The sequence below is a fragment of the Vigna angularis genome, chromosome 5 (genome assembly GCF_016808095.1).
Source record: "Vigna angularis cultivar LongXiaoDou No.4 chromosome 5, ASM1680809v1, whole genome shotgun sequence".
NCBI lineage: Eukaryota > Viridiplantae > Streptophyta > Magnoliopsida > Fabales > Fabaceae > Vigna > Vigna angularis.
In genome coordinates this window covers 39,967,568-40,027,192 of record NC_068974.1, presented here as the reverse complement: position 1 = coordinate 40,027,192, position 59,625 = coordinate 39,967,568, and the positions used below count along the sequence as shown (strand labels likewise).

The following is a 59,625-nucleotide window of genomic DNA, read 5'->3' as shown; positions in this document are numbered from 1 at the left end:
TATATTTTAAATTAATTTTATTTTTAGTTACGTGAGGTTTTTATAGATATGTTTGTTTCCTTCTCTTTATTCATTTTCATGTGTATTAATAAGTTATGATGGTATATCACGTTGTCTGTTTGGCAATGCAGTAGTGTTTCTTTTTTCTAAGTTATTTAAGCTATTTTTGAGCTTGCAATTACCGAAACAGTTTGCTTGAACGTAAGTGAGGTTAACATAAATAATTGAATAAATGGAAGAGAAGAAAGCAACAACGTTTGATGATTGATTTGAAACCTTAAAAAAGAAGCGTAAAAACCTATAATTCATAGTGCCGGAAGCAAAGCTGTGTGAACATAAATACGTGTAATATACAGTTGGAGTCGTGTTGTCAGAATTGAAAAGTCAAACTAAACTTTTTAGCAAGAAAGAAGAAATAACTTCATGTCTTAATATCTATTTTGCCAACTGTTCAAAAATGTTAAATTAGTTGATCTTTTAAATAATTAACGTTATTTGTACGAATTTAATGGAAGAAATTTTATTGATACAGATTTTGTTAAGTGAGGATGTAATTGAAACATTTTTTAAAAGATGAACTAATTTGACATTTTCGAACAAAACTGGGAACAAAACAAGATATTAAGCCTAACTTCTTTTTGTGCTGAAAAAGAAAAAAAAACTAATGCCACGCATTAATGAATAATGGGAATTGATCACATTTTTGTTTTGTCATAAATAAAGTATTTGGTATAGCTAATATGATTTTAGCCTTGTATTAGTGAAGTATTTAATTAATTCATCTCTAAAATGAGTTTTATTTTATTTTTATTCAGAAAATCAAAATTATATTAACAAATTTATAATAGTTTATACATCTCCTCAATCTTATATTAAGTTCCTTTGTTAAAATTTCATGGAATACACGTTTTTCTTTGTTTTGATTGCGATGAAATTGTTTTTTATGGAATACACGTTTTTCTTTGTTTTGATGATTAATCTTTATTTCGAGATTTTTAATGGAAAGAAATTAGAAAATAAAAAAGTCATTAAAAAAAGAATGAAAAAGAAAAGAAGTATATCATATGTAAGTTTATGTAAAGAAACTAGTTTGGAAAAAAAAAATTATTAGATATATCATATATTGAAGTTTTATATGTTGTTTAGTTAGGTATTTATTGAAGTATTTTTGTGTTGTTTACCTTATAGTATATCAATTAATTATTATTAGTGAATGTTTTATTATATTTGTAAGTTTTTATTTTAGTATGGAATTTTTTTACATAATTTTTTTTTATATTGTTTGCTAGTTTCTGTCTTTTTTTTAGAAGAATAATGAAAGTAAAGAGCCTTTAGAACAGCTAAAGCTTTTGAACTACTTATAAGAGTTTTATTTTTAAGTTAAACTTCCCTCCCGTTGACGCATATTTATATTGTTTTTGTTTTATTCTTATATTTTAATTATATTATGATGGATGTATACAATTATTATTATATATTTTTTATCTTATTCAACATAAACTCAATATTACTTTATTTATTATTTTTCTTTTCCTAAGGACTTTTTGTATTAAAGTTTTTATCTTTCAAAATATAATTAAACAATAGTTTCAATATCTTTATCTTTTATAATCAGTATTAAATGTATATAATCAATATTTTCTTTATAATTTGAAAATCGTCTGAATACAATTAAATAATTATTTTAATATTTTTATCGTTTATAATTAATATTAAATGTATTTAATCAATATTTTATTTATAATTTGAAAATCGTCTAAAATATTTTACTATTAAATCAATATTTATATTTTTAAAAGTTAAAAGTTTTGCAAAAGTGATTTTAATATTTTTTTAATTTCTATTACCATTAAAACAATTTTTAAAACTAAATTTTTACTAATGTTTAGGTTTTTATACATGTACCTTATTTGCTGGACAAGATACATAGTTAAACATTTTAAATTATCAAATAATGCTTAGTTTAAAATCGGTTTCCAAGCTATAAATAAATAATATGATATGAAACATTTTAAACTTTTTAATTCTATATTTTTTTAATTTAATTTAAAATTAACTTTTAAATAAAAAAAAAGTTGGACGAAATTAATATATTCTAATAATCTAAACAAAACCACTAGATAAGATATGATGGATCAAGAAATTTCAAATTGTTAATATAAAAAAAAGTCCATTTAAATTGAATAAGAATTATGAAGGCTATAAAACACTTATTTATTTTGTAAAGATTATTATATTTTCAATATATTTCTTCAAATAAAATCTTGGTATCTATTTACACTTTCTTATAATGCCTTGAACATGAACGATGAGTTCCTTGTAGAAGCATATGGTAAGAGTACTCAAACAATGTTAAATACTCATTATAAGCCACAACGAAATAATCAAAGTTCTTTTGCTTGCCTTGTTTATTATAATTATATGATATTATGTAATTCTTATAATGATAATTAGAACTTACTATTACACTTCATCTTGTGCAAAATTAGGATCATATACACTATAAGGAGTGAAAAGTTGTTTCTATGTTTAGATCTAGTCACCTTTCAACAACACCTGCTTGTGTTTTTTGTATGCTCTTTGTCTATAATATACCCTCTACTCTTGAGAGATGTGTCACTTTGTAATTCGGAAACTATCCTTAACTTGTGTTGTATTTGAGACAACAAACTACAATAAAGTAAATAATAGTCAATATAATTTGAATTTACTATGCTTCTTCCAAATATTCAAAATTAAAAACATCATCCGAGACACAAAATCAGAAATGAAAATAATATGCCTAAATATAAGGGTATTTTGTTCTCGTACATGCTTGGAAAGTGTAAAAATTTAGAAGTTGACAAATGAAGGAAACATAATAGGGATTGAATTAATATGAAGTTTTATAATTTACATAAAAATAAAATGAGGTGTTGAATTTATGGAGGAAGAGGTTCACTAGAGATATACAATACCAATGAAACATGAATCTAACCATATAAAGGATTGACACCACTCTTTATCCAAAACTTTAAGGTAATGAATTACTTTTATATGTTACTCTATTTTTTTATTTTTATTTATTTTGAAACTTAGACTCACGTTTGAAATTCTAATTACAAGAATTGAGACAAGTTAAATGAGAAATTTTCCACATATTTAAAGAGTGAGTTCTATTATGAAATAGAAATCTAACTATAAATGTAAGTATTACCATAAATAAAGACGACAAAGTTGAGTAATTTTTAAGAAAAAAGATTCATAAATTTATTATTTTAAGATTTTTAATTAAAGATGATATTAGTCTTTTTTTTTTTTTTAGTGGATTCATATGTTAAATTATATCATTTCCAGTTAACCCTCTCTTAAAATACCATCCAATTGTTTTATGAGGGACTTATAATTTTCTATGTAAAATACTAACCTCCACGTTTAAATCATTCCTTGTAGCATATACTCTTAAATAACCAAATTCTGAAATCCTTTTCAGGCTCCAACTCTTATCCTGTAGATGCAAGAAAACATAAATTTTGATTGCTTTGTTAAAACTAAGAAGCACAATCCTGAAAATATATATGTATATAGAGGATTGAGAAGGAAAGAATATGTTGAAGAAATAATCACATTAGTTGAAAATTTGTCTAAAGTAAAGCCAGCCATGCCAATAACAACTTGCACAGGGGCACTGTAATTTCTTCCATCATATTTGTCTACTCCATTTTTATCTTTTGTAGGCAAAGCTTTACATTCATTTTGGAATACAGAACAAGTTCTCTCGTAATTATGTGTGTGGCCGAAGAGAGCCAAGTCAACCTGTTTCATTTGCAGAATATGGTGAATTGTTACAACAATGTCTTGGCAATGTCAATGTGAAAGTCAATGAAGTGTATACAAAATCTAAGGAGCTTGATTTGCTGACCTTATTTTGAAACAGCAATGGCTCCACAGTGTCAATAAACTTGCTACCAGAATTCAAAAATGAGTGGCTAGAGGTGTACATCGGTCTATGTCTGCAGATGAATGCATATATGCTTAAAAGATGGATCCAATAATATCATGAAGTTGGAACAACCAATTCTGTAAAAATGTGCACAAATTACTTACCCTGTGAAGATTAGCCAAGGAGTTTTCTGTCTATTAACTGATGCCATGTCCTTTCGCATCCACTCATACTGCAATAGGTGAAGTTACACATATTATTATTATGTAACTGAACAAATTATCACGTAACTGTTTGAAGTATAACTAAGTGAACTTTAAACTTAATTCAACCTCACAAAATTAATTTGGAATATGAGGTTTGCATCCATTTATATACTCTAAATTGGTTTTATCTCTAGTCAACATGAGACTTTTAACACACCCTCCTCACGTCAAGGTATATACATCTCAACGTGAGACTAGACATTAATGGACGGTTCGGTAGCAGGTAGAACAATATGCTCAACAAACAACAAATATCACTAGGATATGCTCTAACCTAACTCTGATAACATGTTAAGGGGTAGACTTTAAGCCTAACTCAACTCATAAAACCGGCTTATAAAACGAGGTTTGCACCTACTTATATATTCTAAATTGGTTTTATCTCTAGTCGACATAAGACTTCCAACAATAGGAAACAAAACAGTGACTTCACTCACTCTACCTGCTCAGAATTCTTTGACCAGTCATGCTCAGTTGATATTACTGTGAAATGAACACTTCCATGCTCAATAGAGTACCAAGGCTTATCCTTTGCTGAAGTTGGCATTGGAAAGTATGTTTCATAAGGTACACCACATTCCCCACCAGAGTCAGGAGTGATATACATTGAACCTGAACTTATATAATCCCTGAGTACAAAAAGGGAGTTCAGAAAATGATACATAACATTTTTTTTCCTCTTTTCCATAAATCTACAATGCTTGTTATTCAATTAGGTGTATATAAACAAATCAATAACGTGCATTAAACTTGAAGTGCTAAGAAATCCATAATTTTACAGGAAATTAAGTAATGATTTTAAGGGAACTTTTATCATTCATGTGGAGGGCATACCTCTCATGGTTCCCTATTGCTGTCATATAAGAAATTCTGGAAGCTACTGGGTTGATAAGGTGAAAGAAGAATTCCCATTCTGCAAGAAAACCTGTTGCATAGCTTATATCTCCAATGTGAAAGATTGAATCTATATTCTTGGAATCTACATCCTTGGCTATGGCATTAATCACAGAAAGTGCTCCTGGCTGTTTGAAAAACAAAACAACAGCTGCTCAATACAAAATACCTTAACCTTTCACCACAAGCCAAATCATAGTAACTTATCTCAATATGAATCTAAAATATAAATGTTAATATATTTGAAGCAGCAATTTACCTGAATGTAGTGTTCTTCTGAGGCATCAAGAGGAGTCTTTCCCATATCACCAAATGCAATGAATCTGAGCTCATTTGATCCTCCAACTGGTGGAGTTTTAAACATGATTTGCTTACTCCAACCAACAGAGTTACTGGACCATAGGCAGAAGAAAAAACAACCTATCTAATAAGCTAAATCTCATTTCTTGAAATAATTACAAATTCTAGATGTTCGTGTATAAATTCTAGGTGTACCTAACTAGTCAATGTCTTTTTATACTATTTCACAGAGATTCAGTTTAAAAACACTTTCTAATGATTCAGACTATTAAATTATGTAAAATGCAGAATATATATAGACTTTCTCAAATCACAACCTCAATTTATCCCATAAAGTTCATACCTTCCATATCTGTATGGGAATTTCCTTGAAGGGGCAAGGCCAGTCATTACTGCTGAATGAATGTACCCTGGATCATGCCATCCGAAATCCTTAGCAGGACTAGGCACTACTGAACCTATTAATTTCAAATGGAAACGAAAAATAATGGTAAAACTGTTAGAAAAGTTGACTTCTCTCAATTTATGGTGGTGATGCTTCAAATTAAACTTTATGGAGAAGCATATATAAAATAAGACTAAAGTAAATCTATCACTCACTGCACATATCAGCTTTCGAAAATGTAGTAACTGTTGAAGTAACTGTTTTTCCATTTGCATATTGGATTTGTTGAGGCTTCATGTCTCCACTAACCCATGTTAGTCTCATCTGCAACACCAAATCACATCCGGGAATAAATGAAGCGAGATTATCTCATGTAGTTTAACTCGAAATCAATCTTACAAAACTGATTTAAAAGATAAAATTTGTTATTAAGTATAATCGTCCGGTCAATCACAGACAGAACACTTAATATATCTCTTGATCTAATGCAAAACTATTGACGGATCAGTTGGACCATAAACAAGATTAGTAATAAGAATAATTATGTTAACTCTAATTCAGGTCATTACTATTTGGACCGTAATTAGACCTACATTAATCAGAAGTTTATCCCAAAATTTATAAATACAGTTCTAAAATCTAGGTAATTGATTACTTTTTACTTAATATTTATTATCAAAGTATTCGGACAAACGAATTTTAGTATCAAAAGTGTTTTCTAGCAGGTTACATCCAACTTAACCAAACAATTTAGTGAGGATTGAAGATTAAACTTTGACGTAAGCTTTAAACTTGGAAATTATCCATGCAAAAAAATCTAACTTCCACCTCGTAAACAAAATGATTTATATAGTGTAAATTGACTTTAGTCTATATATATTCTAAGTTAATTTCATCTTTAGTCTGTAGAATTTTCAACTAACAGAAAAAAGTAATGTGATACTTACCGATGTTCCAGATGAATCTATGCTTGAGAGATGTCCATAGAGAGGACTCTTGGGATTAGAAAAACTGAGAGGCTTGGACCTTCCCACAAGGCAGGGTTTCAGGAATCCATTAGAGAAGAACACAAACTCAATGTCACTTCTGATATTCACAACATGAAACTGTATTGAACCACTGCACGTTGAGGCAACGCATGTCCCATTTTGATATTTCTTGCATTCTTTGTTTTTGCAACTGAGGTAATTTGGATCTTTGCTCATGTACTGTGCCTGCGTTTTCGTTCAATCATTTATTATTAGAACAATGTATATCATATTTTCACGAACTCAGTGCTCGAGAAGAAAGAGCGTCTCAATGCTTGATTTGTGGCACGCGGCAACAAATCAAGTTACTGCCATTAATGGAACATTGAAGTTGACTTTTTTTCATAAATGTTTAATTTATGAAAAACCATTGTCAACTCTTTTTCCTTGGTCCGTTTAATCTTTAATTAGTCATCCTCGGGAAGTGCTAATATTTATCTTTTATTTAATTGAGTTTTACTTTAAAATAATAATAGTGTGACATTTTTATTAAATTCACATTAACGACACGTGTCAACATTTTATTATCTTGTACTTTTAAAACCTAAATTAAAATTGTCACATTTTAGATGGAGAAGATAACTCAATTTTTAAAACATCTTGCAAGTTAATGCCTGTTAATGGAAGGGCCACAACAATTAAATCAATTAAATGAGAATAATAAATACATGCATTAAATATTGATTAAGCATAATATTTTAAGGTGGTTTAAAAAAAGTTAATACTATTAAATGAAAGTATTAATTATAAAAACCATATTATTAATCAAATGATTTAAATATATATATATATATATATATATATTTTAAGGTGGTTTAATATTGTAAAAATTTTTAACAATGACTTTTTCAGTCCAATTATTTTAATAATTTTTAAAATAGTATCTTTTCAATGAACTTTCAAAATACATTAATGACTTAATATCTTATTTTGTCTTCAGTTTTGTTCGAAAATATCAAATTAGTCCATCCTTTAAAAAATGCGTTAATTACGTCCTCACTTAATAAAATTTGCATAAATGAAATCATTTCCGTTAAATCTGTACAAATCGCGTTAATTATTTTTCTCTCTCTTCTACTTGAATAATTAACTCCGTTTGTACGGATTTAACGAAAGGATTTAATTATGAAAATTTTATTAAATAAGGACGTAATTGACGCATTTTTTAAAGATGGACTAATTTGACATTTTCGAGCTAGGAACAAAATAGGGTATTAAGCTTACATTAATTTATCTTTTAATAATTTATTAAATATTATGTTTTCAGTGAACTTTCAAAATACATTAATTAATTTTGACGTTTTAAAACATATTGAGGACTTTTTTAATTATATTTTAAAAGCTTAACAAAAGATAATATTAAAAAATGGAGCAGAAAATCGAAATTAGCATTTTTCTCTGGTAGGAATAATGTGGAGTGTTAAAACAATCGAAAGCAAAAGAAAACTACTATATACCTTGATAGGATAGTGGCAAAGCAAAGGAAGTTTGGCTGTATCACCAGTTTGCAGATAGAAAAACTCTGTTAGAACACAAGATGAAACACTGTGCAAACGTAATTAATGAAACAGAAAAACTTGTTAGTGCTGGAAATAGTTTAAGAATGAATGTGAAAAGTTCAGAATTGCATGTGACTGAAATTTCTTACTCAGAATTGGAAGGTGAGATCATGGCAACCCAATCATCGTCTGAAGGTTTGGAAACTCCGGTGACTGTAACTGTCACGAACCCATCATCTGATAGGCTGGAATTTGAGGTCACATTCACACGGATAAAGGGATTTGAAGCAGAACAATCACCCAGAATTTTTCTGTTTATCGTTCTGAATTCTGATATAGCAGTGAAATTGCTGTGTAGGACTTTGGTGTCAGTAATCACACGGTGCAAAAGTGAGGGACTGAGAGTTTCAGAGGTTGAAAAATGAAGGCTAAGGAAAAGAATCAGCAAAAGTGATACATATTTGAGAACTTTACAAGATTCCATGGAAGAAAGAGAACGAGAAGACATTCAACAAAACGTTTTCTCTGAATATTAATTGTTTTCAGTTTTCGGTCTTTGGATTTGCTAGCTAAGTCAGAAATGGTTGCTTTTTATAATGAAAATCTTAGTTGTTTGCTGTTAATGGGATGCGGTGACGGTAACTTGTGTTGTGTTGTGATGTGTTTGAATTTGAAGAGTGGAAAAGGAAAGGAAAGGAAAGGAAATAAAGTTGTAATGATTGTAACTTGGGTTGTGATGTGATGGAATTAGAAGGAGTAGAAAATAAATGAAAGGAAAGAAAAATAAAGTAAAAGAAATTAAGTTGTTTAGATTAATACAATGAAAAGTATTATAAAAATTTATAGTAAAATAATGTTTCCAATAAGGAATGAGACTAATAATCTAAGTATTGTTATGTGGTCTTTCAATGATGTCTATAAAATTCTAAGTGTTGTATTAAATTATTCATCCAAATTCTTTGAAGTTTTTTTTTATTAAAATATCATATTCATTGACAATTAATAATTAATGTAATATTAAATAAAAGAAACCTATCTCTTTATTTTAAGGGATACACCTTTGATCTAATTTCGAAAGTAATCATATTTTACTTTTAATTAATTTGTAAAATAAATTTAAAAGTAATTTATAAAATTTTATGTTTTAAATATCATATATTAAAAATAAACACATTTTAAACCGATTAATTTATAGTAAAATAATGTTTCAGACAAGGAATCGAGATTAATAATGTAAGTATTGTTATGTAGATTTTGAATGATTTTTATAAATCCTTATTAAATTATTCATCAAACTCTTTCAAGTTTTTTATTAAAATGTCAATCTAATGTTGAAAATTAACATTGACAATTAATAAAAGAAATCTCTTTATTTCAAGAGATAGACCTTTGATCCAATTTCGATCCAAATCCGAGTAATCATATTTTATTTTTAATTAATTTGTAAAATAAATTTAAAAATAATTTATAAAAGTTTATGTTTTAAATATCATATATTAAAATTAAACACACTTTAATCTGATTAATTTATTATTTAATTAGTCTTTATATTTACATGTTTTAATTATTTATTATGTCAGAATAAAAGAAGAAATATTTATTATATTTTATTTTTTAATTATTTATTATGTCAAAATAAAAGAATAAATGTTTATTATATTTTATTTAATGTTAATGGATTTTTCTTATTTGATTGTTTTAAATATAAATTATTATAAAATTTACAAAAGTAAACTACTTTTTTCTATCGTTTTTTTGAAAAGTCTTCAGCCCTTTAGCCTAGGAACAAAAAAAACTTTTGTTTTTGTTTTCATGCCTACTGTATTAGGAAGATTTTATTTATTTATAAAAAATAAAATTTCAAAAGAGGTTGATATAAATGTAGATGTAATAACATTTTAATTGTTTAGAAAATAAAAATTATGTATTTATTTTATTAAAAAAATAGTCTAGCCCTCAATTTTAGAACAAAGTAATATTTTGTCAACTATTACACAGGTTGTCTATTTTTCATATCATAAGTAATAACTTTAATGTTGAAAAGTCAACATTAAAAAAAAAACTAAATCGAAGTGAAATAAAAGTTTAACAATTAATGCTATTTGAATTCACACAATCATTTATTCTAATTATATATTTTTTAAATAAAATATTAAAAAGATTAAATAAAAATATTTTATTTTCACTATTTTGTACATTAAGAATAATTAAATTCAAAATGAAATAATATATTCATAACTAAAAGTGTTAGAACTTAAACACTTATTTCTTGTATTTTTAATTTTTTTTTTAGAAAAAATATTTTGTTTTCAATATTTATATTTTAAATTTTGAGAATAGTAAATTCAAAAGAAAATAATATTTTTTACAATTAAACGTGTTTGAATTCATACATATTCATTTGTTCGTACTTATGAACGATTTCTAAAGTGAAAATAATAAACGCAAAATGTAAAATAAAAAATATTGCTTTTAATTATTTTACTTTTTATTTTAAAAATAATTAAAGACAACCAAAGATAGCATTTTAAAATAAACATTTAAAGTTTTTCTATAATTGAGGAGCTCTTCAAAATATTTTCTCCTTTTTGTTTCTCTTTTGTTCAATAAATTAATTTTAAAAATTACAACTTTCATAATATTATAACACATAAGGTAAAAAATCAATTATAACATTACTGGTATAAATTTAAGAGACAAAAATATATTTAAGTAGTAAAAGATAAGTATTAGGTATTAAAATTAGAGAAATCAAAATTTGAAGTAGATTAAAATATGAAAATCAGATATTAGTATATATTTCCATTTATTCTTTGATTAAATATTGTTTGCATTAATGATTCTCGAATTACATGGCATTAATGTCCAACACTACTTTTTTTCTTTTTGCTATTTCCTATAAAACTACTTGATTTATACGTTTATCTAAAAGATAAATGTGCATAGTCTCTATTCAAATGTTGGTCTTTTTTGTTTGGTAATGTTTCGAAAAGGAATTAGGTTTGTTCTTCATGTTTTTTGTTTTCTACAAATAATAAATTTATACTTTTGAGGCAAGTTTTGACGTCTAAACAGAAAAAACAACAATCTCCAAACCCTTGGAATCTCCCACACTTTAGCATTGCTTTGCTCCAACACATAGGTATTGCAGTTAAGGTTAAGAGAAAAAAAAAACTTATCTTTAAGAAAAATTACACTAATTAATTGAGTTTCATTTTGTCATGGTTATGGAAATAAAGAAAAAGTGGAATGTTCAAGATGAAGCTTCCCCAAAGAAAAATTGAAACACAGGAAGATGTATGAAATTAAAAAAAAAAGCCATGAATTGATCTTGATCTCCGAAAGAAACAAATTTACATAAGAAATTTTATACATATAATTTTTTTTAGAAAACTCATATGATGTATATAGTTAGACATCATTTTATATTTTTTAGTTGGCACTAATAAGATTTCATGTAATATTTAAAAATAATAATTAAAGTTATTTATTTCATAATAATTATCAATGATTTTAAGTTGTTAAAAAAGTAGAAAGAAAGGATGTGTATAAACAATAATGATTGATTTTCAAATATTTTTAGTTATTTATTTGTGGGAGTTGTCTGCAAATTTTGCTCGATTGGTTTTCATAAATATAATATGATATCTTATTTACTTATATGATATAAGAAATCACACACAATTTTAACAAGTTTAACCAAACATAGTGGAAGCTCCTAGGCCTGTAAGGAATATTATACATCCCACGAAAATTTGACAATAGATTATGAAACCTATGTTTCCTAAACAAGATATCCTTTCTCGCAATTATGCAAGGGTTAAATATATTTATACTCGCTTTTAATTTTTAATGTATAATTAAAATTTGTTTATGTTCTAAATGTTTATATAATTTGGTTTTCAACTTTTAAAAATGAATCATATACTTATCATAATTTTTTTATTGTGTTAAATAATGATCAAATTTACATTTAAAACAACTCAAATGTGAGTTAAGGTTAAAGTTTAGGGTTTTGTAGAAGGATGAAAATAAATAAGCTAACTATTATATAAGTGAATGAATGCAAAGGACACAAATGTTTAGGATTTAACGTGAGTTTAAATTCCCACATATAATGTGGGGAGATTGGTCGAGGTTCAAAGTTACACAGAAAATAATAATAAGATCACTTATATATAAGTAAAAAAATATCCGTAAACATATTAATGGAAAAATTGTTACTATTTAGTATGAGTTGGTATGAAGTCTTACATCAGTTATGCTTAATGCTTGTTATGGTTTTATCACCTATGGTTTGATTTATAGTTCTTGATGTTTTGGAAAATATGATTTGAACTAATACTTAATGGAGCTTGTATCTAAGGATAAAACATGATTCATTAGTAATTTTAAGATTCCTGAACTTAATGTATGATTGTTTATTGAAGATTCAAGAAATTGGAACTTGATGAGTTATCATAGGCTTAAAATCACTAAGGATAGAATTTGAATATATTGGTGAGTTGATTATGACTTGAATATGAATTGAGGTGTTTGTTAATGTATCAAAATGAAGTGGATGAATTCTAGTCTTAACAAATTATAAATACTCTATGTTACATTTCCTTGCACACAAATTATTTATTAAAAAAACTAAAAAGTTTATTTTGTGTGTTTTGTGAACTTTGTGGTCTAATTGAATTATTAAGTGCAAGATTTGTTGAACGCTGCATAAATCTTTTGGGAGAGAACGATATAAATACTTATTTCTTGCTACGCTGGGACAAGTGAATTTGCTATTGGTTTTGTCGCCAATAAAAAATATGGTTTAAGATTTAGGATTAGGGTTTGGGTTTGGAATTTGTAGTAAGTGTTCAAGGTTAGGGTTTATGGTTAAGAGTAGGGTTTGGTTTATAGTTTATGGTTAAGGTTAGAGTTTATGGTTTAGAGATATGGTTAGTGTAAGAGTTTCGGGTTTATGGTAAGGGTTTAGGGTAGAGTCAGGATAAAGAATAGGTTTAGGATTAAGGTTTAGGGTAATAGTTTATTATTTAGAGTTTATAGTTTAAGATTTAAGGTAGAGTTAAGCTTAAGGTCTAAGGTTTTTGGTAAGGGTGTAGGGATAAAGTTGTGTAGGGTTAGAATTGTGGTGTATAATAAATGTTAGAGTTTAGAGTTTAGCATATAAAGGAAGGATTTATAGTTAAAGAGACGAGTGAGACAAAAACGTTGTTTGCAAACAAATCTTTGTTCCGTTCGCTCTGTGTCTGAGAGCGCAGTACGACATTGACGTTTTTGGAAACATTTAAGGATGTTTATGGCGATTGGTGTCCCCTCATCGCGATGAACTATGTACTAAGCATATTACATGTTTCGTTTGTTTTATGCACACGTTGATGAATTGTTTTTTGAACATGGAATCAAAATACTCTCAGTTTGGCCTGCAATGAGTTATAATAATAGCAGTTCAAACTTTTTGGAAAGAGTAAAATAATATATTGTGGTTAGAAAACTCAGAATCTATGGTGGCAGACAAAAGGTGTGTACAAATTTCAATGACAAAATCAATCTTTTTCGTTTGTCTCCATCTTAATGCAGAAAACAGGTTATGTCAAAGATTCAGCGCTATAAAGCTTAACATTATAATCCTTATGCAGACCTCTTAGCATCATTAGTCCAAACCAAAAGTCTAAGAATTGCTCATCTACGTTCTCAGATGGATTGAAGAAAGCACTGAAAAAACTTGGATGAGCAACGTTACTGGGGTTATTGCATGCAATCCAAGCTATGCAAACGGGTAGCACACGATCACTCTATTTAAGTATTTATTCGTTTTTTTTACAGTCAAATTTGTTCTTAAATTACAAAAATGGATAAAAGTCAAAAAAATAACGGTGTTAACATTTTTTTGATAATAAATTATGTTTCACTATTTTATTGGTCTGAATATTTGAAACGGATCAATCACAAGCTACTACATAGGCTGTTGTAAAAAAGTTATAAAAAAAATTGTTAAAAGAACATTTTCCAAAAATAACTGAGTAATGATTTTTTGATACGCCTAAATTTTTTATACTACTCTTTCTTACTTTTCATTCTCTTCTTTCTTGAAAAAATAAAAAAATTTACACTTTTATGACTATTTTATCCTTATGCTATGTGTCAAATGAATGTAAAAATGTGTCATGATACCATTACTTAATAACTATTCTCCATATTCATGGTTTTTGTCATAAACTTAAAGTAAACGCACCTAAATTTTTTACATCACATTATCATTCTCTACTTTTTACTCTTTTATTCCTTAAAAAAATACAAAAGTTTATATATTTTTATGTGTCAGAAAGTGTGTAATGATTACATACTTAAAGTCTAAGAAAATCCTCTTAAGAAATTTGATTATTGTTCGTGGTGTATATGTTAGGTTCACAGTACCACTTGCAGGGATCGAAAGACTGGGATGAAGATGGCATAAAAATAATCCAACTTCTCAACGAGTGTGCCAGTTTTACTGAATCAGGAAACTTCATTGATGCAGATACTGCACTCTACAATCTTTCTCACCTTGCTTCCCCAGATGGCGATTCAATGCAACGAGTTGCCACTTATTTCACTGAGGCACTAGCACATTGCCAATTGGCCAAAAATCTGCGTGGTGTACCTAAAGTTCTCCGCTTGGTGAGAGCATTATCAACTCCTGAACAGCAACTTCTGAATCAGCTCTTCTTTGATTTCTACCCCTTCTTAAAGATCGCTCACACGATCACAAATCACACCATTATAGAAGCCATGCGAGGGGAAACAGCGATCAACGTGCTTGATCTCAGTCCATCCAACGCAGATCAGTGGAGTAATCTCATGCAGGGTTTGAGAGAGCATTTAACAAACACACCGTATCTGAAGATTACTGTCACAGCCATACACGAGAAGAAGGAAGTGTTAGAACAAATGGAGTTGCGTCTGAAAGTTGAAGCTGAAAGGTTGAACTTCCATTTCAAATTCAACGCTGTTGTGAGCAGTTTGGAGAGCCTTGACCCTGAGACATTGCCCATCAAGAAAGGTGAGCCTCTTGCGATTTGCTGCGTGCTTCGGCTTCATTCTCTTCTGGCTGCAAATCATGATGAGATGGTGAAAACGAAGGTTCAGAGGGCTTTTTCTGAGATGCTTATAAATCAAAGTCCTGACTCTGCACTCTCACCTTTTTCTCCATGTCCATCACAGAAGATGGAGAGTTTTCTGAATGGTCTGTGGCGGCTCCGACCCAAAGTGATGGTGATCACTGAGCAGGAATCAAACGTTAATGGAGCTAGTTTGAGAGAAAGGGTGTTCAAAGCTTTGAGCTTTTACTGCACACTGTTTGATTGCTTGGAAGCCTCAGCTTCAAGAACATTGATAGGGAGAAGCCTATTGGAGAAGATGCTTCTTGGTGAAGAGATCAAGAACATTGTTGCATGTGAAGGAGTTGAGAGAAAGGAGAGGCATGAGAAACTAGAAACATGGATTCCAAGGCTTGAATTGGCTGGATTTGGAATGGCTTCTGTTAGTTCCAATGGAATTTGGCTTGCAGAAAAGTTGTTGCAAAGCTATGTGCCTGGTTACCACATGCATCAGAAGAACCAGTTCTTGTTTATTTGTTGGGAGAAAATTCCTCTGTTTTCAATTTCTGCATGGAAGTTTTAGAAGGTATATACCTTACTAAGTAGCCTTAGTTTAGTTTATTCAGGAAGTGTTTTTCCAATTCATTCTATCAAACACACTATTTAACGGAGAATATGTGTTAAATAGTGTGTTAAAAGAATTGTATTTTTAATTTTATTTGTTAAAATATTTGAATATATACAGTTCTATGGAAATAATTTTTTTATTGGATAAAAATATTGTGTAAGTCTGATTTAATATCTCAAAGCTTACTGACATCAAATGTATCCCTTAATGAAAAATGTGTTCAAGAAAAGTAAATGAGGTGTTCTTATCAGTTTTCAACGTTGCCAAGCAATGCGAAAAGGAGATTAACCAAAAGTATCACATAATGCCTAATGTGTATGCTTTCTTCCTGCACCCCTATAGAAGTGAAAAAAGACCATTTTACCCTTAATGAATTTTTCTTAAAAAAAACTTAAATTAATTTTAGATTTAGAGATACATTTCAAATTAGAAAATTCGAAATACATTCCAATCAGAATGTATTTTAAAAATAACACATTCTAAATTCTACACTCCATGATGTATTTTCAGAAATCATATTTTAAATTATCCAATCCAAAATATATTTAAAAATTAACATATTTCACCGAAAATACATTCCAAATATAACTAGTCCAACTCAATCCACAGCAAATTCATTTTGAGAGCTACTCCCTCCACCACCCCTAACAGCTTCCTACACCTCCCCAACAAAATTTTAATTACAAAACTATTCTTTTTACTTTTTTTACTTTTTTTATGAAAACTTTAAATCTCATTTTCACACACAGTAGAGCAGCCCCACCCCCACCCCCAACTCTGACTTTCTCTCAAAATTCGTTTCTTTTCAATTCATTCTCCATATCCGTTTCCACTTCATTCTTTCTTTTATCTCTATTTTGGTCCCTTGCTTATGTGTTCATGGTGCGGTGGTGGTGCAGTGTTGGTGCGGTGGTGGTGCGGTGGTTTTGGGCATTGTTACGCCTATCGGAGTTTCTCGGTCGTCTCTTTTTGTTGAATAGTTTTTTTATTTTTGTGGTTTCTGATTATGGGTTGTGAATTTCTTTCTCGAGAATCTGGGATGGGTAGGGTAGGTTGTGATTTGTGTTGAGAATGAGGGTTTGTGCTCTGGATTTGCGGTTCTGTCATCCATTTCTGGACCTGAAGTTTGTTCTGTGTCCCAATACTGCTTCTGGATTCATGCATGTCGATTTTATGCTTCACTTTTGTCTCGAAATTCTGGGTTCTGCTTCTCTTTCAAGTGATTTGGTGCTTTAATTGAAGAGAATATTTAGTATTTAATGAAAATGAAAATATTTATTAGATTGAAAGCATATAAGGTGTGCGTGTATTAAATTTTACTGTTATGAAAATTTGTATTCTTAGTGTTTTAGCTTTTTGAGTTGGATAACTTTTGGTTTCCCTCACCGTTCTCTTTCAAAAACATAGTTGTTTTCTTGCCAGGCATAAACTACTAAAGGATTGCATGTGCATTTTGATTTAACCCAACCTTTACATTGCACTTGGCCGTGTGTTTCTCTAATGCTTAGTCATTCATTCTATATCACTTCTATGTTGAGCGGATGTGAATATACGTTAGCGTTTTAAAACGGTCCAAAGTTAGCGTCTTAAACGGATGTCAATATCCGTGACATCCGTTTGTTAACAAAGTGGTTGATTGTTGGATAAAAAGATAAAAACAAAAATTAAATATAAGGGCATAATAGGAATGGAAAGGTGGAGGAAGTGGTGTGTGGTGGTGGAGGAAGCAACACCCATTCATTTTCCTTTAGAAAATTCTAACTACTAAAACTTTTGGGCCGAACAGAAATTTTTCAGGTTGAATAAAGGCTAAAGCTTTCTGCACCCCATCAAATTTCACCTTCCACTCCATCAAATTTCTGGAAAATATTTTCCGTAAAAGGAGGAGGTGATTGATTTCTGAAAGAAAATTTCAGAATTGTTTATTTTATTTTGAAAAATAAATTTCGGAAATGATAAGAGAAGTGATAAGGTATATGAAGAAAATGATAGAATGGAAGAAGTAATTACCTCGAATAAATGACTTAGCTGCTAAAACCAACAAAGGCAAACACGTTCAATAAGTTCAACTTCATAAATTTAATTGAATATAACTCTTCCAATATATTACGAAAATTAAGTTTATAATTTTTGGAAATTTTACAATTCTAATAGGAGAAAGTTAGTTCCATCCTATTGGCTGCTATTGCATGATTCTGTGTAAGAGAAGAATCTGATGTCACGCCACTAATCAGTTTAGTAGGTTATTATTAAAACATGAAGTATGTATGTTTTCTCATCCAAGTCAATTATCCAAAGCCAAACAATACTTTTTGTCAACATTTTCTTTGGTTTTCCCGCAACAGATTGTGCCATATACCTTACTCATATACCCACCAACGAACATACACGACTTTTATTACAAACTTTATCATATGTTTTTTTCTAAATTCCCACCCTGTTCATGTTTTCCCTGTTTCAATTGCAAAGTATAAATCTTTGAGGGTGAACCTCTGCACTATTTTATTTATTGTGTTATGTTATGGGGTATACCAAATTTGGAACCAAACCAACCTAACTAATGAACTAACAAGAAGGGCAGGTGCAAGATATAATAAACATAAGCTCACAAGTTATTACGTGATTCACATTACCACTAGTGGTTATGGATTGTTCAAATTATGGGCTTAATGTGTGGTAGCTTCTTCTTACACTTCTTGTAATCTAGTGTGGAAAATGATTCACGTTAATGGAAATAACAAAGTTAAATATTATATAAAAATTTTGTATCAACACAATAGATTTTGAGATAAAAATAATATTGATATATGGACCTAGGATCCTCAACCCTTCCAGATAAGGATTGTAACCCTAAGTCATGTTGACATATCAGATACTGGAGACTATGTACTCCTATTCGGGCACGATGTCCACTAACTTAAAAAAATGATGTACTAAAACACGTAATTGAGCCCGAAATAAGTAATTAAGCCTGAAACAGATAATTGTGCTTGAAACAAGTAATTGGACCAGTGAGTTTCTCGGTTGATGGACCCATAGAAGTGTGGTCCATCCAATTGAAGCTCTGGTCAACAAGGTCAAAACATTATAAATATAACATGATAATATACTTTCACTTTTTTTGCATTAATTTATATTTGACTTTGGAGTTATGATCAATTTACTAACTTGAGAAACGTCGAAGACCGAACACGAACACAGACACAAGAAAACCAATATCTGAAAGTATAAAAGATGGTATACGAAAAAGAGATCTTTACAAGATATATTTTGTCGTGAAAAAACAATATATTTAGGTTAAATCCATATCACATGTATAAATATTTATATATAATATTTCGGTAATGAACTCCCTAAAAAAACCATCATCTAGTGCTCCATACCTTTGTTTTCCATAACACATTATGGCAAATTTTCACTAAAATAAAATCACATGCAACCCATCCTCACATTGCCACAATGACACCTACTCTTCCCTTTTCAGAAACTCATCTGCTTCAAATTATTTAGCATTGCTTAATATTGGGTCAAGAATATTACTTTTTAATGATTATTAGAGAGATTATTACAACTATAAAAAGTCAAAGACCCCATAAAAATTGGATTAAAGGTCTTTGTTCCTTATAAGTAGAAGCATTCAACTTACTCTGAGTTGACAGTTACCAGTTCCATATCTTCTCTAAACTGCATAAGAGACTGCATGTGCTGCATCATGGCAAAATTACATCAATTAACTAACTGATTCTCATTACAATTTTCTCTGCAAATTTTCCACTTCACACATGCATATAAGAAATATAAATCAAAATATTCAACATCAATATTAAGGAGCAAAAATGCTTATCAAGGATACAAAATATACCTATTGCTGCTATCATTTTAAAGATAATTTATGTAGTTGTTGAAGTTTCAAACTGCAATACTTTGAATAAAATGTACCAAGTAATTAAAAGAACTTATCCATTGATCTAGAATAAACCAAAAACATTCTATAATTTATTTAACAGTGCAATTTTCTTCCAACTAAAGATTGAAAATCCCACTCTAGAAAAGTAGGTCTAATTTTGTCTATAAGTATACGCCATTAGCTCGTCATTTGGCACTTCACTACAAAATCTCTATCAGTTTCCAAACTTTTTTCCCTTCTTTCAGTTTGTTCCTTTCTCACAACACAAACTGAAACATCAAAATGTTTCCACAAACACCAACTATTTCACTTTTCATTGTCCTCTCTTCATTAATCTTATGTAATGGCTATTACATAGAGGAGCTACTTTACAAAACAAACTACAAACACTACCCTATGCATCATGGCAGATTCATCAAGAGAAAACATGAACATTTTGGTCTTATAACAAGGGCTAATAGAGTTGCCCCTCGTGGAACAGTTAATGTTGATGATTTCGGAGCCAAGGCAGATGGAAGAGATAATTCCGAGGTAACATATCATGTTATCAGTAAAAAGAGAAAAACACTTTCATGCGTAAATTTAGTTCATTCTCAATCTCTTTCATCTTTCTGTCAACTTTTCTTCTTCTTCAGGCATTTGGAAAGGCATGGAGTGAAGCATGTTCAAGAGGGTCTATCCTTGTGGTACCTGGAAATAGGATCTATCGTCTTAAGCCAATCACATTTTCTGGTCCATGTCGACCCAACACTGCCTTTATGGTGAGATACATTTTCTTTCTTTAAGTACTAATGTTAAAAAATGAACATGTAATATAACATTTACATTCATTTATATGTTGTAAATTAACTTTATTTCTAGTCTATCTGAATCGAACTTTTCTATTGTCTGAATTCAACATGTAAGCTCTATGGCACAATCGAGGCATGGACTCAGATGTCGGCATACAAAGATAGACAACATTGGATTATGTTTGACAGTGTTTCAAATTTCAGAGTTGGTGGTGGTGGCACATTCGATGGCAAAGGAAAAAAATGGTGGCAAAACTCCTGCAAAGCAACCACTAACCTTGTATGTCACTGAACTTGTTTCTCTAATAATTTTCATTATACTGTTTTTGTTGTAATAATGAACACTGACATTGATTTCTTTCCTCTCCTTGTTTTGATTCACAGCCATGCAACGACCAACCAAGACCAAAGGTAAAATAGTATTCTTAATACTATGAAGTTTTATGAAGTTATATAAGGAAACGCAATTCCTAACTCTTACTTTTTCATGGAAATTTTTGTTACATAGGCTGTGACTTTCTTTCAATGCAAAAATTTGGAAGTGAGAAACCTGATGTTCAAAGATGCACAGCAAATGCACTTAGTCTTTGATGGATGCTTCAATGTTATTGCTTCGAATCTGGTGATCAGAGCACCAGGGGACAGCCCCAACACTGATGGAATTCATGTAGCAGAGACACAAAATATAGTGATAAGCAATAGTCATATTGGGACAGGTAGGAACCACAATATGTGTGTGAAAAATTACAAAAAGTAAAATGGCTATCGTTAAAAGTTTTAAATTTTGCAACTTTTCTTGTTGAAGGTGATGATTGTATTTCGATAATAAGTGGGTCAGAAAACGTTCGAGCAACAGATATCACCTGCGGCCCTGGACATGGAATAAGGTTAATTTTAAGATACATGAATATGTTATACCAGAAACAAGTTGTTTGCACTGATTTTACTAAATTTTGTATGAAATTGAATGTTTGTTCTGTAGCATTGGTAGCTTGGGAGCTGATAAATCAGAAGCTGAAGTGTCCAATGTGGTTGTGAACAGAGCAACTTTAACCGGAACCACTAATGGAGTGAGAATAAAGACTTGGCAGGTGAAAGTTGGTTTTTTGATTTGAAAGTTAGTTTATTACTTATCAGACACTTCACAACTTTTGTTAGAGATATCTAATTAACTAGAAATAAAATAAATTTACACTATAAAAGTGATACAATCCTCGTATGAGTTGGTTTTACGAGATGGTTTTATAAAGTTGAATTAAGCTTAAACTATACTTATTTAAGATGAAATCAGAGTCCTTCAAAGTTTATTTTAATAAGATTTGTTATTCGTTGGGTATATCGTATTATGGACTATTATTAATGTTTAGATGTATATGTCTTGGTTTGTTAAAGAATAGATTAAATGAGGTTAAAAATTAGAGTAAAACTTTTGAAAGGAGGAATCTAAACTTTTGGAATAAAGGTGGCTAAAACACGAGGAAGTTGACGAATGATACGAGAATATTGACAAATAGTGCATCCAAGGTTGACAAAATTTCCACTTTTTTGCTTCTAGTCTTCTTGACCACCCTTTGATTTGAACTAACAAGCCATTGAACATGTTTTTCGAAGTAGTTTTTCTTCTAATTGGCTCAAAGATTATCTTAGTCATGCTTTATTATGAATTTTTGACATTTTTTGTTTCACACGCAATTTTCAATTGCTTTTGATGGAACTGCATGATGCACAAAAATGCTTTGAACACAACATAGGTCATAATTGTTATTTTTAATAACGTCAAAGTCTTTAATAATTTTTCATATTTCACGTGAGATTCTTCATTCTAGTTTACATTGAGCGCAATATTGAAGTGAAACACTAAAAGCTTAAAATGATATTCATTTGAAGCACACGGATAAGTCAAGTACAGAAAATCTACACAGTTCAGAACGGTTCGAGATATTGTCAGCAACTTTTGCAACAAAGTTTTTGTTCATTGGATGTTAATTTTTACAACTACTTCATATCCTTTTATTCTATCTCAACACAGGGAGGCTCTGGTTATGCAAGAAACATCAAATTTTTGAACATAATGATGCAAAATGTGACAAATCCCATCATCATAGATCAATACTACTGTGACCAAACCAAGCCATGTCAAGAGCAGGTAACAATTTTTCAATCTGAATCAAAATTCATGGAGAGCAACTCTCTTTCTTTCTTATGGTGATCGTAACATGTTTGTTGAAATTTCACGCAGAACTCAGCTGTGCAATTAAGCAATGTTTTATACCAAAACATAAGAGGAACAAGTGCCTCAGAAGTGGCTATCAAATTTGACTGCAGCAGAGCAGTCCCATGCAGGCAAATCTACCTGCAGGATGTGATTTTAGAGCCACAAGGCAGAGGTGGCACCATTGCAACATGTGAAAATGTTAGATATGTGAACAGAGGAAAGTTTTTTCCTCAATGCACTCCATGAAAACAAATTCAACAACTGAAAAAGCTAGTGGTTCAAAAATTTCAAGTGTGGTTATATAGGTTGGTGTAATTGACGACTAGCTCAGCTGACTTTTTTGGCAGCCACTACTTTTAACGATAGTTTGGCAATAGAGGGGAAAATGGGGCAAAAGGGATAAAGAATGTAACTATATACAATAAAGAAGGAATATCATTCTTCAATGCTATAATCATATCAACTACTACCTATTCCCATTACATGAGATTTGAGAATTCATTTTTGTTTTCAACTACCTTAACTAACTTCAACCAGTTTCCAATGTCAGACTACTATTTGAATTTTGAAACAGTTCTCAACTTTTTGGATAACAATTGAAACAATTTCTTCTTCCTTGGACATAGGTTGGGTAAGTCTGAAGTAGTTCCATACAATAATAATATCATGCTAGTCTACAAAGTCATTAAAAACTGTTTCAATTCATCTAAACAATGCCTACAATTCTCTTAGGCTCACATGTAGAGGACAACCCTGTAAACAAGTGGCTGTATCTGGTTACAATGACACGATACAAGAACTTTTATGATGATAGGAAAAATAAGAATAATAATACTTTGATACGATTATTCACTCCGACACTTAAATGACACCTGATCCCAATAATGGGTTTATTCAACCAATCACAATACATCATTTTACAAATTAATGACATGACACCGTGTGGAATGAATGTATTTGACACGCCAACTGGGTCCCATAAATACCTTTATTCAGCCAATCACATTACATCATTTTACAAATTAATGACATAGCACCGTATTGAATGAATGTATTTGACACGTTGGCTTGTCAACACACTAATACTCAAAAAATAATTAACAAAAAATTATATATATATATATATATATATATATATATATATATATATATATATATATATTGGTGTTAAAGTAAAAAAAAAACACAATACATAAATATAGGTGAAAATTATGTATCCATTACTAATACAAACATGGCAATGACAGATTTTCCACAAACACTTATAACATAACATGGGATAAGTTACGTATGATAGTAAGAACTACAAAAAGTTGAACACTACATCTTATATTGCATAAAACTACAGTTCAGACCCCAATTCCTTCTGAAAGCCCTGCTGCTGGAGGCAGAGAACGGAACAGCACATTATCATAAAGAAGCCCAGCTATGGTGGCACCGATCAAGGGTCCAACCCAATACACTGCTTGGTTCCTGAAAGAGCCTGCAATGGTTGCAGAGCCAAAAGCACATGCAGGGTTCATTGACCCACCAGAGAATGGACCTGCGGCTAAGACACCTGCACCAGCCACAAACCCAACTACAAGTATGCCATTGGAACCCAGTGAAACACGCCTAGGATCCCTGGCTGCATACACTGTGTACACCAAAACAAATGTCAGAAGACCCTCTAGCACTGATGCTCCAAACCCTGTCATCTCTTCTGCAATGGTGTAGGTTGGAACATGCTGAAAATACATAAATAGAAGAGAAATGAGCAAACAAGACTTACATTTACATGTTCAAGGCTTAATTCACAAAGAAAATAGGTTATTCAATGTTAGTGTAAAACAGTTTTACAAACTTATTCAATCCCAAGTCATCTATAAAGGTGATAGTAATTTTGGTAACTCAATTCTTAGTAGAATTTCACTTTCTTGTTCTGATAAATTAACAGAAACATGTAAGTTTTAACCTCTATATTATTTGATAAGTTGGAAATCATTACGTTAACTTCATGCTTATGAAAACTTATGAGGACATTGATATGGACATGACACAGACACGAACATAGGGATATGGCTAAATTGCAAATGTACTAATTATACTATATAATCTAAAAAAATCAAGTGAAACATTGAAAACAAAGGAATATGAAAATTGAAATGTGAAGGGTGAGAAATATATATATACCATGCCAACAACAATGCCTCTTAGAACAAGGCAAGCCATAACAGAGGCTATAAGTTGAGCGACCCAGTAAAAGAGTGCAGTTGGTACACTAACGTGACCTCCCACTGCCATTGCAAAGGTCACTGCTGGGTTGACGTGTCCACCTGAGATCTCCCATGCATTATACAGAACACAAGACAAAGCAAAAGCACTTGCAATGGAAACCACAACCAGACTTGTTGGGTTCAGTGAAGCATCAGGCATCAACTTCCCTGTCATTTCTCCAACACCATTAAATCAAATCACAAAAAATTAAAAAAGGAAAAATCTCAGGTTAAGATGATGTAAGCCTGTTAGTTTTTGGCATGCTCCATTTTCTAAAAAGATGAAGAGGGACATTAGTAAAAGGATTCATTGGGTGTAAGTTGTAAAGATGTTTTATCGCATGAACACTTATTGTTGCATTTCAAATGACTTACAGACAAACTGCAGAAATTCAAGTACAGTAACCAATGTCAGAGACATATATGCTACGCGGGAAACTGTTTATTCTATAAGAAGATAACTATATCAGAAAAAACTAATTCTTCCGGAAAACAAGAAAAACACGAGAACAAGGACATGTTAACTTAAGAAAAATTTGATTTGCACTAAAAAGAGAATTACTCTCTTGCACTGTTGAATGTTTACTACCCTGCAAGAATTGAATGCTCAGTGCAGAAACGCGTATTGCTGTCTAACATGAAACTTGCAACCTGAATCCTTTTCATGAGTAACATATGCCATGAAAAAAGCCCACCATAATGGCTTTAGAAATTGACCCAGTTCCCTTTTTATCTTCTTTTTTTGAAAATCCTATGAACAGAAAGAACACATATACTTAGAAATGTATTTATGGGAAGGAAAGGCAAAAGGGTACTGACGTGAGGACATTCCAGAGCCAACGACGAGAAAGACGTAGAAGAAGGTGGAGATGAACTCAGAGAGATAGGAGCGAAGTGCATGGCGAGTGATGGATTCATGAAAACGGGAAGTGACAATGGCAGAAGATGGAGCCATTTGTGATTGAAGGTGGCAGAGACACTGAGAAAACGGTATCAAGAGAGAAAAAGACACGCCGTTTTCCAAACGATGTATGCATTTGAAAATAAAAACTAACCGTCTATAACTGCCGACCGATGTGGCGCCTTATCTGAGATCAACCTTTTGTTCGTGCTATTAACTGTAATATGTTATTTGTGCAATTGTTTTTTTTTAAAGATTTTTTAATCATTCTAAAAGGATAGAATCTTTATTTGAATTTAAAAGTAAACATTTTAGAATATTCAGAAGTCTTTTTTACATTTTAAGTTATTGAAGTTTAAAACTATTTTATATTTAAAAAAACTAAACTTGTGCCTTAAAAATTTAGTTAGAATGTTTCATGTGTTTTAGACTATCATTCAATAAAAATAATAACTACTCGGAAAGATGTTCCTAAAATAATTTAACATTGGTTGACGGTAAAATTACTTTATAATTAATTAATATCTTATAATTGTATTGTAATTAATTTCAGCTTCTTAAACTATCGTGTAAAGTATTTAAAACTTGAGTTTAATCATTACACATTTTTTGTGTAAAAGTTAGAGATCTCGTTATAGTCTCTGTTTTTTATTTGAATTAAATCAATCATTCTTGTAAATGGAAAGATTATTATTATTTTATTAGATACATAAATTTCATCTATTTTAGCATTAGAGAAATATAAATATAATTTCCTAAATTTTTATACGTAAAACAATATTTAACATATATTTTATACGTAAAACTATAATAAATATAAGTTTTCTAATCTAATTACTTTAAATTTTTTAAATGTATCAAATAGAATTTTAAACAATGAATTACTTACATCATTTAACACCTTTCAATTCAAATCTAAATCTAAAACTTCATTTAACACTTAAAAAATTTAAGCATCATTAAATTGATATATTCATTCATTTTTAAAACAAAAAATACATAAATTAAAACAAAAACGAATTTCAATTTTACATTAAATTTAAGAACTATAAACATATTTAACCTATCTTTTTAACTTCATTTTTAAGTAATCGATTGAATCTTCTTGCTAGATCACAACCAATTCCATTGGCACTATCTTAATTCGACCGAAACCCATCGATTGCTATATCGTTTCTCTGCTATGTTAAAATTCTCTCCTTTTGAAATGGTGGCATCGTTGTACAACTCAGAAACTAATCACGTTAATAATAAATGGAAAATGGGTTGCCGGATGATTTGGGTAATGGTGGAAGAATCAAATCCGAAGAGGATATAGCCAACTCCCTCAAAAAGAATAATAATACATAGAACAAACTCACAGTTCAAAAGTACCATTTGGGTCTCATTTCCTCTTCTTTCTCTGTTAATTCTACATACTGGTACCACTCTGCTCCAGCCTTGCCTACCGGTATCGGTGGCCTCACAAAAATCTCAACAGGTTTGGGGACTCGCACGACCAAAATCAATTCCTCAGTAGTCTCAACAGGTTTTGATTGAGAGATTTTGCGTGACCTACCAACTGGCTCGACAGTAAACCACCCTAGACCTGATATAGCTATATCACAAGCTGGTCTGCGCAACAAGAAAAACGAGGAATTCATATAACTATTCATAAATAAAAGCATTTTTTGCTTAAATGACATCAATCAATTGAAAGAATGAGATAAACAAGGTTTCAAAATTCGAATACCAAATTAAAAACTTTTACCTCTAAAAGCTGCTACCTATTACAGAACTAACACGGGATCATACCTTTCCACATCTTCGAATTTTATTTGCAATTTACGTTCTGATTCAAGTCCTTTCCAGCTCTCAATATTTTCTCCTCCACTTGGTGGAGTCAGGAGGACACCAAGTTCTTTCTGAGACAATAAAGAGAAACCCTCGTTCAAGGTCAGAAGTGCTGGTAAGATGCATAAACTTACAATTCCGAGAAATTCCATAGTCTACTGCAATTCTACGTATTCACAACTGGTAGTAGTTATAAATTCCACTATTGAGATAAAATAAGGACCAATTAAAAATATATACGTATTTACGTAATTTTCATATTAGACATTTTATAATAAATCCATGTCATTTGATTTTATCTAGTAATCATTGTCAGGATTGTTTGCGATTGATGCAATGAGAACTCCTTTAGTTCTACATACGAGTGTAATCAATAGAGAGAATCTTTCGAATGTGTTCAAAACATATAATGACAATTTTAAGTTCATAAAATATAACACATTTTATAAGGATATATATGTGACTAATGGAAGATTGTTAGTAATTTTAGTCATTCATATATATATATATATAAATGACCCAAATTGCTAACCATATAACATGTTGACATGGTCTATATAATATTATAGAATTGACATAGCTTCTTCACCTCTAATTACTCTAATAAGACAAAACATAAAACTATAGCTGCAGTAGGAGTACCAAAAACTGTTCTTTTTTTCAGGAATAATGTTCAAGTAAACAGCAGAAAAGCTACAAACTGGTGGCAATAAATCCATATCACAACTCATTCTCAATTTTTTTATTACACAAGAAAAACTGAAGCAACACTATTTTTCCAATGATTCATAGGATTGAACATACACTTGGTTGCCCAAATTTGCAAGCACATTCCCCATAAGCCCAGATGTAAGCAACAGAGTTGAGTTAAATCTCTAATGGTTTCTCGAAACACATTGAATCACAGTACCTGATAAAACTCGTCTGCTTTCTCTGTGGGTACCATATGTATTTGTAGTCCCTTGGGCCCATAAAATGTCAAACAAGTTTCTGGGAGAACCTGAAATTACGAGGACTGATGAAATGATTTAGACAAGGAAAGGGATTCAATTGCAAATTAAATAGTTGTATGACAAGATGAAAAAATTGTAAGTCTATAATCAAAACCTTCAAGACATCAATTCTAACAAGACCTCCCCAGAAAACTGAAAATGCATTCAAGTCATTCTCTATAGAAGCTACTTGCTCTACATTGTCCGCAGATACCGAAGACCTCTAGCAATAACAACAAGGATGAAGTAAGTAGTAGCCATAATGGTAAAATGTCAAGTTGTGAACATAACATACCGGGAAAGAAATGCCCCTCAATCGGCTCCGAGGAGCAAGGGAAGGTAGATCTTTAGATTGAACAACTGCAGTTTGCCTATGGTGGAGATGAACTCCGGGAGTGTCATACAACTTCTGCATGAGTTTTGTCAAAATAAACAAATTAATAAATAAATAACCACAAGATTAAATAGCTGCCTATATATTTGGAGGATAAATGAAAAAAATAGGTCCCTAAACTATTTAAGAATTTTTAATTAGGTCTCTAAACTAAAAAATATATAATTGGGTCTTCGCGTTGTAAAAAATTTGGAATGGGGTCCCTAAAATTAGTATAGCAACTTAAAAGGGCCGTAAAATGAAAACTTAAGGCAGTTTTACAAACCCTACAGACCCAATTACTCAAAATTTACAAGATCAAGGACCTAATCAATGGTTGTTAATTAAAAACTTTCAAATACCTTAGGGACCAACTTGTTAGTTTAACCATATGTTTATCATAATGACATACCCCTCCTCCTAGAAAAGCATTAATTTGAATTGGCCCTAGGGTAGTTCCAGGAACTGCAGATTGTATTGGTTTGTATCTTTGTGCAGATGCAGCCACGGGATCATTTATAGCCATTGTTTCTGACAACAAATATTAAAAATTCAGTATTGAAAATACGTAAATCCTCGGATTTGCCTAAATTATAGGCAAAACAAGAGATAATGAAGGGAGGCAATTTAATAAAAAAAAACATTCAAAGCATACACCGTCTATTTAAACATAGTCATTCGAGCTGTGTAAGAACCAAGCCAAAGGAAAAAAATAGTTCATAAAATAGCTGCTATATAGTGCAAATCATACGTACAAGCCTACACTGTTTTGTATAGTTTCATAGTGTTTAACCTGTTCGGTACTACTTTAAATCCAGCATCCAAGGGATCGAGGTGTTCAAGCATAATGACCATATAGGAAAAAAATAATACCAAATTATGTACAAGGTAACACAGGAATTCAACATAATTAAAGCAATATATATTTAGCATTCACATCAATTTTCCAATCACTGAAAACGAACAGACCAAGTCCATATTTAGGTTTATGCGGAAATATAACTTACTTAATAAAGCATTGATGAAGGCGGATTTTCCAACATTTGCTGAACCCTGTAAAATAGATGTTGTAATTGATTGATGTCCAGGAAAAACTGATAAGTTTAGGAGCTTAATGACCAAAGGAGAAAGAATTTTATACACAGACACACATCAGGAATCTTTAAGATTTTTATTATAAATGAAACAATAAAGCCCTATCTTCCAAAACTTTGAACTGAAATTTAGACTGGTAAACGTTTTATATTAGGGGAAAAAAATAGGAACCAAGTGAAATTTAACACCTGAATCCTCTCATTTATGCATGAGATAAACCAGAGATATCACAAGCACATAAATTCCGTTGAGAATTCAATATAAGCGCAAGGGTAGGAACATGAGCTCATGTGTCAATCATAACCTGCTTAAGAATATCAAACTTCCAATTCGTAGACTTACCAGAATGTAAACATCTCTTCCCTACAAAAAAAACAAAAAAAAAAATTAGAGAGAAAAAATAAGGAAATAAAAATTAAACAGTAACACGGGAATTGAAAAATATCAAATGTTTTGGGGAATTCAACATGCTTATCACAGACATTTATTTCGCTAAAAATCAGCATTGTATCACTTAGATAAAATTAATTAGCATTAATGTAGTTGGTATTGAACTTAATGCTTTTGACAACAGGAAAAACAAAAAAGAAATGAGAACCCCACTCACGCTTCCTATTCCAAGAATGTCTAAAAGCTATAGCAGCCTACAGCATACAACAAATTCAATTAAAAACAAACATTTCAAATAAAACCCAAATAATAAGGATCAAGGTCACCCATAAGTGTTAACATTTCCAGAACAGGTACAAAATCGTTATAAATATGGGTAACAAAGTTGAAGCCATCTTATAGATGTAAAATTTAAATGTAGAAAAGGTAGAGCCTTAGATGTGAATAATCATCCAAATAATGGTGGGGCTGGGGCTGGGACTGAGCTGGGGTTGTGGTGGGGCTGGGCTGGGGCTAGGGCTGGGCTGGGGCTGGAGCTGGGGCTGGGGCTGGGCTAGGGCTGGGGGTTGGCTCACACGTTCCAACCTATTTAGACAGCACAAATCTCAACATAACCTCTTAAACCAGATACAAAAAGAAATAGGTAACCGGTAATGGAGAAAAGAACCTTCTTCTCTTTCTGGATTTCTGATATCACTCCAGTTACTCCAACCAATGATTTGGAACTGGTGAGATGAACACTGAGAACACTGCAACGAATATCAGCAGTTGAAATTTGATGAGTTAAACTTTTCAACTTATGCCATAAAGTTTTCTTTAGTTACACATAAAGAAAGAAAATTATATAAATTGTATTTTAAAGTAAAGCTTAACATAAAAAAGTATGCAGTTCAGCGAATGCGTTGTCATTCTGAACTCCTACTACGATATGATGGAACACAATTACACCAATTACAAAGTACTTTAACTAAATAATTAATTTATTACATAGAAGATACGTACTTCAGCTTCTTTCTCATGGTAGCCTCTACAACCCAATCCCCTACACAATTAAGATCAGTATCTCTTGGAAGGAGATCAACCTACAAAGAAAATTATATTGAACGTGAAAACAATATATCTTAAATTTAAACCTCATCATACACTTGCTAAAGAAAATTCTTATTAAAACAACAATAAGCTGCATGCATATCATTACCTTAGTCACCACCAGTATAATTGGGTTAGAACCAGCAAGATCTCGCACACGAGACAAAAAACTGCCATGGAAGTCAACAATATCAACCTAGAAGTAGTTACTTTGACAAGTTAGATGAAGAAGCTTCATAAATTTGATGTAAACAAAACACACTTGAACCATAGCAGAACAAATGAAATCTTCTATGATGATTGAAATATCTTATGAGACAAGTTCTTTCGTTGGATAAAATGAGAGCATAGCATATTTTAACGTATACCATCAATTTGTTTGCATAACCTTGATTATTTACCAGATATTCTCCGCATCTAATGTCAAGTCAGAAGGTACAATTGATTAAACATACAGGTACAAAGCAGTGTTTATCAAGCATCCGCCGTCTAGTTGCTAAAAGCTAGCTTTCGGACAATATTTTTAAATAGCCATGTAGGTGGGCCTTGGGCCATTTACAAAAGATAACATCTGCAACAAAATAAAAGTGAAAACAGAACTAAATCTACTTAACATAATAATACTGGACCAACTATCGAAATAAAAACTGAACACAGACCAACTGGTACTGCTTAACAAAATAAATGGACCCTGCTACAGCCGACAAATAAATTAGAATTACTGATAAACCCCAAAAATTTAAGTTTATCCAACAATATTCATACTTAAGTTTAAAATTTTCTCCAGCTTTATGCTACGAGCTTCTCTTTTTCTAAAAATAAACTAAATTTCATTAAGAATCCATCCATTAATTAATTAAACTAATGCATCCTCAGAACAAAAATTATAAAATATCTAAGGTAAATACAATTGCAAAGCATTACCCAACGAAATCCTATGTCTAATCAATTCTAGCTTCTTAAGGTCATTATTCAGTCTATCGAATTAAACAACTTGTTTACCAGTTTGACAATAAGAGCTTTCTCGTGACGCAAGTGAGCCAACTTCTCCCGAAGCTCTTCAGCGGTAACGAATAATTTACCGCCAGGGTATCCTCCGTGTCCTCCAACGGCAGTTATCATCTCGCCGTGCGACAAAAGCTGGCACCGTCTACACAGAACGGTTCTAAGCTGGTGGTGTTTCTTCTTCTGCAACACATACGCAATCAGCGCACCGGAATTCAGAGACAGCCATTGTATCAATGCATAATGACACTTGCAAAATTAAAATTAGATTGAAGCAATACCAATTCATAGGTTTCAGGATCAACGTATCCAGGGGCGACGGCATCGGAAGTGTGCAATGGAGCGCCACAGCCGTAGCAGGAAGCGACGTTTCGAGAAGCTTTTACAGCGTTATCTTTCTTCTTTTTCCTCTTCTTATTTTCTTTGAGGATGATCTTGGCAGCTTCGTACGACTGTTGGCGTTCGAGAAACTTCTCTCCGGGCGACGGAGCGGCGGCGCCGGTACCTTCCGACTCGTCGGCGGGCAAACGCGATTTCTGAGAGCGCGAGAATTCGCATAGAACGAGGCCAGGCTTGGTGGTGAGTAAATGTTGCGGGAATTTGGATTTGGGAAGAGAAAGAGGTGAGAGGAAAGTGGATAGGGTTTTAAGCGCCATTGCTGAGGTTTTGCGAGCTATCGATGCAGGAGTAACGTTGAAATAAAATAGCTTATACGGCTGCGTTTGATTCAACTATTTAAATATAGTTAATTAATTAAACTAAATAAAATAACAAAAATATTTTATATTAGTTTTAGGCGTTTACATCAAGGAAACACGTATGATTTTTTTATAATTTATCTTTAATTTAAGTATTATTGATAACTTTATTTAAATAGTTATTAACTTTTGTGTGTGATTACATGCTGTTTCACAATAAAGAAAAAATTACACATTATGTAAAGAAAAATTACTTACAAAGGAGTTTATTAAGCTATGAATGAAAATCATGTTTAATATTTTTTTGAATTTGTTAAAAGAAAAAAAAATGTTATTCTAATTACATACATTTCTCATTAAATTGGTTAATGTACGAAATTTTGCTTACAAAATTTTAGAAAAAGTTTTGAAAACATTTGATTTTAAGCTAAACAAATAAAAACACGTTATTCGACTTGAGAAACAACTATAAATATATAAAGAAACACTTACGTAATGTGTAGTTAGTAGATAGTTTAATTAGTTTTGTTAATCCTTGAGATCTATACATAATCTTGTTTAATACAATATATTTTTTATTTATGATTTCAATATGTATGAAAAACTATTTTTATTTAATAAAATAATGTTATATTTTTTCTTTATTATTATTTTTTATTGATAATGCTATACATGTCGATAATTAAATAATTTTTATAGAACACAAATTTATTGGATTCAACAAATGTCTATTGACTCCATGGAATAAAGGATTATATGGACATATAAAATAATCAGAAAGATAATTATCATATATATAACTTAATTGATATTTTTAATATTTTACTTTGTAGAGAATTTTAATTACGAAGAAAATATACAAAAACGTTATATATATATATAAATTTATATTTATTGTAATGGGTATAAATAGTACCATCCATGTCAAGTTGGACCATATTTTCAATAAAATTGTATTTTTAATTATAAGTTTATTCATAAATTATAATAAGTAACTTTTCTTATTTTTTATTTTTAAAATTTTGTTTATTTATTTCCTTATATTTCCATTCTACAAGTTTTGTTTGAAAATGCCTTGTACGCTATAGTTGAATTATACTTTTATTTATTCATAACAGTGAAACTGTGTTAATTCGTATCTTTTATTTTAAATATAGTTATATACATATTTAAGGAAATTCGAAACGAGATAAATCTATTTTATTATACAAAATAAAATAAATTTCAAAACTGTAGTATTCAAATAAGGATATTTACACATTTTTATATTTTTGTTTAACAATTAAGAGGATGAAAGTTTGAAGATCTTAACTTTTTGAAGGGAAATTTTATCTTAACTATTATACCAAATTTAAAAGATTTGATATTAGATATTTATATTCAAATAATGTAAAAATTCTCCATAAAATAGAAACAAATTCAAATAGTATAAATGACGACATCCAAAATATATATATTTTAACTGTTTAAATCCAATTTAATATTCTCGAAAAGATTTTATCTACAATTAAAAGTCTTATATATATATATATATATATATATATATATATATAGAGAGAGAGAGAGAGAGAGAGAGAGAGAGAGAGAGAGAGAGAGAGATACATTTCATGATAAAAACAATCTATACCATTAATCTTACCTATAAAATATTTTTTAGAAAAAGATACTTATAAAAGTAAATAACTTTTACAGTTTTATTATAGATATTTCTTTTATTACGTAAATATTTTATTATCATGAATAATTATTTAAATGCAAAAAAATTACTAAAATATAAAATTAAAAAGATAATTGTGTATTAAAAAAATCTTATCAATAATATAAATAATTAAAAAATATTTTATAATTTAATAATTTTTTTGTCATAATAAGAAAAACAAGTGAATATAAACACGCAATAAACAAATGTCGAGGTTTTTCAAAGAGAGTTTACTTTGTTACTACATTGTAGTTACTCCCATTTTTTTTTTCGTTTTTTAATTGTGGAAATTATTCACTTTATAGAGTTCAAGGATGTTAGATCAGTAAATCAAACTAATATTTAAAAATTTTTAGAAAAAAAAAACAGAAAGAAATATAAACCATAAACAAAAACATTTAATATTATCACAGAATAAAAAATCACATTGAATAATAGTTGTTGAATTATAACAAAAATAATTTTTTGTCCCACATTTACAAAAAAAAGTGAAATCAGTTAACCAATCTCACAGCACCGTGAGTGATTTTCACTCTCAGTTACACGTAACTGAGTTTTATCAACGAAGCTATGGAGGACCAGAAAAATACAAACAAATGGATGATGGCGATAAAAAGTGAGTTAGATTTGTATATATTAAAGAATTAAATAATTAAAGAAAGTAAGTTTTCACAAGAATTTGATTCTCCTAATTAGTTTTCTGTGTCAAAAATTTGAGACGACGCGATGATCTCCAAATTAAGAATCTGAAACGCCTATCACTCACAGTATAAACATGGCTCAGCAGAGCTTGAAGCAAGAACGGAGAAGCCTGAGGAAGCTGAAGCATTGACCGAAGAAGGAGCTGCTGCGCTTTTTTTCTCTTTTCCTCTCTTCTTTCGATTCTCTAACTCTTCTCATCGACTCAATCACGTCCTCATTATACATAATCTCGTTTAGTTCCATGTAATCTTCGTACCCATAGAACACGTCTCCCAGGTCACACACATTCAGCTTTCTCCTCTCCCACGACATCCTTCTGTCACAAAAACCCTCGCACTTCTCGCTGTGATCTTCTTCCCACTCTCAACTTCGCACTTCTCGATTTGATCTTCGCTCGTTCCTTATACTGATACTTATATAGCTTTATCAAATCTTTTTGCAGACAAATGATAAGAAAAATCTTAACAGAAAAAGTTTAAACCAAACAGAATACAATAGAGCAGAATCTAGTTTTATTATTTTAAAAAATACACAAATCATATCTTTAATCTTCACAAGTTAATTTAAATTGTTTTTTAAATTTAAATTAAAAGATAATATGATTAAAAAGGTAATAGTATCTTAGTTTTTAGCTTTTATCATATGTGTAATTTGTACGGTTAATAATAATGTATATATTTACAAAAATATTTAATTATTATTTATTTTAGTATAATAATTATGGATATATATATATATATATATATATATATATATAAACAAATTACGGAAGTGTGATCTAATAATATCTTTTAAACAGGTAGAAGATTTATAATCGAATAATCATTCATAATTAAACAATGATAATGAGTAATTCTTATAATTATTGCGTCTAAATCAAAGGGAATGGTAACCCAATAATTATCTGAACGATACAAAAGGATGAATTTAGGATGCGAGGCAGAGGAATTGATGAACAGAAGAAAACAGAATCCAAACCTAACTAAATAATTTACAGTGTATGATCTAGAGATTGCGAATGAAAAAGTAAGAAAATGAAAAGCAGAAAGTAGTTACAAGAGATGAAGGGAAGTGAAGAATGTCAGAAGTTGATGAAACCACGGAGGAGTGCGAAGAACTCTAAGCATGAAAGGAAGAAGGAGAAGCAGCGGTTTTTCTGTCTGCGCTTCAGGTCTTTGGATTCAAGTGCTCTTCTCATCGACTCAATCACATCCTCTTTATACATGTCGTCGTTCATTTCTCTGTGGTCGTCGTTGCCGTAGAATACGTCGTCGTCTCCCATACCCTTCTTGATCAATTTTCTCACGAGACGGGGAAAGAAGAAGAATGATTGGATTTGCCAAGCCCTTACTGTGATCCCTGTTGGCACAGTCAACGCCCACACAAATTCCTTTAGCTGTGGATAATGACCACCATATTTTTGTTTTCTCTTTATTTATGAGTTGGGTATAAGCTTTTTATCTTGTTTCTAAATAAATGGCGAGCAGAATCTTACTACGACTTCAATCAATTTGATAAAATACGTTTGTCAATTGGATTATTTCTGGTTAAACTTCATGATGATGTGTAATAAAAATGGGATATGGATAAACACAACAACACAGAAGACAAGGATAATTTTAATTACACTCAATTGTTGCGTTTAATAATCTTTCACCACCGCCCTGACCGCATAATGATGTTTTAAAATATTCAATAACCGGTGAGGATTATAAGTCGCAACTACCCAATGAACTAGTCCTAATGATTATTTCATCAAACATTTTTTTTACTAAATTATACTGTTTTCTATGGTTTTATATATATATATATATATATATATATATATATATATATATATATATATATATATATATATTAGATTTTAAATAAATGAAAAATAATTGTAAAATGTATAATCCGTATACTTGTACTATAAGAAAACTCGAGAAATGTAAAACTTTTGTTCGTTTAATTATTTGTTTGGATTCTTTTATCAAATAAAACGTGATGTATTAAAAAAATAGTTATTGGGACTGCAAATAAAATTTACCATTTGTTAAAAATGGTTGAGAGTCCAAATTCGTTTTGATTTATACCTAACGTAACCCACTTGTTTAGTTTTTGTTTTATTTATCATACATTAGATACATTGGATTAGTCACATGCAAACATGAAGTGTATTGGCAGGTTTCAGTGTTTTTGGAACAAGTCTCGGTTTCTATGCATAAATAAATCTAACAAATCGATATTTAGCACTTCACCAGAATGATCAATTAGAAGCTGATTTTTTTTAAAATAATTCAGCTGTTAACATCTTGATTGAAATAAATAAATACGAAAAATAAACCGAAAAAAAAATCAAAAGAAAGTTACTGGCAGATGTTGCGTGATGTGATGTGTAATGGTTGAAACTGGAAAAGAAATTTAAAACTAAGGATTCGGTATAATTAGGCTGTATAAAGCCAAAGAAAGTTGTGTTTATGTGATAAACCTACATGTGAATCGTCCAATGAAGCAGGAAGAAAGAACTCCAGTAAAAGGTCAAAAGAAAAAAAAAATCCCTATTAAGAACGCATGGTATCCCCAATCTCATGATATTAACAATGCTATGCCTTCCTTATACAGCCTGTATCTCCAAATCAGTATGATCGTTGTTGTTGGGTGAAGACGTTTCAGCAGTTTCCTTCTCATCTGTAGATTTCATCTCTTGAATGGGAGGAGGGTTTACAACGGTCATTTCTGAAAACATGTTGTCTGAGAGCCTTCCATTCATCTCCCTGTGTTCCTGACACAAGGCACACCAGTGCAAGCAGCAATGCACACAACATGCATTACACGGTGAATTCTGCAATCATAAAACATGTAAAATTAAAGATCAAAGGAAAGACTTAACTTTTTTTTTATCAGTACAAAAAAGAATTAACTAAATCATGTATGCGCCAGTATTGAGTTTTTAAGAAACACAACAAATGCTATATGAACTGAATTTGACCATCTGAAATCCTCCACTGTGACAATCAGCCATTAGACTTTTGATCTTGTGGTGCTTGCCTAATGTCGAGGTTCTTACCCCACGTTAGCATGACCATGTTCTCATAAATGACGCAAAATGTCTAAATAAATTGTCCCGACCACTATTGAAAAACAAGGAAGAGTAGTTCTACCAGTTGCATCAGATAAGGAAGAGAATACATGTCTGGCACTGTAGTATAAAGAAAACAGAAGATAACACTACAAGTTTTTCAGGATTTCATGGTTAGCTAATTATATTGGAGATATCAGGTCTATATAGGTCCCATTCCAATGGTGTAGTTCAAAATATGCATCCACTTCCATAAAAATTGCCTTGTCACCATATTGTTCAAAAAGAAATTAAAAGCAGGTTTTCAAACAGAATAAACTCTTAACTGAAGGACGTGATTGTTACCCGCCTTGAAGCAAAACTAATAACTACTAGAAGGATATCTCATACACTCCATATTTAACTCGACCATTTGTGCTGATGAAAAAATATTTTCAAGATATATATATATATATACCTTCAAGTGATATTTCTTCTGTAAGGATTGCCGCACTTGACCAGTGTGAATGCCACACATCCACCATGTAAAAAATAAACCCTCAACAATGAGACATACAGTCCCTGGGTCAACAGGAAAGAGGGAAGTTGCAGCTGCAGTTGCTATTGCCAGAGAAATGCCACCTTCAATAAAAATGGCATGACAAATACATGGCCCAGTCCAAGGAGTGTCTTCCTTCAATCTTTCTACATTGCGCCCAAATAATACACAAGGACAAAACAGTCCAGTCAAGCCTGTAAAGAAGACCAAAAACATGTAAAAGGTAGCAGCTTTCCACTATAGTACGTCAAATGTCAGCAACATGCAAACTCCTCCTATATCTATACTTATATATATATATATATATATATATATATATATATATATATATATATATATATATATATATATATATATATATATATATATATATATATATATATATATATCCTTCACATTGAAGTTTAAGACATAGCCCAAACATACATATATTGAAGATACTTTGACTGAAAGAGAACAACTTGGTCAAAGGAAGTCTATAAAAATTTGTGATAACGATGCTCACTCTTTACTTTAGTATCAGGCAAGACAACTAGTTAGCATTAAGTGAATTCAAGGATCTGCATTCTAGCCTTATATAGTAAAGTTTAAATCGCATCAATTAGAAACATTTACGTTGGCAAAAGAAAACCCATGAAGGCTATTCACAGCCACTCCAAAAATCTCAGTTGACTAATCTAGAATATATCATAGCTACTATCCCAATACCAGTACAATTTGGGAGCTTCGTCATGTATTAACTTACAGCTTTCTCTGTCTTCAGCACATCCAAAGATCCCAGTCATCCAAGGTTCATCTGCAGGAGGTGCATAACTTTCAGGTAGCGGCTGTCTGCATTCAGGGCACTTGCGAACATCCAACTGAAATTCATCACAGATCAATCCAAAATGATTTAGAAATTCTTCATATATTAAGATTAACACGATTTACATTTTAAATGTATCAAAATAAAATCGTTTTATGAACGCCTAACTTTATAAGATCTACATTATACCTGAACAGTCAAATCAACAAAAAAAAAATACAATTTGTACGAAGTTATCATATGGTGTAAAGTAGGAATGTTAAGTATTACACTATTTTAAAACAATCCAATATCTCCCTAAACACAGGTATACAATTAAATTTGGAGTTTTAATGATTCAATTTGTGGGGTTGGCGCACGTTTGCGGTTCCTAGATTTAATTCCACGCTAGTAAGGGAATTCAGCGCGTACAGTGTAAAACACCGGACAAATTAAAAAGAAACGAGTGAAGGTTTAACGAATGCGGCCTAAAACAAAAATAAATGATTCGCATTTGATAGAGTGCATGCATGACTGCAATTGCAAACTAATTAACACAACAGAGTATGTATCCCCTTCGTGATTTCTTCACTTGCAGTAGAAATGGAACAGAATCAGTGAAGAACCCTTGAACACGGTTTTCCCGTAATCGTTACACATACAAATTTGGGGAATAAAAGGATTAATTGAGAGAAGAAGTGGAATCCTTACCTGAGGAACCTGTATTGGCTGATTGAGTTCGCCAGGGGTAATATCTTCGACAGGTGTCTGATCTTTGGTCAACTTCACATAACGCGATTGCTTCCGTTCTTCCATCTCCCCAATTCCACGATTATCAACGCCAAAACGATGCAGTTTAGACGCCGAGAAAGCAGAGCCAGAAAACGGACAAGATCTGAAGGATTTCGGAGCAACAGAACAACGATGTAGTAGATCTCGTCTCGGACTTGGGAGAAGAAAAGAAAGGAAACAGCGTTGGAACGCTGCTTACTCTAGTCAACTCTCCTCGGTCATACCTTTCTTTTATCGCCTCTTATTCAGGTAAACTTTGTTTTCTTTTTTTATAAAAAAATACGTAGGTAAATATTAATGTAATTTTATTATTTAAAAAAAATAAAAAAATTATTTTACTTTTTTTAGTTTTGGATTAGTTATATTTTTTAGTTTCTAAATTTTCATATAAATACGAATTGTCTATTTTTTAAATTTGGATACATTTTAATAATAAAATTAAAATATAAACACATATATTTTTTAACCAAATAAAATTAATTTGTTTGAGTTTATTAAACGATGTTTAGAAAACTATTATTAAATTATAATAATTATATATTTTTTAATTTTAAAAATAAAAATAAAAACAAATTTCAATTTCACTTCTAATAATAAAAATATATTTAATACTTTACTTATTTTAAAAGACGTTTTAGGTAATCTTTTTATGAAAAGAAATCCAAAAACAGTCCAAAAATAAGGTTTTCTACTTTTTTATACTGTTATATTTGACTTAAGTTATTTAAAACACGCCTTTAATACATCTTAAATTACATTAACAGCTGACTGTTGAATCCTTATAATTTATTAAATGCAATAAAAACTTATGTGACTGTCAATTTTGACGTAAATGAATATTTATTATTTTCTCTTCAAACTCGGTCACATTTCACATATAAATTAATCAGAACTATAAATGCATGACCTTAAAATTGACAGGGAAAATGTTGTGTCACACCACTTATAGACGAGAATCAGCCTATAACTATATTTTGGTCAGTGAAAAAATTAATTTTTTATAAATGCAAAGAAAGAGAGAAATTAAAAGGTAAAATAACAGGTATATAAAGTAAGTATATAAATTAGTTGGGTGTGAAAAGATAATGGTATAAATTATAGTATAAGAATACTTTAAAAACATTTTTTTACATTTTTTTTATAATATTTTAACATCATTTCTACGTTATTATGTGATTAATTTAAAATTATTATATAATCAATAATCAATAATAATAATAATAATCATGCAAATAAAAATAGTACAAACCAATCACATATATTCATGTTAAAATATTATAAAAACACTGTTATCTATCCTGACTTATAACTATGTGGAGATGCTGTATCACATGTCTCTCGTATTCAACTGCAGTTTTGTGACGGAAACTGTCATATTTGTGACAGAAACTCTTTCGTATTAGCAGCAGCGAAAGAGTTGCTAAGTCGAGATTGGAAAGTTGAGATTTGTCATTCGGTACCAATTCAGAGATTTATCATTAACTTGGATTGATATCTGAGTATATAATTTGTGCCTTGTGATTCTAACGACACAAAAACACTGGTTTACAGTTGAATTTGAAGACGATGATAAGAAAAACCACTCGTAATCAAAGCATGTAAAAAATTACATCATGGTATTGGAATGAACTAAGACATGTTTACGAAGGCCAATTTCTATACCAACCAGCCCAAGCAGAAACCAAGCCACTAATGCCAAGAGTGACAGTGTGGTTGCAGAAGGGATTCGGCTCAATATCTGCTATTGCTATGAACAAATCCGCAACATTAGCAGCCACAGCCATTAGCCTCATGATTCTATCAATTCTGATCTCCTTAATCTTTTTCTCTTCTTCCGCTGCTTTCTCCTTGCTGCTTCTCAGCGCTCTCTCTGCCTTAACCCCTTTTCTAAGCATAATGAAATCAGATATGATGAAGAAAACATACCCAACAGACTCACCGAACGCTGATATGAAGCTCATCCTTCTAGCCAAGTTTGCATCTATGGTCTCAATTCTCGCCAACCAAAGAAAGTGGTCGAAGAAGAAATACACCATCTCTCCTGCATTAGCAAACACCGCGAGTAACCTCAGGGAAAGAGTGGAACCAGGGTTTCTGCGAAGAACGTTGAAGCCAGTGAGAAACCTTCCGGTTCTGAAGGCTTTTCTGCTGAGTCCTGCGGCCACTTCCCATTGCTTGAACCTCTTGGAAATGTCAGGGTTCGTGGCTTCCACGTGCCAGTTCACGAGCTTCGACACGTACTGGAAGGTCTTCACGAGCTTGTCAATGCCATCTCTCTTGGCTAGGAAGATAACCAGTTTGTCCACTGAGTCATTCATGGTGGGGATGTGGTTGTGTTCATGAAGCAAGTTTGTGTTTGGTTGTTCCAGAAAATGTTAACTTTAGTCACAGATGAAGCTGGTTTTTGGATAAGAGAAGCTTGTGGTTACACTTTGTTTTACTTCGTGCCACCATTCATTTTTTGGTGTTCTTGGAATTTTGTGAGCATTTATTAAGACACTTTGTTTTGTTCTTATTCTTCTGTTTATTATGGCTACGTGTTCATGCATCTATTCTTCTCGTCTGATCTCATCTTAATAATATATTTATATTTATCATTTATTTTTAATTTGTTCTCAAGTTAATTATTTTCTCCGTTTCTATTATAATAAATGTATTTATTAATACAGATGTTATTTTAGTAACTTCATTTATTGTATTTACATGTATTTGTCTTCTATTTCATCTCTCTCTTTCAGAGAAAGAAAAAGGAAGATTATGTGAATATATCTTCAACCATAGTAAAGAAAGACTCGACGGTGGAGTGACTCCTAAAAAATTAAATTTATAGTAATAATTTTATTATTTTTAACTTTTAATTATTATAAGAAAAACCATAAATTGTGTTTTAATAGTTTTTATTAATGTAAATTATTTTATTCTTTAAATTTTGTATCTATTTTTTATATAATTATTTTTTATAAATATAATAATATTTTAATGTTAATAATAATTATAATAATTAGTTTTTTATTTTAATAATATAATAATCATATGATAATATATATATATATATATATATATATATATATATATATATATATATATATATATATATATATATATATATATATATATATATATATATATATATAAGGCAACACAATCCCCGTCTTGGCAATTACTTGCAGCACTATTACAATTAATGAACCATAAAAATTTTCCTTTATTTATTTAATCTTTATCTTCTCTACTAATTCTTATGTGAATGTTTTAGTAGCATTTTATGAGATTATTTTAACTATTCTAAATATATAATATCCATTTAAATTTTTTAAAAGTATCTTTTCAAATATTAACAAATTTCATCTATTGAGTTGTCGAAATTTAAATTAAAAAACATCCGTTATATATCTTTTAGAAAATGTGTATTATAATCAAGTTTTTGCTTAATCTTTTAATCGTTATAGATATTTTTCACTATTAATTTTATGAAAACATTCTGTATCGGCACTCGTAAAAAATTACTATAATTTGTAATCTAATATTTGTTATTATTAAATTTTTTTAGTAAATATTTAAATTACATGAGTAGAAAATTAGAAAAGAAAAGTAAAAACAAAAAAGGAGGAAAGTGATAACTGTCCATTTAACTAGTGTTCACGGCACCCACAAACCCTACCCTATAAACCAAATTCGCAATTCCTTATTCTCAACACTTCCATTCTCATTCTAATTTGTAGAACAATTTTTTCGAATTAGGGTTACATCTTCTATTCAATTTATCATGGACGCGCAGAGAGCTTTGCTCGACGAACTCATGGGTACAGGTGCGTCTCTGTTTATCGCATTCTAAATCATGAATCTCCATACTCTCAAATTGATTGAGTTGTTCTGTTTTGTTGTCACTGTGGTGAATTTCATAGCGCGCAACATGACGGAGGAAGAGAGAAAGGGGTACAAGGAAGTTACTTGGGACGACAAGGAAGTGTGTGGATTCTACATGGTGCGCTTTTGCCCTCACGATCTCTTCGTCAACACGCGCAGTGATCTCGGTGCGTTTAATAAATTCTATCACGGATAATTCAATTTCGATTCTCTTTCGTTTCTGGATGTCAATTCAACTACACTGTTAACTTCATCTATTAGATTGTTGCGACTGCTTCGTCTTAGAGTGCTTTTTAGAAGAAAATAAGATTCGTGAGCTTTGACTGAGGATAGTTGATGAATTCAAATATCCTATTGAATTGAATTTCCTCGTCAACTTGATAGGGATCTTCATTATTGTGATGGCTGCGGCTGGATTTCATTATTCTTCCTTCTACTTAATGTGCGTTTAATTTTGATGCAGGTGCTTGCCCAAGAATTCACGACCCAAAATTGAAAGAAAGGTAAACAAGTAAATTTGGTTTTATGTAATTTTGGTTTCTGTGGTTTTTATTGATGAGCTGTATAGAACTTATTTGGTCTTGCTGCAGATATTTGGAAATAAATCAGTGCGAACACTGTTACACTGTCTGATTGTTAGACGTGCCTGTATGAAGTTGTAATTGTCTATCTTTTAAATTTTAGCTCTACTACAAAAAATTCGGTGCTGTTAATCTTCTAGTGATGTGTTGAAGATTATTTAGTGTCGTGCTGCTGGTAAAATTTCGTTTAAAAGTGGATCCTAGTACTATATAAATCTGTTTCAGTTTATATATCATATTCAATGTAGGCTTTACAATTCCTGCTTCAATTGGTGTTATGGTCGTGCTGTTCAACACGGATCTTACTGATGTTGCTTCTGTTTCAAGTTTATTCTCCTTTGCTGATTTTACTTTGTCATATGTGAGCATTTGATGATAAGATGCTGATAAACGAAGGCACAAGGCTCAGTGCATTGTTTTAGGTTTTTACATAGTATATTATTGAGTTTAGATGTAATGAACTTTACTCTATTGCTGACTTCAGTTTTGAGAAATCTCCAAGACATGATGCATATGTACCCAAATTTGAAGCCGAACTTGCTCAATTTTGTGAGAAATTGGTAGGTTATGTACCTGCTGTCCTTCTCTCCCCCTCAAAAGTTTTCTCTTGTTTGTATCTTGATGGACCATTCCTCATATTTTCTGCAATAATCACAGGTGATGGACTTAGATAGAAGAGTAAGGCGGGGACGAGAGCGCCTTGCTCAAGAGGTGGAGCCAGCACCACCCCCACCTCTGACAGCTGAAAAATCTGAGCAGTTATCTGTTGTGGAGGAGAAAATAAAGAACCTTCTTGAACAAGTTGAATCTCTTGGCGAAGCTGGGAAAGTTGATGAAGCTGAAGCTCTTATGAGGAAGGTGCTGAACAATATGCAATACCTTTTTTTCCCTTGCATGCAAGTTGAGCTTATAATGATTTACCACTGGCATATCTGAAGCACTTTTGGCGTTTTGGGTGGGACTTACTCTTACAGGTGGAGACACTTAATGCTGAGAAGACAGCTTTAACACAACCTCAAAATGATAAGGTGTTGATGCTTGGTCAGGAGAAGAAGATGGCACTATGTGAAATTTGTGGTTCTTTTCTTGTGGCAAATGATGCTGCAGAAAGGACACAGTCACATGTCACAGGGAAGCAGCATGTTGGTTATGGCATGGTTCGTGACTTCATAACTGAGTATAAGGTAAGTTTTGTTGTCTTGAACTAATTTGAACACAAACAATTATTAAATGTTTCTTTATATATGTTGGGTATTGTTTTCAGGCTGCTAAGGAGAAAGCTAATGATGAGGAAAAGTTAGCCAAGGAAAAAGAGGCCGAAGACCGGAAGAAACAGAGGGAGAAGGAGTATGAGAGGAGGAGACGGAGTGATTCAAGTGATAGGGATAGGCACCGTGATAAAGATCACAATAGGGATCGGGACAGATATAGGGACAGAGACTCGGAGCGTGAAAGGTCTCGGGAGAATGATGGTAGAGGCCACCGAGATGGGGGAAGGGGAGTAGATTATAGGTTGAGGAATGGACGAAATGGAGGTAGAGACCGGTACCGTGATAGGAGCAGATCACGTTCTCCTGGTAAGCATAGCTACAGAAGATCTTCTTGAAGTCCAATTTGCTCAAATTAGAGGAATTTCTTGATAGATATCAGAATTTGAATTTACAAGAGGTAGTCTTTAATATCCCAAGACTTACATGAATATGTGCTTTTGGAGTCTTGAGTTTTTTTTTTGTCATCATCAAGGGGGTGAATTTACACTTTTCCCATCTCAGAGCTTTGTTGAGAGTGTACAATCTCCGTTTCATCAAATATTATTAATGGAGAAAAGGGTTGAGGTAGGTATTTCACTGTTGTAACTTCTCTTACAATTTGTTTTGCACCTTGATTTAAGTTATTTATGATGATTCATCTCTGAAGCATTGTGTGTAGTCTTTCTTTTCTCTCATTTCTGGGAATCAATTGATTGATTTAAGATGTCAGACACAAAATTTCATGAATGAATGTCATTGCTGCCGAGGGGGATGGTTTTCTCTTGTATTGAGGTAACTTGTGAATCTTATACCTTGCGACAAATATATTGATATTTGTTCAGCATAGAAATGTTTGTTTCTTTTCCCCATTCCTTTTTCTGTTTCATTACCGTTGTTTCTTAAATTGATATAAACCAACACAGGTTTAAAAAATGCTGCTTATTCTGACATGAAATTTGACATTGAACTACATTCCGAAGGCACCAGTATAGAAGATATAGGTAACCTTACTGAATCTGTTGTTAGTTATCTCCCAAATCCATGGTATCATAGCATATTTATTATATATTTGGTGTGATATCATCCGATAACATCATATTCTGGATGGAGAATTAAATTTTATTCCATAGTTTCCTGATGTCATTCTTTATATGGGGTTCCGGTGCGAAAAAGATTACTAGTTCATGTAGTCCAGTATAAGTAGACGGTTATTTTACCCATTTGGCAACTGGTTTGGAATGGTAAATAATTACAGGAAGGCAAATCATCCTCTGTAAAAGTAACGATTTACAGAGTGTTCGAATAGAAATGAAATGACCATATACAGGGATTTGGTTGTCTTTGCTTTTCGCATGAAAAACTTTCGATGATGTGGAATGCAGAATCTCTCCTTTCATGAACAAACGTTCTTCCTTTGTTCTCCGGGTGATTGGAGGTAAATTGTCTCTCATATCTGGGTCAGAGCGTTTAATTTGGTGTTCAGGAACTCTAGTTTCCTTGTGATCTTTGATAGCTATATACGTGCAGGAAAATAACCCTGGTTTCTTGTTATAAAACCGAGGTAAAATGCAAATTAAGCTCTAATTATTTTTTCTCTTTATATGTGGAGAAAGGGATATGCTTTTTATTATTCAAAAGAGCAGCCCAATCCTTGATGAACCTAGGACTTGAGTCAATACACTTCAAACTTGCGATCTTAAAGATTGTAAAAATTCAAGGAAATAAAATTAGCGATTTTTGGAGCAATAACCCAGCCTCTTGCATTTGTTATTCTCCAGCCTCTTCCTCTGTTTTTTGTTTCATACCAAGTGTAAGTTATGGAATGATTTAACAGAACACAAGTGAGAAATGAAGATAGATTTTTTATCCCCTAGCTATGGTGGGTGGTAGACTTATAATGATAATCCATTAGAGTTTTGGAATTGTTATATAAATTATAAGGAATACAAAAGCTTCTACGTTTTCGCAAATAAAGAAGCTAACAGGATTATTTGGATCAAAAAATGACAAATAAATCAGCACGTGAGTTCTAATTTTGAGTTGATTGAACCGCGGACTCTGTCCTTGAATTATTACTCTTTCTCGAGTGAAGTACGATATTTGAGTAACTTTTTTGAGTATTAATATTTAATATTATTTGGCCCATAATGTATTTTTAGTACAGTTCACAGATCAATTTAAAGGATATTTAAATATTTGGAAGATTATTGAACACCGCCTTTAATATTTGTAATACCGGTAACAACTTAAGTTTTGGAGCTAAATTGATAGTTTACCGATTTGTTACGGTTTACTTCCGTATGATTTTGCTGATGTCTTGAAGACGAAAATAACAACGTATTGCGGGGTGATTTTTGGTTTAAAAAATTGGGATATTCTTTCCCATAAATACAATAATGATAGCTGTTGTTTTGTGATAATTGATTTTTTGAAGACTCTCTTTGCAATCTAAACTACCTATTAATATTGATTTTGATAAATTATGTATTTTTATAAATAAAGAATTGGATGGAGTATTGAGTAAAAGGTACATTTTAATTATACTTCTAAGTAACTTTTGCTTTAATTTGTTCTTGACTTCATTGGATTAAGTATAAGGCACGCTCTTCTACGACTTATGAAATTTCGGTTTATACTTGGAAACTGTTTCAACTTACAAATTAATATTTGGACAAGAAAGAACCCTTAACTTTTTTAGATTGAGTGAACCTTTTATTATTTTACTATGATTACTCCACAATTTTGACCAATAAATTTGTACTCAATCATTTTACTAGCACGTTTTTAATTGTCACAGACCACGTCTTTCATCACATTACTTCTATTTAAAATTCGTGATTTTTTATTTATTTTGTAGTTGAATGAGTTCAATGGTTTTAGTATAATTAATCACAGATTGTAACTTAAAAAAAAACGAAACTCAAATAGAGTCCGTAGGTATGTTTAGTTTGTCTTTTCAGTTTTTTAACGTCACTAAGTAAAAAATTGTTTCGGCTTATAATTAGTGCTTAGTAGTAATTTTTTTAACTTTAATGTTTCTTTTTTATCCTTAAAATATTTATTCAAATTATTTAATCTTTTTATAAAATGCAAGACTTCATCATATATTTATTTGTTCTACTGTTCATTCATCTCAATTTAGAATTTTACAAGTTTTATATTTTCCTTTTAGTTACCTAAGATTGATAATGATAAATGACTTTTCTAATATTTTTTAGTTATACTATTTATTTTAACGTTTTTTCTTTCTGCAATATTTGTGTAGTTATTTCGGTAGTAGACTTCAATATATAATTGATAGTATATTTTATATCATATTTTTTGCTTAATCGTTACATTTATTAACGTAATGAAATGAAAGTATGATCTTTCTTTAAAATTACTGTACTTTTATTATATTTCAATTTTTTTATTAGACATTATAAGATATAGTCTCAAACTAGTAGTAGAATAAGCAATAGGGAAAAATATAATAATAAAAATTGTAATTAGCGATTGTGAATATTTTTTTTTTAAAAATTGAAAGTATAAATATTATAAAATAGATTTCACCGATAAATAAAAATATATAAAAAATATTATAGTAACATTTTATTTCTGTTAGTTTACATCCGTTAACAAATTTTACCGTATATTTGTATTTTGATAAATTAGTTTTAAAACCTTTAGTATATTAACTCTTATATTTCATATAATGTTAGTTTCTAGTTACCTTCAATTTTTTTTTGTACAAACATTATAGAAATTCAAGTTGAGTTTCAAAACGGGACAAATATTGAGATTTTTCTGGTTATGGACGAAAATGACGTTTCGAAAATAAATTTCGAACTAAGAGGGTTAAAAGTAGTAAATTTAGTATATGAATATTTCAAATAAAAATATGAAAAACTGAATCTGGAGGTATAAAAACGTCACAGAAAATAAATATTACAACAATTGTAAAATATTAAGTTATTAATCTTAAGAAACAAACTATTAAAAGAATAAATTCACACCTTGACCCAAATTAACGCCAACCCTTTTTATCCTCAAATATATTAAAACTAAAAAAACAATCTTCTTGACAAATATTTTTTGACAACCTCCATAATATTTAATGTACACCAAAAGAAACGACAAATATTTTCTTTACGTTTCTCAAATAACTTAAATTGCCTCTAAGGGTCTTTCCATGCATACATATATAAAACATAATTAATAAATAAATAATTGCCTCTAACGTAATTAATTAAACTTAAATGCTTACTTCATCCTCCTGTTAAGAGGTGAATTTTTGTTTATTATCCGATTTTAAAAATGAAGATATTGAGTCCCTATGTTATGAAAAGTGTATGAACAAGATTCTTCCTGTTAAGTTGACAACAACGGCATTAAGTCCATGCTGATGTGGCCGTATTTTTTCTCTTCTCTCTTCTGTTATCCAACTTTTTCTCTCTCTTGTTCAACTTTTTCTTTGATGATTTGTTGAACTTATTCTTTCTTTGTGGAACTTATTCATATATTTTTCATAACATACGGATCCAATGTCTTCATTTTTAAAACCGTGTACTAAACAGAAATTCACCTCTTAACATGGGACGAAGTAAGCATTTAAGCCTAAATAAAAGTAACTTTAATAATAGTTTCACATAGTATCAATTAGCTAACATTTAATTGATGAAAGTGAAACAAAATAAAAATGACCATAAAATTTTCACATAATCTTGTGCCTTAAAATTTCACATGTTAGATTTATTTTCAGCCCGCTGAATCCACTCCAAACAACGTGTGGCAGGCCTTCTCAGTTTCTATTTGAATATTACTTATATTTTAAAAATTAAAATAAGTTTGTTAAACTTATTCCAATAAAACTAGAGACCTCTGCACAAAAATACAAAAAGGCATGGAAGATTGGCTTCAAAACAAAGGGTTACTACAAGGAAGAGAAAGAAAGAACCATATATCCCTTTTGCAACTAGTTACAAGTTCAAAGAGAGTAGGTATACCTACACGACGAATAACTGCATGTGAGCACTGCCGTTGTAAAAGAATATCTCCTCTGCAAGGGAAAAACACATATCTGGAGAGAGAGTGGGTGCAATGGGCTCGATTGCTGAAGTTTAGTAAGGAACACTCATGAGTCCAAATTCACTCGTCGCATCTTACAAACAAGGTTTGCTGTTGGCATATCAAGATGGTTTCCTGAATCTGTCTTTAAAAGATCTTGTAGTTGGTTTCTTGGAGAAGAAAGACAACTTTGGAATGTAGCCAGAACTGGAGGAATTGGCATTGATAGAGCAGAAAGCACATTACTGAGATACTCAATATCAACTGATAGCTGCTGTGCTCCACGATCTGAAATGTGTTGAATCCCACGCAACTGCTCGATGTAAAGTGCAGTAGCACCCTCTGCAACCTAAAATATCACAGGAACCAACGGAAAAAAGTTCGTTTCGTTAGTAACTTAATGTGCATACAGAAAAGGGATTCATGGTTTAAAAATAATATCAAGATCAGAGTCATTTCGAATAATTTTTATATATTAGTTGATTCTTTCGAAAGCTACTTAGTAGCCTAAAAAATAGTCAGATATCTGATTCTTATTTTTTTGAGAAGCTCAAACACAAACAGTTTTAACTTGATGTTTTTGAAAACGACAATTATTATTTTTGTTTCTGAAAAGGGGTTAAACAAACAGGCAGACAAAAAGGATATATTTTTTTTTTTAACTTTGAGCTTCCTTTATATTATGAGTTACCTTGAACATCCATTCAGTTGCAAAGAACTGCGCTTCATCATTGACTTCATTGTTAATTCCCTCAGCAAGTGGCTCCAGTTGTTGGGGTAAAGTAAGAAGATATTCACCAACACTAGTAACATAGGACTGTGGATATGCACTGAACGTAGGGAGAGGAAAGTTTCCTTGTTCCTCAACTGATGACCAAATTGACATACGGGACACATCACTGAGGCGTTGCCGCACTTTGGATATGAGGACATCATATACAAGTTCGTTAACCGTGTCTGCAAATGCTGCAACTCTTTGAGATGCAAGGGGAAGGGCGTGAAATCGGGGATCTTTAGACTGCAAATGGTAAGATATTTTACGTAAGACAGTAGAATATAAAGAGAAAGTAAAGTGTGCGAAGTGAATTGTATAAGTGTGTCAGCACATAGCTAAAGGAACAATACCAATGCAATCTTGTGGCCTGAAAAAAGCAATGAATCGTATTCATATAAAACAATATTTGCATAAATTTTTAAGTGTGGTTTGAATTTCTGTTAACCGTTTTCACATGTGCAAACAAATTCCATACGAACTCTGATTTCAGAATATTGCTTATTTAATTTCTTTAATTACAAAATTTACCAATGTCAATAACTACAAAACAAAGGGTTATGTCAGAAGCATGTAGATGGAGGGAAACAGAACAAAGGACATGTTCAAACCAATTCCATAAGAACTGACTTCAAAAGCTTGCTTATTTAATTTCCTAAATTATAATATTTATCGATGTGAATAATTACAATTCTAGGCAAGGAGGATAGGGATAGTCAAATCAATCTGACAAGGAGGGAGAAAGGAATATTCAAAAATAGTGTTTAAAGGATTGGGTTGTGTGAGACATTCTTATCATTATTCCTATCGTTATATCTTTAAGGTTCCTCCCAATTTCAATTTTACAATCTATTAACTATTCCTTCTATCCATTTCTAAACCAAAAGGAAAAGAGAAAATGGGACCACAACAAAGCTAATACCTGATTCAAAAGGTTAAAGAGTCTCCTGGCCTTCTCAGGCACATCAACCAACCGCAGTGTTGCCATATCCAAGGCAGCCCTTCCGCCATAAGATGGTTCCCCTTCTACACTATTATTAATAGTCTGGTTTTGGTCTAGAGCTGAACCAAATGCAGAAAAAGATAGGGTTGTGCTCAATCTAGCAAGAGTGGCTCTTAAAGATGCTTCAAATACAGAAGATCTGCTTGTCAAAGTATCTGCAACTGTCAGGATTTGCAATGCCCCTTGGACTATGGACCATTCCTCCTCATTTGAGATCAAATCAACTCTCCGAGAATTTTGGTTTCCATCCTTCTTCTCTGTGTCCTTCTTAAAAGTACCATCACTTCCATAATCCACACCACAGACAGTTCGCAGTGACTTAAGTGTTTCTTGCAGAGAGGAAATGTATTGTAACATTATGTCATCAAGGGCAAGAATCAGTTCATCTGCCTCAGAACCTCCAGTGAAGTTGATGCATCTCTCTGCAGCTGCTTCAAGAAGTATAATTATTTGAGGAATAGATTCCTCCATCCTACGAACTGTTTCACTGAGTTCAACTCCTTGGGCTCCCACCCCTCGAATAACAGCTCCTCTTAAGTCTACTCCGGCAATCTCAGAGGAAAGGATGGCGCGCTCCATTTGTCCATACCTGTAGTACAGACTCGATATAAGATGGATTAAGGATAAAATTGGATATTTGTTGTACAAATTGTAAAAGGGTTTCATACATACAGATAATGTTCATGACAAACCAAAAGAAAAGAAAGCAGTTTATTAAAATTTATCTTTCTGTTCCTCTTGTTTTATATTTCTACTTCTAGAGACATTGTGAGATATGAAGCTAACATTCTCTTCCATAGACCCACTCAATGGTTAAATAACAATGAAGCAATGCGCTAAAAGGCATAATCAGCCAAATTTAATTGAAATTTTTCAATTACTCTTCAAATTAAAATAAGATTTTACCTCTGTTTAAACAATTCGTAAGGCAAGTACACAGCTTTCAGCACATCCCTTAAAACTCGGATATCAGAAACAGAAAATAAGTGTTGAATATTCCTCGCAAAGGTCCCAGTCATGTTGTGCAATTCAATCAAGGCCTCAAGATGCTTTGTTTGAATCTTAATGCCTTTATGCATATCGCACGCTAAAGTATCTAGTAAACCTATGAAAATTCATAAGCTAATATGTCAACAACTTGTACAGTTAACACAGCAACATAGTTAACAGTTAAATTACACTTTTGCTAATTAAAAGGTATACATTGAATTATCACAGTTCTAAACTTAAAACCTCTGGTTTCTTCAAGAACACGGAACCCCTATTCTAAATCTAATACGAAAGGTCACTGTAGAGAGAAGGAATAAAATATATGATTTCATGATCTGATGTAGCTTTGCAATAAATGATAAAGGGACCCAAAAACTCAGTATTAACCAAGACACAATAAGTAGTAAACCGTGATCAGTTATATGGATTGGGATTTACTGGAGTATTATGGGAAGTATTTGTTTGCTATATACCTCAATGTAAACCACAAATTTTGTTAGTCCCTCATCATTCTATTATTTTAAAGTGTGAACAGAAAGAACAATTTACTGGAGCAAGAAGTAATGACCAAGATACTTTTCCAAGAGCACAACAGCTTCAGCTATTCTATATTTTTATTTACATATAGGAAACAGCAAGGAGTTGAGGGACTCAAATCCATTAAGTTCTATCATATGTAATGAATTACTATACATGTGTAAATAAAGCTAACATCTTCCTCCGACAGGAGATCGTTCAAAAGATCTAAGAACCACCTTTAGCCAGTGCTTTTGTTTCTGGAACAGCATCTCCAATGGCAATGTTGATACGAGATTGGAAGCTGGTTCCTATAGTCATCATAGTCTCACTTAGTAGCCTCGGTACAAGAGTTTTATAATCTTCAGGAAAAGCAACCATGCACCTGCAAGTAACAGCTCAAATACTTTTATTATGCCACTTCAATACGCAAATCTGATTAATATTATCATTTTTGTGCTAGCTGATTTTTCAGTAGGTTGAGACGACAAATCAAGATCCGTTAGCACCAAATTTTGTTCAGTAGAAAAAATGATGGAAGCTAACACTAGTAATGGTACCATTTCCACTCTTGTTCAAGGTAAAGCAGTAGCTCGTCATAAAAGCTTGGTAGCCAAGTGGAGAATGGTATTGCAGGTGAAACTGAATGAAAATCACCACTGCTGGATATCCTCTCCATCTCATTTTTCTCAACAGCAGACTTATTACCTCGTTCTCTAGAATCAAAATCTTCCCAAAGCTGCTTAATTGGTTTCAGATGAACCTTTATATATTGTGATTCCAGAGACTTAAACCTTCCAATTCTAATGAGAATAGACCGTAAATCTTGAGCAACATCGGCCTGAATTATAACTAGAGTTAAGACAAGGGATTCAATGCAAATCATAGAACAAAAGAACGTATTTGACACTATATATTATAACCTTGCGATTAGATAACGCGTCTGTGATACGAGGCTGCACCATCGTGTCTAGCCTATCCTCCAAGACTTCGAGTTGCTTTCTTATGTTGGCAAATTCAGCAACCTAAAAATAGAGTGCGAGGGTAGGTGAAAAAAAAATATGAAACCAGTCATAAATGTAAAGCCTAAACCACTTGTTAAGCATCTGGAGAGGGAAATTTGTACCTCCCCAACTGCTGACAAGCAATGCCTCATGTTAGCTAGAGTTTCTGCAGCACGAGGAAGATCTCCACTGGCAAATACATCCTCCACAGTCGAACTCAATTGAGTTAATCCCGCAGCATCCTGTCATTAAATAGCAAAGGAAGTGAAATTTATTTGTCACATTACAGAGAGTGTCTCTGAACTAAGTTAACAACTATCAGACATGCAAAATAGCAATCCCTACCTGCAACGTGTCATATGCAGCTTCCATCCTCTGTTTGACAACGTCGACTTTAGCAAGTGCTGCTATAGATTCAGCAGACGATCCCTCTGCCTATAATATGAAAAACAAATGTGAAAAGAAAAATTACAGGCGCATGCTCTCAACTAGATCACAGTGACCAGATCAGAATTTCAGATCATTCAATGAAACCAAAAGCATTGTAAAACTACAAATTTAGTGATTATAACCAATTCATTGCTGAGCTCAATGCGATGACATATTTCAACGTTCCAAAACCTAAAAGAGAAACAAGACGGACTGAAACCTACTCCGATCCGGAATTTCTTCGTACCTTCTTGAGCTTCTGGAGGATGGAGGAGACAGCCGAACGGAGAGAGACGGCGTCGTCGCGGAGGCGTATGACGTCCCGAGTGGCGCGGGGGACACGGAGGAGAGCGGCGGAGCTCTGCTCCTCGAGCGACGCGGCGATTTCCTCTGACACCATCTGCAGCTTCATCTCCATGTCCACAAGGTGTTTGTCCAAAGAGTCCTGAGGGTGTCGACTCTGACAGGCCGAGTTGATCCATTTCTTGGGGTCGAAGTTCTCGTTCGAGAACGGACCCAAATCTAGCATCATGGTCGCAGCGACCGATCCAGGAACTCACCACTTCACACAATCGTCTTCTTTTCTTCTCTCTTCAGACTCGCCAAACAATTACGTCACAGGTAGTTTCTCTAGCACAAGTTTACCCCTTACCATAAACTTCGGCGTTGGCTGAAAATTTAACAATTCCAAAACGCACCGTTTCTGATTTATTATCAAGAGGGAACATTCACTCCTGTAAAAACAATAAATGAGAAAATTTACATAATTTAACAAAATTCAGAGACTAGATTAGTTATATTTTTGGAGAAATACTATATTGTAAAAATGTTACATTATATTGAAGTTCAAATTCAAATTATACTTATTTTACATAACCTTAATACTTTTTTTAAATATTAAAGATATATTTGGTACTATTGATTATAAATTTAAGGATTAAATATGTTTCAAGTCCTTAAACTATCAAGCAAATTTGTTTTTAGTCCCTCTTTCAAAATAAGGTACATTTTAATCATTTTTTTTAAATAAAATTTTAATTTTTGATCCTTCAAAACTAACATAAAAATAAAAAATTAATATTTTTTTTAAAATAAAAGAAACTAAAAACAAATTTGTTTTGTAATTTAGGTACTACAAACATATTTAATCATAAATTTAATTTTGAACAAGTTAATAGCTCGTCAATTTTAAATTAATAATTCAATTTGTTATAGTATAAATACTTTGTAAGACTGGCCAATACAATCTTAAGTAAAGCCAAACTCCATTAGTTGTGTAAATTTTATTATATTATAAAATTGTATGTTCTATATACACAAATATACTGTTATATAGTGAGGTTTTTTTTTTTTAATAATTATTTTTTTACTAAAATTTCTTATATTTTTACTTTTCTTAAGTTACGCGCTTCCTTTACTTGAACAAATCATTTTATTGGTATAATCAAATGTAATCTCTAGTTTTATCTAAAAAATTAAATTGTTTGACTTTTTAATTCTGTTACATTAGATTTATTTTTTACACTTGTTATATAATTTTTACATTGAAGTATGTAAAAAATATTAACTATTTCAATTTATAATGTTAGTTTTTTTATTTCAACTATATAGGAAATTAAAAGGTAAATTAACAAATGTTAAAAGTAGTGAAATAATCAGTTATTTATATAACATTGAAATAAATAATAACAAATAAATAATAAAATACATTAAAGTGTGAAAAATAACAAAATAAATAAATAAAATACAAATTAATTATTGTAATTTATAATTTATTTTTTTCTAAAAATAAGTTATTTTAATATATTTATTGAACATTTTTATGTATACTCATAAATAGATTAGTAATTGGCTAAACACACTTTACTCGTATATATATATATATATATATATATATATATATATATATATATATATATATATATATATATATATATATATATATATATATATATATATATATATATATATATATATATATATATATATATATATATATATATATATATATATATGGTAAACAGTATTTATGAATTTTTGTAACGGTCAGTAGAAGTTTAAATTGAAAATATTTTAATATATAAATTTCATTTTATACTTGATGATAAATGTGATGTAAATTTAAGTGTAAGTAGTAAAAATTATGTTACTACGACCAATAATCTAAAATACTTAGAAGTAAGAGAGGTCACATATATTTTAAATATTTATTTCTTCTTTCATTTCTCTGATAATAATAAAATTGTGACAAAATTTTACATTTTAAAATTAACAATATCTCGAATGTACGATAATTAATCTAACAATGTCACTAGACAAATTTATAATCGAAACATTAACATCTACATAAGTTAATAACGAGATTTAAAGACTAATTATAGGCCCTTAAGTCTTCTATTTGGGATAATCAATTATAAATTTATGTAAAAAGTAGTTTAAATATTTCTTCTGCCTTCCGATCTCTAAAACGTTTTTTACAAATAGAAGTAGCACCATGTAACTCTATCAGCAACAACATACATACTAACAACGCCAACAAAAAAGCTAATGCACGTTCACATTCAAAAGTAATAGAAATTAATGGTAAATTAGTCAAATTTTGAAATAACATATTAGTAATTTAACTCAAGTGACATGACTATCTATTTGCTTCTATTCACTTTAGCGAGCCATCTCTCACTCATGTTCCTCCCAACTCAACTCTCATAAAATTAGCACACATTCTTTGATCCAAACATAATGCGCACTCACTCATTTGTTGTTGCGCAGACTACATTTGTCAATCTAACCATAGTGTAAAAATGTGTCTGAATTTGAAAGAGAATGAATTTATGAAGATAAAGAGGAAATTATGATATTATTTGTTTTAATGATAAATAAAAAAATATTTTTAAAAGTTTATAAATGATTTTGTGACATGATAGATAAAGAATATATTTTAATAAATAAAATTGCTATTAAAAAGAAAACTACAATAGAATATCAAATAACTCTATTGCTAACAACACAAATAAACACCACACCAACCAAATCTTAAGTTAAT

At 31.1% G+C, this 59,625-nt stretch overlaps 9 protein-coding genes across 19 annotated transcripts; 3 read left to right on the top strand and 6 right to left on the bottom strand.

The window, feature by feature from the left end:
• Window positions 1-2,387: 2,387 nt before the first annotated feature.
• Window positions 2,388-8,840, bottom strand: LOC108339925 (probable inactive purple acid phosphatase 27). Its single transcript, XM_017577154.1, has 13 exons — window positions 8,444-8,840; window positions 8,253-8,340; window positions 6,715-6,981; window positions 5,983-6,091; window positions 5,726-5,840; window positions 5,342-5,474; window positions 5,023-5,210; window positions 4,631-4,817; window positions 4,087-4,154; window positions 3,902-3,992; window positions 3,607-3,795; window positions 3,407-3,487; window positions 2,388-2,670 (listed from the first exon to the last, which is right to left on the bottom strand). Exons 1-13 carry the CDS (start codon window positions 8,800-8,802, stop codon window positions 2,617-2,619), a joined length of 1,929 nt encoding a protein of 642 aa, XP_017432643.1. The 5' UTR covers window positions 8,803-8,840; the 3' UTR covers window positions 2,388-2,616.
• Window positions 8,841-14,693: 5,853 nt separating this feature from the next.
• Window positions 14,694-15,956, top strand: LOC108339492 (GRAS family protein TF80). The gene has a single exon (XM_017576620.1). It carries the CDS (start codon window positions 14,694-14,696, stop codon window positions 15,954-15,956), a length of 1,263 nt encoding a protein of 420 aa, XP_017432109.1.
• Window positions 15,957-20,125: 4,169 nt separating this feature from the next.
• LOC108340121 (polygalacturonase) lies at window positions 20,126-23,396 on the top strand. The gene is made up of 9 exons (XM_017577347.2): window positions 20,126-20,439; window positions 20,544-20,669; window positions 20,815-20,979; window positions 21,084-21,110; window positions 21,208-21,415; window positions 21,505-21,586; window positions 21,682-21,790; window positions 22,729-22,845; window positions 22,939-23,396. The coding sequence occupies exons 1-9, from the start codon at window positions 20,191-20,193 to the stop codon at window positions 23,158-23,160; spliced, it is 1,305 nt and encodes a 434-aa protein (XP_017432836.1). The 5' UTR covers window positions 20,126-20,190; the 3' UTR covers window positions 23,161-23,396.
• A 760-nt stretch (window positions 23,397-24,156) lies between these two features.
• LOC108340105 (probable aquaporin TIP5-1) lies at window positions 24,157-26,263 on the bottom strand. The gene is made up of 3 exons (XM_017577330.2): window positions 25,989-26,263; window positions 25,087-25,337; window positions 24,157-24,641 (listed from the first exon to the last, which is right to left on the bottom strand). Exons 1-3 carry the CDS (start codon window positions 26,122-26,124, stop codon window positions 24,264-24,266), a joined length of 765 nt encoding a protein of 254 aa, XP_017432819.1. The 5' UTR covers window positions 26,125-26,263; the 3' UTR covers window positions 24,157-24,263.
• Window positions 26,264-27,108: 845 nt separating this feature from the next.
• On the bottom strand, window positions 27,109-33,551 carry LOC108338876 (NO-associated protein 1, chloroplastic/mitochondrial). 3 transcript variants are annotated; one of them, XM_017575929.2, is made up of 13 exons: window positions 33,129-33,551; window positions 32,845-33,030; window positions 31,952-32,038; window positions 31,752-31,835; window positions 31,421-31,502; window positions 30,668-30,726; window positions 30,276-30,321; window positions 29,681-29,799; window positions 29,191-29,304; window positions 29,011-29,118; window positions 28,814-28,903; window positions 27,865-27,974; window positions 27,109-27,684 (listed from the first exon to the last, which is right to left on the bottom strand). In XM_017575929.2, exons 1-13 carry the CDS (start codon window positions 33,501-33,503, stop codon window positions 27,435-27,437), a joined length of 1,710 nt encoding a protein of 569 aa, XP_017431418.1. In that variant the 5' UTR covers window positions 33,504-33,551; the 3' UTR covers window positions 27,109-27,434. The 3 variants fall into 3 exon arrangements, with proteins under 3 accessions (XP_017431418.1, XP_017431419.1, XP_052733659.1); XM_017575930.2 differs by having other exon boundaries at window positions 30,706-30,726; window positions 31,756-31,835; window positions 33,129-33,550; XM_052877699.1 differs by lacking the exon at window positions 29,011-29,118.
• Window positions 33,552-38,351: 4,800 nt separating this feature from the next.
• On the bottom strand, window positions 38,352-41,348 carry LOC108338837 (cell number regulator 6). The gene is made up of 4 exons (XM_017575878.2): window positions 41,044-41,348; window positions 40,294-40,408; window positions 39,468-39,742; window positions 38,352-38,773 (listed from the first exon to the last, which is right to left on the bottom strand). Exons 1-4 carry the CDS (start codon window positions 41,146-41,148, stop codon window positions 38,546-38,548), a joined length of 723 nt encoding a protein of 240 aa, XP_017431367.1. The 5' UTR covers window positions 41,149-41,348; the 3' UTR covers window positions 38,352-38,545.
• A 1,346-nt stretch (window positions 41,349-42,694) lies between these two features.
• LOC108339847 (peroxisomal membrane protein 11B) lies at window positions 42,695-43,567 on the bottom strand. Its single transcript, XM_017577063.2, has one exon. It carries the CDS (start codon window positions 43,440-43,442, stop codon window positions 42,765-42,767), a length of 678 nt encoding a protein of 225 aa, XP_017432552.2. The 5' UTR covers window positions 43,443-43,567; the 3' UTR covers window positions 42,695-42,764.
• Window positions 43,568-44,763: 1,196 nt separating this feature from the next.
• LOC108340589 (uncharacterized) lies at window positions 44,764-48,571 on the top strand. 9 transcript variants are annotated; one of them, XM_052877697.1, is made up of 10 exons: window positions 44,764-44,933; window positions 45,030-45,158; window positions 45,455-45,494; window positions 46,057-46,132; window positions 46,230-46,430; window positions 46,547-46,756; window positions 46,837-47,149; window positions 47,316-47,407; window positions 47,502-47,614; window positions 47,746-48,571. In XM_052877697.1, exons 1-10 carry the CDS (start codon window positions 44,891-44,893, stop codon window positions 47,768-47,770), a joined length of 1,242 nt encoding a protein of 413 aa, XP_052733657.1. In that variant the 5' UTR covers window positions 44,764-44,890; the 3' UTR covers window positions 47,771-48,571. The 9 variants fall into 9 exon arrangements, 3 of the variants coding, with proteins under 3 accessions (XP_052733657.1, XP_017433561.1, XP_052733658.1); XR_008248862.1 differs by lacking the exon at window positions 47,746-48,571 and having other exon boundaries at window positions 44,768-44,933; window positions 47,345-47,407; window positions 47,502-47,588; XR_001833240.2 differs by lacking the exon at window positions 47,746-48,571 and having other exon boundaries at window positions 44,768-44,933; window positions 46,837-47,240; window positions 47,345-47,407; window positions 47,502-47,588.
• A 3,125-nt stretch (window positions 48,572-51,696) lies between these two features.
• Window positions 51,697-57,260, bottom strand: LOC108340477 (conserved oligomeric Golgi complex subunit 7). The gene is made up of 10 exons (XM_017577888.2): window positions 56,830-57,260; window positions 56,499-56,588; window positions 56,276-56,395; window positions 56,073-56,174; window positions 55,710-55,990; window positions 55,389-55,534; window positions 54,550-54,748; window positions 53,563-54,232; window positions 52,560-52,886; window positions 51,697-52,217 (listed from the first exon to the last, which is right to left on the bottom strand). Exons 1-10 carry the CDS (start codon window positions 57,112-57,114, stop codon window positions 51,936-51,938), a joined length of 2,502 nt encoding a protein of 833 aa, XP_017433377.1. The 5' UTR covers window positions 57,115-57,260; the 3' UTR covers window positions 51,697-51,935.
• Window positions 57,261-59,625: the final 2,365 nt, after the last annotated feature.

What these genes read in the sequence shown, in the direction of transcription:
- LOC108339925 (XM_017577154.1), bottom strand. Translation starts at nt 8,802, where the DNA reads ATGTCTTCTCGTTCTCTTTCTTCCATGGAATCTTGTAAAGTTCTCAAA. An exon ending in ATCTCACCTTCCAATTCTGA is followed by an intron (nt 8,341 to 8,443) that starts GTAAGAAATTTC and finishes ACGTTTGCACAG; the next exon opens with TGTTTCATCTTGTGTTCTAA. An exon ending in GGTCAAAGAATTCTGAGCAG is followed by an intron (nt 4,155 to 4,630) that starts GTAGAGTGAGTG and finishes CACCTATTGCAG; the next exon opens with TATGAGTGGATGCGAAAGGA.
- LOC108338837 (XM_017575878.2), bottom strand. Translation starts at nt 41,148, where the DNA reads ATGGAAGAACGGAAGCAATCGCGTTATGTGAAGTTGACCAAAGATCAG. An exon ending in AGCCAATACAGGTTCCTCAG is followed by an intron (nt 40,409 to 41,043) that starts GTAAGGATTCCA and finishes GATGAATTTCAG; the next exon opens with TTGGATGTTCGCAAGTGCCC. An exon ending in AGAAGAAATATCACTTGAAG is followed by an intron (nt 38,774 to 39,467) that starts GTATATATATAT and finishes TTATGATTGCAG; the next exon opens with AATTCACCGTGTAATGCATG.
- LOC108339492 (XM_017576620.1), top strand. Translation starts at nt 14,694, where the DNA reads ATGTTAGGTTCACAGTACCACTTGCAGGGATCGAAAGACTGGGATGAA.
- LOC108338876 (XM_017575929.2), bottom strand. Translation starts at nt 33,503, where the DNA reads ATGGCGCTTAAAACCCTATCCACTTTCCTCTCACCTCTTTCTCTTCCC. An exon ending in CTTCATCAATGCTTTATTAA is followed by an intron (nt 29,800 to 30,275) that starts GTAAGTTATATT and finishes ATTTGTTGTCAG; the next exon opens with AAACAATGGCTATAAATGAT. An exon ending in AAATTCGAAGATGTGGAAAG is followed by an intron (nt 27,685 to 27,864) that starts GTATGATCCCGT and finishes CTTGTTGCGCAG; the next exon opens with ACCAGCTTGTGATATAGCTA.
- LOC108340589 (XM_052877697.1), top strand. Translation starts at nt 44,891, where the DNA reads ATGGACGCGCAGAGAGCTTTGCTCGACGAACTCATGGGTACAG. An exon ending in CTCAATTTTGTGAGAAATTG is followed by an intron (nt 46,133 to 46,229) that starts GTAGGTTATGTA and finishes CAATAATCACAG; the next exon opens with GTGATGGACTTAGATAGAAG. An exon ending in GAGCAGATCACGTTCTCCTG is followed by an intron (nt 47,150 to 47,315) that starts GTAAGCATAGCT and finishes GTCATCATCAAG; the next exon opens with GGGGTGAATTTACACTTTTC.
- LOC108339847 (XM_017577063.2), bottom strand. Translation starts at nt 43,442, where the DNA reads ATGAATGACTCAGTGGACAAACTGGTTATCTTCCTAGCCAAGAGAGAT.
- LOC108340105 (XM_017577330.2), bottom strand. Translation starts at nt 26,124, where the DNA reads ATGGCTCCATCTTCTGCCATTGTCACTTCCCGTTTTCATGAATCCATC. An exon ending in TGGCTCTGGAATGTCCTCAC is followed by an intron (nt 25,338 to 25,988) that starts GTCAGTACCCTT and finishes GAGAAATGACAG; the next exon opens with GGAAGTTGATGCCTGATGCT. An exon ending in GAGGCATTGTTGTTGGCATG is followed by an intron (nt 24,642 to 25,086) that starts GTATATATATAT and finishes ATGTATTTTCAG; the next exon opens with CATGTTCCAACCTACACCAT.
- LOC108340121 (XM_017577347.2), top strand. Translation starts at nt 20,191, where the DNA reads ATGTTTCCACAAACACCAACTATTTCACTTTTCATTGTCCTCTCTTCA. An exon ending in ATGGAAGAGATAATTCCGAG is followed by an intron (nt 20,440 to 20,543) that starts GTAACATATCAT and finishes CTTCTTCTTCAG; the next exon opens with GCATTTGGAAAGGCATGGAG. An exon ending in ACGACCAACCAAGACCAAAG is followed by an intron (nt 21,111 to 21,207) that starts GTAAAATAGTAT and finishes TTTGTTACATAG; the next exon opens with GCTGTGACTTTCTTTCAATG.
- LOC108340477 (XM_017577888.2), bottom strand. Translation starts at nt 57,114, where the DNA reads ATGATGCTAGATTTGGGTCCGTTCTCGAACGAGAACTTCGACCCCAAG. An exon ending in CTTGAACAAGAGTGGAAATG is followed by an intron (nt 55,535 to 55,709) that starts GTACCATTACTA and finishes TGTTACTTGCAG; the next exon opens with GTGCATGGTTGCTTTTCCTG. An exon ending in CAACTGAATGGATGTTCAAG is followed by an intron (nt 52,218 to 52,559) that starts GTAACTCATAAT and finishes GTGATATTTTAG; the next exon opens with GTTGCAGAGGGTGCTACTGC.